We start from the raw sequence: 69,749 nt of genomic DNA on the forward strand, positions 1-69,749 counted from the left end.
CTCAGAGAGATTTTTAAACTTGTCTGCATTGTTCAGCTAAGAATAAATATAAAAAGTGTTAAACCCAGATTTAAAAGGGGGTCTTTCTGACACCATCTCTGACTGTATGAGAGCAAATTTGTAATACAAAGTAAAGAAATATCATGAGCTGATAGTTGGTTATAGCATCTTCAAATGTAAATGGTTATAGCGTCTTCAAATGCAGATGCCTCTGAGTCTATTAATTTAATAAATAAAATTATCATGTATTTTATTTTTGTTGTATTCCATTTGTCAGTTGCTGATGATGCACAAATGATTAATACACACTATTTCTTCCTAAGGGACTTTTTTGCATATTTTGATGCATATTAGAAAGTGCCATTTGACACAGAATGTTAAATGACCTCTCCAGAACTCACCCTCCCCTTCTTCATACTGACAAAAATCAATTTTATTTGAATGGAACATGTGCCCAGTTAAAATATAACATTTCTTTTTCTCTTATGCAGATAACTGTGGCCACATGATAAAGATTAGGCCATTGAAGTTTAAAATCTAGTAAAGGAGAACGGATACATTGGCTTGCCCCTTTGCCTTTTTTCCCTTTATATTCCTCTTTTTTATGCCTGAGATGCAGATATGATATCTTGAACACCAACTGCTATGTTGCAAGCATGCAAATAAAAACCGCCGTCAGGAATGAAAGAACAGAGCTGTACAAGGAATGTGTGCCCTGAAAATAATGTTGAGCTCCTTTGGCATCATGTACTCATCTATACCACTGCTGTATGACTCCGGAGCCGCTGAGGGTCCTCAGGGTGTGTGGCTTTAGCCCCCCTAGCCTCAGGTGCTGTCTGGAGTGAATGCTGTCCCAGGGTGTGCCCACCTCCTCTCTCTCTCTCTAATTAATCAACTTATTTGAGTTTATGTCCTTATTTGTAAAATTGGAATAAACATAAAACTTGCTAAGAGGGACTCAAGTAAAATAATTAGTGCAGTGGTGTGATCATACTCACTGCACCTCAAACTCCTGGGCTCAAGCTATCCTTCTGTCTCAGCCTCCCAAGTTGTTAGTTGTGCCACACAACACCCAGCTAATTTTTTTTTTTTTTTGTAGTTTTTTTGTAGAGACAGGGTCTTGATATGTTGCCCAGCCTGGTCTTGAACTCCAAGGCTCAACTGATCCTCCTGCTTTGGCCTCCCAAAGTGCTGGGATTACAGGAGCCACCATGCCCAGGCACCCAGCTTCAATATTCTTGTCTCTATTCCCCACCCCCAGAGAGATAGATTGAAGTTGCCCTGAATGTATCCTCCCAATTCTTGTATTTTTTTTTTTTTTTGGAGACAGAGTCTCAATCTGTTGCTCAGGCTAGAGTGCAGTGGTGTGATCTTGGCTCACTGCAACCTGCACCTCCTGGATTCAAGTGATTCTCTTACCTCAGCCTGCCGAGTTGCTGGAATTATAGGCACCCGCCACCACGACTGGCTAATTTTTGTATTTTTAGTAGAGACTGTTTTCTCCGTCTTGGCCAGGCGGGTCTCGAACTCCTGACCTCAGGTGATCCACCCACCTCGGCCTCCCAAAGTGCTGGGATTACAGGCGTGAGCCACCGCGCCCGGCCCCCAATTCTTGTAATTTTTTTTCTTTTTTTTTTTTTTTTGAAATGGAGTCTTGCTCTGTCATCCAGGCTGGAGTGCAGTGGTGTGATCTTGGCTCACTGCAATCTCTGCCTTCCAGGTTCAAGCGATTCTCCTGCCTCAGCCTCCTGAGTAGCTGGGATTACAGGCGCCCACCCTCATGCCTGGCTAATTTTTGTATTTTTAGTAGAGATGGGGTTTCACCATGTTGGTCAGGCCGGTCTTGAACTCCTGACCTCGTGATCCACTCACTTCAGCCTCCCAAAGTGCTGGGATTACAGGCGTGAGCCACCTCGCCTGGCCAATTCTAGTAATTTTTAACAATAATGGCTGGTTAGCCACTGAAACTTTTGGAGTGGTGAGAGGATGTTGAGGGGTGGAACTGCACAGTCTGAAGGGGGAGCTCAGCATTTGGTCTTTCCAGTTGCTGTGTTAGATGTTAGAGCTCTCTCTGGACCTCTTGATGGTGATAAAAGTACTTTTAACACTTTGTGCTTATGTAGCAGATTTTTGATAAATAATAATAATAATTAGCTTTTTATGTGCGATTCTGTCATTTCAGGAACACAAATGTCTTCTGTAGTTACTACTGTGCTTTGTGACAGGGACACTGGCAGGTCTGCTGTAGAAACAGTAGGGATTTCAGAGCCAGCGAGACCCAGGGCTGGACTGTGGAGGAGGTCCCTGAACTTATGAGTGACACACCGAGTGGAGTGCTGCAGGCCCCTGCTATTAACATCTTAGATGAGTAGGGTTCGTTGTCACAGTTAATGAACTGACATTGATCTGTTACTGTTCACTAAAGTCCATAACATATTCAGATTTTCTTTACTCTCCCGTTCTTCATTCTGAGGTCCTTTTTCTGTCCCAGGACCCATCTGTACTACCCTTCTTGATTGCCTCTCAGGCTTTCCTTGTCTGCAGTGACCTTGACAGCTTTGAGGAGTACTGCCCAGGTGGAGTGTAGGGTGCTGCTCTACTGGTATTTCTTGATGTTTCCTCATAATTAAGCTGGGAAAGATGGTTTTTCAGGAGGAAGACCACAGAGGTGAAGCATCCTTATCACATCACGTCGAGGCTCCATGCTGTCCAAATGATTTGTCACTGTTGATGTTGACCTTGATTAGTAGGCTGAAGTGGTGCTTGTCAGGTTTTTCACTGCCCAGTTACTCTTCTCCCACCTCTCCATATTGTCCTTTTTGGGAGGAAGTCGCTTTATGAGCAGAAGCAGGGTTGACTCTAAGGGCTGTGTGGGAGAGGTGACCTCTGGCCTGAGCCGCCTGGGGACAACAGTGCCATTTGTTGAAACTGGGGAGGACTTGGGGAGGAGCAGAATGAGGAGGGGCGCTAGTTGAGAGTTCTTGGAGGTGTGGACTGTGCCGTGCCCATCAGACCTGTGGGGCGTGTGTATTCAAGTCAGGGAAGAGATTGCCTGGGGAGGAGGTGGAGGTCAGGTAGGGAGGATCTCCCAGGAGTGGCAAGGGTGAAGCCAGATGAAGAAAGGTTTGTTTGTTCTTTGACCTGATCCTGGCACCAGCACTGAGGGCTGAAAACCCTGGAAGTTTCCTGAATGATGGGAGTGTCTGTTTTCATTTGTTTGTATTTTGAGACAGGGTCTTGCTCTGTCACCCAGGCTGGAGTGCAGTAGCTTGATCATGGCTCACTGCAGCCTCTAAGCGATCCTCCTGCCAGCTGATGTTTTAAATTTTTTGTAGACAGGGTCTCTGTTGCCCAGGCTTAACTCCTGAGCTCAGCAGCGATCCACCCGCCTTGGCCTCCCAAAGTGCTAGGATTACAGGCGTGAGTTTGGGAGTGTCTTCTGTTATTCGTTATCACTGCACCTGAGTTTATGCTGATGAGGTGACTCCAGGCAGGCCCTGAGATTGAGGTGCTGGCCATGCTGTGATTAGAGGGTGGGAACTTCCTGCCCCTTCCGGGGAGGGGAGAGGGTTTGGAGAATTAGTTCAGTCCCCGTGGCCAGTGGGCCAATACTGTAATCAGTCATGAAGGCTTGATGAGAACTTCTGGGTGAGGAGGCTGGCGAGGCTTCCCACTGGTGTCCACCCAGCTCCGCAGGACGAAGGATCCTGTGCTCGGGACCTCCCTGGCCTTGCTGTCTGGTTGTTCCTAGGTACCCTTTATAATAAACTGGGATAGCAAGTAGAGCCCATTGCTGACATCTGAGTCTTTCTTGTGAATGATCAAAACCAAGGCGGTCATGGGAACCCTCAAATGTGTGGTCAGCTGAAGTTGGGTAAGCCTGGGCACATGGAGTGGGGGCAGTCTTGTGGGACTGAGCCCGTACCCTGTGAGGTCTGCACTAACTCTGGGTAGTGTCAGTATGGAATTAAATTGTTGGACTCCCAGTTGGAGAATTCGTTGGTGTTGGAAAAAAGAACAGAAGGGCTCCCAGCAGGGCCTGGCCACAGATGACAACTGTGCTCGTGAGGGACACAGAGCAATGATCCCCATCACCCCGAATGGCCTTGACTGGGGGTTCCTTGGAGAGCTGGGGACAGAAGCCGTCAGAACAGGTTTTGGGGAGAGCCTAGTAAGGGAGCCAGTGGGACAGGCAGTGTTAGAGAGAAGGTAGGGTCACTGGGGGACAGACCAGGGAACTCTGGGAGACCTGCCAGCCTGCCTGCTTGCCGGGCTGAGCCCTTGAGGCACAGGAGCTGGCCGGGGCAGGGGTGGAGGGGCTGAAGGTGCCATGGTGTGGGGAGGATAGCGGAGAATGTGCTGGGCCCTCTTCATGTGGAGACAGGTGGGGGCCAAAGCTAGTCTCAGCTGGAGTGAGAAGGGCCTTGGCATGCTCACGTGTGCTGTGCTTTTAATTTTAACTTAAAATGTAACTTGCTGTGTATGAGAACATAGCCAACATTTTCCCCTTAACCCGGCTCCCAGTTCACAGACCGGACTGTTACAAGCCCTAAATGTGGCACGTAGTAGGAATTTCCTTCCCCACAGAACCAGGAGAGTTGCCTCCTGTTAAATGAGGTGAAGTGACGTATCGGTCCACTAGGAGCAGGGTCAGTGCCTCCCCTCCCCATCTTGTCCCTCCTCTCACGGTGGCTCTCGTTGCCGGCTGCAGTGGGCTCCCCCCATCTTAAAGCTGCACTTGCTGCTCCCTGGCTGTTGACTCATTGCAACCCCACTGCCTGGAGGTTCAAGGTCACTGGGCATCTCAGGGTGCTACCTGCTGGCTCCCGGCACCGCCTAGCCTCTGCACAGCCTGGCCTGGCACCTCCGTGGGCTGGTGCCTCTGGCCCTGCTGCTCCTATTCCTGTCTTGTTCCCAGCATGAAGTTTGATCACAATGGGCTCTGAATGTCAGTAGTATGAATGAACTCTGACTTTATGCTTATAGGAACTAGAGCAAGTTAGGGAAAGCATCAAAAACATGTTGAAATCCTAAAAATGTGCTGTACACTTATCACTGTTGTTTATACAAGAAATGGCTTACTCTTGGTGTTTTTGTGGTTCTTCTCTTTTTTTTTTTTTTGAGTGCAATGGCGTGATCTCAGCTCACTGCAACCTCTGCCTCCCGGGTTCAGGTGATTATCCTGCCTCAGCCTCCCGAGTAGCTGGGATTACAGGCACCTGCCATCATGTCCGGCTAATTTTTTTTTATTTTTGTGGAGATGGGGTTTCACCATGTGGGCCAGGCTGGTCTTGAACTCCTGACCTCAGGTGATCCACCCGCCTCAGCCTCCCAAAGTGCTGGGATTACAGGCGTGAGCCACTATGCCTGGCCTGTGGTTCTAGTAATTCTTTTTTTTTTTTTTTTTTTTTTTTTTTTTTTGAGACAGAGTCTTGCTCTGTCGCCCAGGCTGCAGTGCAGTAGTGCGATCTCAGCTCACTGGAAGCTCCGCCTCCCGGGTTCACGACTGTGCTGGGATTACAGGCGTGAGCCACTGCACCCGGTCCGGTTCTAGTAATTCTTACAGCTCTTGCCCCTTGGGATCATTGCTTGCTCTATAGGGCTGTCTGCATAGAGGTCGTGTTTCCACCACAGCCAGCTGAAGTGAGTGGGGATGGTGCCACCGGTAGGAGTGCTCCCTCCCTAGGGCTGGCCTGCTTGGCTTCCCTCTTGGGGTGTCTGGAGTCAGGATCTACTTGAGGCTTCCCATCTTTTTTTAGGACTACTTTGAGATACTGTTTTCATAACTGGGGCAGACCCTTCACTTAGCAGTGCTCTGAAACCTTCCAACACTCAGAACTGGCTTCCAGAAACTTACAGAGGTTTCTACAAAAGAGATCTGTACTCTTTCAGATTTTTTTTTCTTTTTGAGACGGAGTTTCACTCTTGTTGCCCAGGCTGGAGTGCAATGGTGCGATCTCAGCTCACTGCAACCTTTGCCTCCCAGGTTCAAGCGATTCTCCTGACACAGCCTCCCAAGTAGCTGGGATTACAAGCATGTGCCGCCATACCCGGCTAATTTTGTATTTTTAGTAGGGACGAGGTTTCACCGCTGGTCAAGCTGGTCTTGAACTCCTGGCCTCAGGTGATCCACTCGCCTTTGCCTCCCAAAGTGCTGGGATTACAGGTGTGAGCCACGGCGCCCCGCCTTCTTTCAGACTTAAAAGAAGGTTTCAGGCTGGGCGTGGTGGCTCACGCCTGTAATCCCAACACTTTGGGAGACCAATGCAGGAGGGTCGCTTGAGGCCAAAAGTTGGAGACCAGCCTAGGCAACAAAACGAAACCCCGTCTTTACAAAAATTAGCCTGGCATGATGGTGCACACCTGTAGTCCCAGCTACTTGGGAGGCTGAGGCAAAAGGATCCCTTGAGCCCAGGAGTTCAAGGCTGCAGGGAGCCGTGACTGTACCACTGCATTCCAGCCTGGGCAAAGTCAAATAAATCAAAATGAACAAAAGGCTGGGCACGGTGGCTCATGCCTGTAATCCCAGCACTTTGGGAGGCCAAGGCGGGCGGATCACCTGAGGTCAGCAGTTTGAGACCAGCCTGGCCAACATGGTGAAACCCTGTCTCTACTGAAAAAAAAAAAAAAATTAGCTGGGCATGGTGGTGGGCACCTGTAATTCCAGCTACTCAGGAGGCTGAGGCAGGAGAATCGATTAAACCCAGGAGGTGGAGGTTGCAGTGAGCCGAGTTCACGCCATTGCACTCTAGCCTGGGCGCAAGAGCGAAACTCCAAAAACCAACAACAAAAAAAGGTATCAGTATAAATCCCTGATTTACTACTCATTTATTTTCCCCTGTTCCTGTTACAGGTAGTCCAGGGGATCCTGCTCATCTCAGCTGTGCCAGCACCCTGGGGTTGAGGAACTGCCTGTGAGTAAATCAGTATCACTCTGCACCTGTCTGTTTGAAAACAGGGTTTGAAAATGGTGGAGAGTCACGAGTGACTCTTGATTTTTGAGGGAAACAGTGTATCCTACTTTCCTGTTCTTTGTTTCTTTTAAACTTTTATCTTTCCATTTTGAAAATGATTGTCGCATGCCTCAGTGAATCTATAGGCAGTATAGAAACATTCCTAACCTCAGTGCCCAGTTGCACTTGGAGAGCTGGGGACAGAAGGCTTCCTGTCCCCTAACAGGAATTAAATGGAATTTAATTGTTGGACTCCCAGTTGGAGTGGGCACTGGCCACTGTGCCCTCAAAGTGCCCAGTGTCAGTATTTTGATGTACAGCAAGTCTCATTTAATGTCTGTAGGTCCTTGGAAACTGCAACTTTTTTTTTTTTTTTTTTTGTTGAGACAGAGCCTTGCTCTGTCACCCAGACTGGAGTGCAGTGGTACATGCTTGGCTCACTGCAACCTCTGCCTCCCAGGTTCAAGTGATTCTCCTGCTTCAACCTCCCGAGTAGCTGGGATTACAGGCATGCCTCACTGCACCTGGCTAATTTTTTTTTTTTTTTTTTTTTGAGACGGAGTCTCGCTCTGTCACCCAGGCTGGAGTGCAGTGGCGCAATATCAGCTCACTGCAAGATCCGCCTCCCGGGTTCATGCCATCCTCCTGCCTCAGCCTCCCAAGTAGCTGGAACTACAGGCGCCCGCCACCACGCCCGGCTAATTTTTTGTATTTTTAGTAGAGATGGGGTTTCACCGTGTTAGCCAGGATGGTCTCAATCTCCTGACCTCGTGATCCGCCCGCCATGGCCTCCCAAAGTGCTGGGATTACAGGCATGAGCCACCGCGTCCGGCCGCACCTGGCTAATTTTTGTATTTTTATTAGAGATGGGGTTTCACCATGTTGGCCAGGCTGGTCTTGAACTCCTGATCTCCCGTGATCCGCCTGCCTTAGCCTCCCAAAGTGCTGGGATTATAGGTGTGAGCCACCATGCCTGGCAGAAACTGCAACTTTAAGGTCTACGAATAACGTTTTATTATAACTTTGGATGAGAAAAGAAATTGGTTTTCTTATGTCTTTTTGCTTAAGCTTGCATTTTCTTTTTTTTTTCTTTTTTATTTTTTTTGAGACAGAGTCTCGCGCTGTCGCCAAGCTGGAATGCAGTGGCGTGATCTCCGCCCACTGCAATCTCCACCTCCCGGGTTCAAGCAGTTATCTGCCTCAGCCTCCCGAGTAGCTGGGATTACAGGCGCACACACCACACCCAGCTAATTTTTTTTTTTTTTTTTTGAGACCGAGTTTTGTTCTTGTCACCTAGGCTAGAGTGCAGTGGTGCGATCTCGGCTCACTGCAACCTCTGCCTCCCAGGTTCAAGCGGTTCTCCTGCCTCAGCCTCCCTAGTAGCTGAGATTAGAGACTCCGCCACCACACCCAGCTAATTTTTGCATTTTTAGTACAAAAGTACAAAATTTTCACCACATTAGCCAGGCTCATCTCAAACTCCTGACCTCAGGTGATCCACCTACCTCGGCCTCCCAAAGTGCTGGGATTACAGGTGTGAGCCACCATGCCTAGCTGCTCCCGTTATTTTCTTTAGTGAGTTCTCCAGCAGTTGTTCCTCCCTGGGGACCAGTTCCCCCAAACCTCGTCCGTCTGGACCTTCCTTCTAGATGAGCTGAACCATTTCACTTCTAAAACAGTCTTTTTGGGATTGTATCTGAAGTGTCATTAAACCAGTTGGGAAGGAATATTACTTTTTTTTTTTTTTTTTGAGACAGGATCTCATTCTGTTCATTGCCCAGGCTAGAGTGCAGTGGTGCAATCATGGCTCACTGCAGCTTTGATCTCCCAGGCTCAAGCCATTCTCCCACCTTAGCCTCCTGAGTAGCTGGGACTACAGGCATTACCAACATGCCTTGCTAAATTTTTTTCTTTTTGGTATTTTTTGTAGAGACGGGTTCTCACTATGTTGTCCAGGCTGCTCTTCAACTCCTGGACTCAAGCAGTCCTCCTGCCTTTGGCCTCCCAAAGTGCTGGGATTACAGGTGTGAGCCACTGCATCCGGCCTGTTTTCTTTGTATAGGCCACATGCATTGCATTTTAGATAATTCCCAGATGTTTATTATTTTCATTATTTCTTTTCATTATCTTTTCTAAGTGATCATTGCTGTCCCGTAAGTTGCTAAGTTGTACAATTTTCTTGTATCTGGCCCCTTTCCTGTTATTTGTTCAGCTCTTGTAGCAGCCCAGGTTTAGTTTATGGCTGTGATCTTAGTACATAGTAATCATCTGCCTCTTCTTTCCCAGGGCTTCTGCTTCTGAGGTGGTTTCATTTCTTAGCTCAGTAGCCAGATCTGTGTCAGAACAGCTGTAGTCAGTCATGCGGTATCACAATAGCAGACAATACAGGATCTAGTGTTTGTGACATATGATGTTAGCTTTTGGGTTTAAGTAATCTTTGTTCTGTCTGTTACTCTTTTTATTAGGAATGGATGTTGAATTTGTCAAGCAACTTTTTAGCATTTAAATTTCATACTAAAACATAAATGCTGGCCAGGCACGGTGGCTAACACCTGTAATCCCAACACTTTTGGAGGCTGAGTCGGGCAGATCATGAGGTCAGGAGTTCAAGACCAGCGTAGCCAACATGGTGAAACCCCATCTCTAATAAAAATACAAAAATCAGCTGGGCATGGTGGTATGTTCTTGTAATCCCAGCTACTCAGGAGGCTGAGGCAGGAGAATCACTTGAACCAGGACCCGGGAGGTGGCAGTTGCAGTGAGCCGAGATGGCACCACTGTACTCCAGCCTGGGCTAACAACAAAACATAAGAGCTGTACTTTATTCACGTAACTTTTTTTAAAGTTCCCAATTTTGAACATCTACTTAAAAATTTAAACAATGAGGACTGTACGGCTGTTTTAATGGACTTGTCTACTTATCAAGAATTATGGATGAGGCCGGGCACAGTGGCTCACGTCTCTAATCCCAGCACTTTGGGAAGTTGAGGTGGGCAGATCACTTGAGGCCAGAAGTTCAAGACCAGCCTGGCCAACACGGTGAAACCCCGTCTCTACTAAAAATACAAAAATAACTGGGTGTGATGGTGCGCACCTGTAGTCCCAGGTACTTGGGAGGCTGAGGCAGGAGAATCGCTTGAACCCAGGAGGTGGAGGTTGCAGTGAGCCCAGATTGTACCACTGCACTCCAGCCTGGATGACAGAGCAACACTGTGTCTCGAAAAAAAAAAAAAAAGAAAAAAGAATTATGGATGGTGGTAATGTTTCAGCAGCCAAAAAATTTTACTTTTTATTTGGTCACACAATATAAACACCTTTGCATTTTTAGTACAAAAATACAAAGTTTTCACCACATTGGCCAGGCTCATCTCGAACTCCTGACCTCAGGTGATCCACCTACCTCGGCCTCCCAAAGTGCTGGGATTACAGGTGTGAGCCTTGTAGTCACCAGATAAGTAGCTATAAATGGTAACCATTTACATTAGTTTTTGTAAACAGTTATTTTACAGATGCAGGTAATCCTCAGATGAAATGGCCCAGATCTCTGAGGGTGAGTAGGTGGATCATTTTTTTGGGGGGGTGCGGGGGACAGAGTCTCACTTCATCGCCCAGGCTGGGGTGTAGTGGCACAATCTCGGCTCACTGCAACCTCCGCCTCCCAAGTTCAAGCAATTCTCCTGCCTCAGCCTCCCGAGTAGCTGAAATGATAGGCGTGTGCCACCATGCCCAGCTAATTTTTGTACTTTTAGTAAAGACGGGGTTTCACCATATTGGCCAGGCTGGTCTCAAACTCCTGACCTCGTGATCTGCCCACCTCGGCCTCCCAAAGTGCTAGGATTACAGGCGTGAGCCACTGTGCCTGGCCTTTTTTTTTTTTTTCTGTAGAGACAAGGTCTCACTATGTTGCCCAGGCTGGGTTCGAACTCCTGGACTTGAGCAGCGCTCCTGCCTTGGCCTCGTGTAGTGCTGGGATTACAGCTGTGAGCCATGGTGCCCAGCTGATAGAGCATTTTTTTTTTTAAGACAGTCTCACTCTGTCACCTAGGCTGGAGTGCAGTGGCACAATCTCGGCTCACTGTAGCCTCTGCCTCCCTGCAGCCTCCACCTCCCGGCTTCAAGCAGTTCTCACGCCTCAGCCCTCCAAGTAACTGAGATTACAGGTGTGTTCCACCACGCCCTGCTAATTTTTGTAGTTTTAGTAGAGACAGGGTTTCACTATGTTGGCCAGGCTGGTCTTGAACTCCCAGCCTCAAGTGATCCACCCACGTTGGCCTCCCAAAGCGCTGGGATTACAGATGTGAGCCACTGCGCCCTGCTGGAGTATTTTCGATCCAAGAGAACATCATGGACGTTATGTAGCAGCTTCCAGCCTTCTTTCTCATAGAAACAAAGGCAGAGAAGCAGCACCCAGACTTTGGGTAAGCAAACTGTAAGACAGCAGTTGTGAGACCCAGCAAACTTGAATCTCACTCAGTGGGGAAACCTCAGCTGATGTGAGGCTATTTTTATTTCTAAATCTGTACTTAGCGTGAATGCTGATGGGATTTGCCGGGGGATGTTACTGTGGTGAGGACCAGGCCCCTGTAGGTGTGCCCAACTCTGGATGGCTCCCTGCCTTCACTGAGTCCGCCGTGTGCTTCTCTGCCTGGTCTGTTTTTCCGAGTCTTCGTCTTTGCCTGTCGACACCCCATGACTGCTGGCATCATGCCTTGTTGTGGAAGCCACCATCTTCCTTGCTAACTGAGGGTTGTGGAGTTGTGTAATTCAGCTTGATGCAGGGGGGAGGTGTATTCCCATGTGTGGGCACTGTCATCACCCACACAGGGAGGTGAGCCCACCTCACAGAAGGAACACAGCCTGGCCAGGGGGCAGTCTGAGCCTGCGTGGGCTCTGCTGCATTGTGTGTGGCTCGGCTCTCGGCACGCCTTGACTCAAGACTGCGTGGATTCAGGGGCCCCTTCCTGGCTCAGAGGTGACCCCAGAGCTGAGGAGAACCTAGAGACATGGTGGCTGGGGCTGGACCAGCACCTGGAGAGAGTCTGAAGCTGCCCTCACAGGGATTGGGGAGGTGACCGAGGTGGGGTGCCTGTCCCCCTTCCCACCCCTCCCAGGCCTCATTGGTGTCCACCAGGCACCTTCGATGTGTCTATTTCCCGTATTCTTGAGAACCTCTCTGTGAGGTCAGTGTTGGGTTTGCATGTCTGTAATTGAGGGAAGATTTTGAGCCTGGGAGAGTCCTTGGGGGAGGTCCCCAGACCATTACTGGTGCAGAGTGGAGCCCCTGCTTCTCGGGCTTCCGATCCTGGTGTGTGCTCGCTCTAAGCTGCCCTGGGCTGACAGTGCCCTGCACCAGCCGCACTGCCCTCTCTGGGCTGCAAGCCGAGGATCCCCATCTGAGAAATTAGCAGTGGGTCCACAGAGTTCCCCGCCTGGCTTCCAGCCCTGATTGGTGGCTTCTCCGAGGCTGCAAGGCGGTGGTAATCACGAGAGCCACGTCGTTGGTGGGTGTTCCCACGTTGCAGGTACCGTCCTGGTACTTAGTATCTGTTAACACACAAATTCACGAGGAATGCTCCCAAAGCACAGAGAGGTTAAATTACTCAGTCAAGGTCACGCAGCAGTAAGTAGTGGAGCTGGAATTTGAGCTCTAACAGTCTGCTCCGGAGCTCGGGCCTTGCTGCGGGTGTCAGGCCAGGCACAGAGAGCTGATGGAAGCAGGAGGAGCTGATGTGAAGTTATGCGACACACATGGCCTTTTAGGTGAGCTAGGGCCACCCAGGGGGATTTGTGTCCAATCAGCAGGGGAGTTTCTAGTGTGCCAAGCAAGACACGCAGGAGATCGTGAGGCTGAATGGGCCTTGCGCAGGTCAGCTGTTTGAATTTTGGACTGTAAATGGTGGCGTGGCACCACGCTGCGGTCAGATGATGGTCTCTGTGTTGGCACACAAACCGTAGGTTCTGGGCCAGGCACGGTCTATGCTGCAGAAGCTTAGGCTGCAGTGGCCTCCTCAAGGCCTTTCTGTGGGTGGATATGGCACAGGCGGCCACTGGGGCCGATGCAGCATGGACCGAGATGGGTCTGGGTTAGTGCCAGCCTCCCACTGCTGCCTGTGAGGCCTGGAGCCTGCTCTCTGGCCCTCGCTGGCCTACATTCCAGTTGGGAGAAAGCAAATGTGCACACAGTGTGCGCCTGGTCTCTGAGACGGCCAGATGTCAGCAGGGCACCCGCTCGGAGGCAGCGCTGTGGATGAGAGGTGAGAGCGGTGGAGTGGTCAGGGAGGTCTGAGTGAAGCAAGGGCATGAGCTAGGGATGTCCAGGCGGGCGGGCAGGTGTGAGGCTCTGGGCTTGGAGCCTGCTGGTGCCGGACAGAGTGGGCAGGCGAGTAGAGGAGGAGGAGATGGGCCTTGGCCCTTATTCTTTGGATTTTGTTGTTTTGCTCTGGTGCCTGCGGGCAGCTAGTGTAGAGGTCTGAGGTCAGCGAGCACCCTTACTGATTTGCAGGACTTGTTCAAGAGCCACGGGTCTTTCCAGAAAGTCACTCGTTGGAGGAGAGGACCTCCAAAGTCAACAAAGTCTCTGCTCTGCACTCCATTCCCCCATGAAGTGCCAAAGCAATGCACCCTACCTCCCCAAGTCTCTGGGAGTGGGCCTGGGAGACCCACCCAGGGATCCAGCCTTTGCTGATTGTGTTTGTGTCTGACCTGCCTGCCTTTCTGTGGGGATCGCCAGCCCACGCTCCTGTCCGACGTGGTGTGGGGCTGAGGGGGCTGCACACTGTCCTGGCCTCCCTTCCGAAGGGCTCCCCAGCGGGCAGTGCAAACATCAGGAAGTAGGTGGGATTGTGTGTGGTTGTGACATGGCAAGGCACGGGGCATGTGGGTTTTGCTGCTGTTGGTGTTCGGTGCTGAGCTGTCAAAGGCTAGTGCTGGCTCTTACTACTGTTTTCCACTCTTCCCTTTTCAAGGAATGTTCCGTTTGGCTGCTGCACTCCCATCCAGCCTGTGTCCTCATCCTCCAGAGGCGATCACCTTGGCTGCTGGACTCTGAGGCCCCAGTGCCTTCGCATAGTGTCGAGAGCGCCATGGACCTCTACCTCTGTGGGTTTTGTGGCTGTGGGACCTCAGTGCCTCCCTGTGCGTGGCTGGCACTCTTCGCGCCCTGTTCGCGATGACTCAGTAGTAGAGAAGTCCCTCAAGTCCTTGAAGGACAAGAACAAGAAGCTGGAGGAAGGCGGCCCGGTGTACAGCCCCCCCGCAGAGGTGGTGGTGAAGAAGTCCCTGGGGCAGAGGGTGCTGGACGAGCTGAAGCACTACTACCATGGCTTCCGCCTGCTATGGATCGACACCAAGATCGCGGCACGCATGCTCTGGCGCATCCTCAACGGCCACAGCCTGACCCGCCGGGAGTGCAGGCAGGTAATGGGGACATTTCTAGTCCTTTCTTTTCTTTCTTGCTCTATCACCCAGGCTGGAGTGCAGTGGCGCAATTTCCTGGGCATGGGCGATCCTCCTGCCTCAGCCTCCCGAGTATCTGGGACCACAGGCATGTGCCACCACACCTGGCTAATTGTTTTTTATAGATCCAGGGTCCCACTTTGCTGCCCAGGCTGGTCTCAAGCTCCTGGGCTTAAATGATCCTCCCACCTCAGCCTCCTAAAGTGTTGGGATTGCAGGTGTGAGCCACCGTGCTGGGCCGTGCCCAAATTCTTTTCACTCTGTAGACTGCTTGAAAACTATTTTTAGTGCTTGCTTTCTGTTTGGTAGAGAATAAAAATCGGTAAAACCTATTGCCTACGAAAAACTCGGTTTACCTGTGTATTTCCTCTACCCTCCACCACAACAGTCATCAACATGGAAGACCACGCAGCAGACACCAGCTGGGTGTCCTCTGATTCAGTCCTGATACCGTCTACCCAGAGATAACATCAGATCCCACAGGGTGAGGGCTCTGTCCCCAAGATGCCCCCTACCAGTCTCAAGTCCAGGCCTCTCGGAACTTCTGACAGACTGGCTTCAAGTTAGGTTCCCACCACCCCCGCTTCGTTTTTTTTTTATTATTATCATGATTATATTTATTTATTTATTTATTTATTTATTTATTTATTTATTTATTTATTTTTTGAGACGAAGTGTCACTGCCGCCCAGGCTGGAGTGCAGTGGCGCGATCTCGGCTCACTGCAGGCTCCGCCCCCCGGGGTCCACACCATTCTCCTGCCTCAGCCTCCTGAGTAGCTGGCACTACAGGTGCCCGCCACCACACCCGGCTAATTTTTTGTATTTTTAGTAGAGACGGGGTTTCACCGTGTTAGCCAGGATGGTCTCGATCTCCTGACCTCATGATCTGCCCACCTCAGCCTCCCAAAGTGCTGGGATTACAGGCGTGAACCACCGCGCCCAACCTTATTTTTATTTTTTGAGGCAGAGTCTCACTCTGTCACCCAGGCCTGAGTGCAGTGGCACAATCTCAGCTCGCTGCAACCTCCGCCTCCTGGGTTCAAGTGATTCTCCTGCCTCAGCCACCTGAGTAGCTGGGACTACAGGCATATACCATCACACCCGGCTAATGTTTGCATTTTTAGTAGAGAGGGGTTTCACCGTGTTGGCCAGGCTGCTCTTGAACTCCTGGCCTCAAGTGATCCACCTGCCTTGGCCTCGCAAAGTGCTGGGATTATAGGCATGGGCCACTGTGCCTGGCCCCCTCTTTGTTTTTAAATTGTTTTGTTTATTTTTGTGGGTACATAGTAGGTATATGTATTTATGGGCTACATGAGGTGTGACACCCACCCCCGCCCCTTTGGGTTCGAGTAGTTTGCTGGAGCGGCTCACAGAACTTAGAGAAACACTTAAATTTATCAGTTTACTATAAAGCATAGTGCAAAGGATGCAGGTGAAGAGACCGTAAGGCAAGGTATGTACGGGGAAGAGGCATGGATCTTCCATGCTTCCCAGGGTGCAACCCCCGGTGAACCTCTACCGTGTTCAGCTTTCTGGAAGCTCCTTGGACCCAGTCCTCTTGGGCATTGCTTCCCTCAGGGAATAGGACGGAACCCTCTTTAGGGAGGGTCTTAAAACCCATAGTCAGGAAGTTGGGAAGATTAGTGACCTGCCTTAGGGCAGGTGAAAGGAGGGTAGAGAGGTCAGAGGCCTGCCCCCAAGGCCTGACACACCTAACATTATCACAAGACTGTAACAAGGGCAGTTGAGCCAGGAACCGATACCTGTCATAACGCCACACCTATGGAAAGGTGCACCTCGCCACCGAATTGAATTGCAACACCGTCTGCTCCTGCTTCAACTCTTTCCCACCAGCAGTTTCCAGCACACACCTCCAGCCACGCTCGATGCCTTCACCCTCTTGATGCCCTGCCCTGGCTCTCCACTGCTGTTTCCTGGGAGGGGCCTGCCTCTGCGCAGTTGCACCTCTGGTGCAGGCCCTTTCTGTCTTAATTGCTTCAAGGCCTGTCTGGAGGGGCTGCGTGCGTCCCTCTGGGTGAGTTGTTTTTATTTTTGGGATCCGTGCTTCTGACCCCAAGGTTCCACATCTGCCATCTGTGATAGAACCTGCTTGCTCACCAGTGCCCAGGCTCTCGGGGCTCCTGGTTTGTCCTCCGGTGCACCAGCTCCTGCTGTCCTTCACGGTTCTAAAAAGATTCTCCATTTTCTGTCTTTGTCTCGGGGCTGCAATCTAGATGTTTTCTTTCTATTTTATTCATTCTCTTTTCAGCTGAAGTACTCTTGTTTAATGCAGTCACCAAGGTTTTATTTTCAGTGCCTATGTTTTTAACTCTAGAAGCTCAATTAGTTTATTTTAAATTAATTTTTTAATTTAAAAGAGATGGAATCTCACTTCAGAGGGGTAAACCTTGTGTGATGTAGGTGGTGAGCTAGTTTCTTCAGCACAGATACTGTTTGCTTCTGTGAGAGCCATGGGACACCATGGGCCTCAGAGAGTGCAGCCCTGTGTGGGAATCGAGTCCACTCTCTCCCAGGTGCAGCCTCATCTCCTGTCCGCTCCATCCTTTCCTCCCAAGAACACCTCATGGTTTCTAGCTCTTGGGGTTTATATTACGTTTTTGTGGCTCTACTATTTATTTACTTATTTTTATTTTTGAGACAGGGTCTCGCTCCCCCACCCAGGCTGGAGTGCAGTTGCAACCTCATGGCTAATCAAAGCCTCAGCCCTCCCGGGCATAAGGGATCCTCCTACCTCAGCCTCCCATGTAGCTGGGACCACAGACGCACGCTGCCATGCCAGGCTAATTTTTAAATTTTTCGTAGAGACTGGGTCTCACTATATTGCCAAGGCTGGTCTCAAACTCCTGACCTCAAGCAGTCCTGCTGCCTCGGCCTCCCAAAGTGCTGGGAGGCTTCCCAAAGCCACTGCAGCCGGCACCAGCCTTCCTTTTTAAAGATAATCCTGGCCGGGCGCGGTGGCTCACGCCTGTAATCCCAGAACTTTGGGAGGCCGAGGCGGGCCGATCACGAGGTCAAGAGATCGAGACCATCCTGGCCAACACGGTGAAACCCTGTCTCTACTAAAAATACAAAAATTAGCCGGTCGTGGTGGCGGGCGCATGTAATCCCAACTACTCAGGAGGCTGAGGCAGGAGAATCACTTGAACTCAGGAGGCAGGGGTTGCAGTGAGCCGAGATCGCGCCCACTGCACTGTATCCTGGAGACAGAGTGAGACTCCATCTCAAAAAAATAAAAAGTAAAAAAAAAGATAATCCTGTGCACTGAAATGTGCTCTAAAAGGTTGGGATTTGTAGTTCTGCTTTTGTGTTTACAAACATTTAAGAAGTTATTTTCTTGGTTGGGTGTGGTGGTTCACGCCTGTAATCCAGCACTTTGGGAGGCCAGTGCTGCAGATCACCTGAGGTCAGGAGTTTGAGACCAGCCTGGCCAACATAGTGAAACCCTGTCTCTACCAAAAATATAAGAAAAAATTAGCTAGGCGTGGTGGCGCATGTCTGTAATCCCAGCTACTCTGGAGGCCGAGGCAGGAGAATCGCTTGAACCAGGGAGATGGAGATACAATGACCCAAGATCGGGCGATTGCACTCCAGCGTGGGTGACAGAGCTAGACGCCATCTCAAAAAAAAAAAAAAAAAAAAAAAAAAAAAACTTGTAAATTTGGATTTTAGTGATGGTTTTGCAATGTATAAATTTACCAAAAATCATCAAATTTATTTAAAATAGTTGAACGTTATGGTATGTAAATTACACCTCAGTAGAACTGCTAAAAAAATTAATGAGGCATATCAAAAAACACATGTGCCAGCTTTAAGGATATGTCCTGCCCAAATATGGCACCGTTTGGGAATAAAGACAGCCGTAAATTGTAAATCAGTCAAAAAATACAGGAGTCCATGGGTCCAGTGCGATAACAAACAGAAAAATGAATGTATAGGAAGGCAGGGTTCTCCCCTCCTGCAGATGACGAGATAGGAGAGTTAGGCAGCCCCTGTTTTGTGCCCATGAGAGTGGAGGCTGGCTCAATGAGTGCGGGGTCGGGAGAGAGGCTGATGAGGAGGAGGACATTGCTGCTCTCAGGGTGTCTCCCTGGGAACGCTCACTTGTTGCCAGTGGAAACGCAGGAGACGGAGGAACTACATGGAACACCTTGGCCAAGGGACCCCTGTGAGCAGCACCAAGGAGGGGCAGCATCACCCGCGCTGTTTTCCAGCAGTTGTTCAGGCTTCACAGGGATTTCTGATTATTTCAAATTGGATGTTTCTTTAATGGCATCAAGTACTAGTTTGTTTATGTCAATGAAATACTCGGGTTTTTTCCTAATGATAGCTTTGTAGTATAGTCTTAGGAAACACAAGAGAAGCCCTCCTTATAGAGCACCCTGCAAGAGAACGTGTGGCTCAGCCTATCCTGGTGACTCTCCACCACACTAGTAATGCCCAGTCCTCAGCCTGCAGCCCTCACTTGCTGGCCCCCGAGCCCAGAGTGCTGGCCGGTGTCCTTGGAGGACTCGATCGCTGGGAGCACCCAGTGGCCCTTGGTGTCAGCACCATACCCTGCTTTTCTGGAGGCTGCTGGCACCTGCTTTGGACCCTGAGGAAGAAGTGGGTTTTGGGAATGGTCTGCTAAGTGGTTCTGGAACTTAGAGTCCTCAGTGGGTCCTGTGAGTCGCTGCCTGAGGTTGTGCCTATAAACCATTATAGGAGAAATGCTCACACCCCTTGCCCCTGTTCCCACATGTGCTCTGCTCCCCTCTGATGGATTCCGCCCCTTCCAGTTTCTCCGGATCTGCGCCGACCTTTTCTGCCTGGTGCCATTCCTTGTGTTCGTGGTGGTGCCGTTCATGGAGTTTCTGCTGCCTGTTGCTGTGAAGCTCTTCCCCAACGTGTTGCCATCCACATTTGAGACTCAGTCACTCAAGGTAAGGGCAGCATCCCAACCGCTTGTTTTAGAATGAGTCTGAAATTCATTGTGATAGCTTCCTTGTTTGTGACTTTTCAGGTGCTAGATATTTTTGAGACTTTATGTATCTTCATATTGTCCTTGTGCTGTGCAATAATTATTTAGTGGATGCTGGGTTTTGGATTTGTTTCTCTTTATTTCGTTATTTATTTATTTATTTTTGAAACAGGGTCTTGCTCTGTCACCCAGGCTGGAGTGCAGCAGTGCGATCTTGTCTCACTGCATACAACCTCTGCCTCCCGGGTTCAAGCGAATCTCCTGCCTCAGCCTCCCAAGTAGGTGGGATTACAGGCGTGTGTGCCACCATACACAGGTCTCGCCCTGTCACCCAGGCTGGAGTGCAGTGGTGCAATCACGGCTCACTGCAGCCTCAAGTTCCTGGACTTAAGTGATCCTCTTGTCTTAGCTCCCGAATAGCTGGGACTACAGGCTAAGCCACCACGCCTGACTAATTTTTTTTGTTTGTTTTTTATAGACAAGATCTGCTATGTTGCCCAGGCTGGTCTCAAACTCCTGGGCTCAAGTAATCCTCTTGCCATGACCTCCCAAAGTGTTATTATGGGTGTGAGCCACTGCTTCCAGCTCAATGTATTTTAAAATACAGGTTTTCTAGACTAGGAACACTCCCTACCTGTGCTATAGGGGAGTCATGAGGTCCTTCTAGGGCAGGGTCAGCCAGCTGCAGCCCACAGGCCAGATCAGGACCCTGCCTGTTCTCAGTAGAGCCCTGTGGGGACCTGCGATGCCCAGTCGTGTGTCTTGTCTGTGAGGCACCAGCAGAGTTAAGCATTTGTTTTAGACCACACAGCCATGAAGGCCAGATGCTTTCCTGTCTAGCCCATTACGGAAAGTGTGCCGATCCTTGCTTTAGGGAATCACACGAGTTTGTTTGGTTTTTTTGGTTTGTTTGTTTGTTTTTGTTTTGTTTTTGTTTTTTTTGAGACGGAGTTTCGCTCTGTCACCCAGGCTGGAGAGTGCAGTGGTGCAATCTCAGCTCACTGTAGCCTCCACCTCCTGGGTTCAAGCGATTCTTGTGCCTCAGCCTCCCAAGTAGCTGGGATTACAGGTGTGCATGCCTGGCTAATTTTTGTGTTTTTAGTAGAGACGGGGTTTCACCGTGTTGGCCAGGCTGGTCTCAAACTCCTGACCTCAGGTGATCCACCCACCTTGGCCTCCCAAAGTGCTGGGATTACAGGCATGAGCCACTGTGCCCGGCCCACACGGGTACTTTTTAAAACCATGAAATAAAAGAGTTTGAGAATGTATTGCACTTAGATGAGAGTCAGTGTTTTGTGAAATGTTTCTGGGAGTGGGGGTCCGGCACAGGCGTGAGATGTTTTCCTTGCCCGAACCACAGTCTGAGCAGTTGGAATGCAGTGCCCTCTCTGCCCTTGCAGGAGGAGAGGCTGAAGAAGGAGCTTCGGGTCAAGCTGGAGCTGGCCAAGTTCCTCCAGGACACCATCGAGGAGATGGCCTTGAAGAACAAGGCAGCCAAGGGCAGCGCCACCAAAGACTTCTCTGTGTTTTTCCAGAAGGTGCTGTGATACATCTGAGTCCCTGTGACCTCACCAGGGAGACTTCCCTGATTTTCTGTTTCCCTTTCTCTGTGCTCAGCAGAGTGGAGATCCCCCAGGTGCTGGCTGGTGCTTGAAAGTTTACCCAGGAGGCTCAGTCGGGGGCCAGTGGAGTGTCAGGAGTCTGGCCCCCATGAGCTCCCAGTGAGTTGAGCTGTGGTGGCTGCGCCTCTTCAGCCTTCGGAATTATGGGTGTCTGTGTCTCATCACCCTGCAGCTGTCCAGGAGCAGTAGAATCTGACCCATGAGGAGCCTCAGACCCTGATGGTGTGAGGTGTGGGTGGCTTGGCCGGGCTCCTCTGCTGGGCATTGCCCTCTGGCTGGAGTCAGTCAAGAAGGTCCCAGGTCCCAGGGGTTGGTCAGAGGCCTGGACTGTGGGAGCAGTGGGGGCTGGAGAGGAGGAGCGGCCCTTGAGGTTTCCTGCGGTCATGTGGTGAGTGAGGTGAGGATGGGGAGAGGGCAGCTGCCACGGATGAGATCCCTGAGGACTAGATGGGGTTGACGAGGCCAGTGTTGTTGGCTTGAGGGACTTGTGCCACTTTGGAGTGAGAAGGATGTGTCTGAAGTGCAGGAAGAGCTTAAACCAGGGGCTAGAAACTCCAGCCATGCGTGTGCGTTGTCTCTGGGGTTTTCCCGCTGCAGCACAGAGGCGAGTGGTTTCCATGGCTGCAAAGCCAGAAATACTTGCTGTCTGGCCCTTGACAGAAAAGACTGCCAGGCCGAGGCCTAACCATGGAGAAGCCTCTCGGGAGGAGGCGACACAGCCATGGGGCTGCTGAGCCCCCCAGGGAGTGGGTGGTGGTTCCACCAAGATGTTTTAGGGGGAGCCATGCTTTGGGAGCCTCACCCAGGATGTCGTGCCTTGCAGAGCAGGAGGAGGGGCCCGTCCCAACCTTTCCTGGGCCGCCCAGCTGCCAAGAAGGATGTGCTTGCAGTCACCTGCATTGGGGTGTGCTGCGTAGGGCTGCCCCCAGGAGCACACCTGAAACAGTGTCTCAGAGCTGGCATCCTGCATGTTACAATTTGAGTTGGGCACCAAGTCAGGCTCGTCCTCCCTCATCTGTCACCTCTGCTAGGTACCCTCCTAGCCCAGCTCTTGGCAGAGACTGAGCTGGTGGCTTGTCCCTCAGGTGGTAGGAACTGCAGAGGATCACCCAAAGGGCCCTGAGTGATCCACGCCAAGGGACTCTAGCTCTCCCTAAAGAGCTAGATGGCCACCCCTCCCCCAAGGCTCAGGCAGTCATCTGTGGGAGATGCAGGTGCACACAGGTGCACCTCTTCCTGCCCCAGAGCAGCAGGGTCCCGGCCACTTCTGTGGCAGAGAGAGGATCACAGGACCTGCATGCAGCAGCCTGTGGGCCCGGGCGTCTCCCCCAGCAGACAGCAGCCTCAGCTTTGCTGGTTCAGGCAGGAGAGGTCCACAGGCCAGATGCCACCTTTCCCCAGGCTAGCCCAGCACCGGAGTCAGAAGTCAGTGGTTTGAGGCCAAGCTGGGCAGGTGACTTGAGGTCGGGTATTTGAGACCAGCCTGGCCAACATGGTGAAACCCCATCTCTACTAAAATACAAAAATTAGCTGGGTGTGGTGGCGCAGCCTGTAATCCCAGCTACTCGGGAGGCTAAGGCAGGAGAATCCCTTGAACCCAGGAGGTGGAGGTTGCAGTGAACCGAGATCACTGCATTCCAGCCTGGGTGACAGAGCGAGACCCTGTCTCAAACAAACAAACAAAAAAAAGAAGTCAGTGGTTTGAGTCCCTGAGGATGAGAGGCAGCACCCTTTGGGAATGTGATTGGTCATGGGAGGGAGCCGGGTGGGCACGTGTCCCGGGGATGACCCTTGTGACCACTTCCGCAGATCCGGGAGACAGGGGAGAGGCCCAGCAATGAGGAAATCATGCGTTTTTCCAAATTATTTGAGGATGAGCTGACCCTGGACAACCTGACACGGCCGCAGCTGGTGGCCCTGTGCAAGCTGCTGGAGCTGCAGTCCATCGGCACCAACAACTTCCTGCGCTTCCAGCTTACCATGCGGCTGCGCTCCATAAAGGCAGATGACAAGGTGAGCCTGGCCATACTCCGCACCACAGCTCTGGTGTTTTACCTTTTTTTTTCCTGATGATAAAAGCAGCATGTCCTCATTGTAGAAACTCTGGACGATGCTGAACGATCGAAAATAAGCTCACTAGGAGTCTTGCCACTTGCAGATTGCAGATCCTTTGAAGATGGATGTCTTTTCTCTGGCAGCTTCTCGGATAATCTCTCTGTTTGGATTTCATCAGATTTATAATAACTTGCTTAGGTGTGTCTGTCTTTGTGATCATCCTGCTTATTGATGACAGTGCCTCTGTGCCTCTCTCCTCACATCAGGGTCTTCATCGAGGGTCCGTTTGCCCCTTTGCCCTGTCCTGTCCATCACACATGCTTGCCTGTGTGCTTCACGCCCTTTTGTGCTTTCAGGGCGCTGCCCTCCTTCTAGGTCTGATTACTGCTTTTTTTTTTTTGAGACGGAGTTTCGATCTTGTTGCCCAGGTTGGAGTGCAGTGGTGAGATCTCGACTCACTGCAACCTCCGCCTCCTGGGTTCAAGCGATTCTCCTGCCTCAGCCTCCAGAGTAGCTGGGATTACAGGCTCCCGCCACCATACCCGGCTATTCTTTGTATTTTTTAGTAGAGACAGGGCTTCACCACATTGGCCAGGCTGGCCTCAAACTCTGGACCTCAAGTGATCTGCCCACCTCGGCCTCCCAAAGTGCTGGGATTACAGGCATGAGCCACTGTGTCCGGCTGGTTACTCTTTTATTCATACTAGGAGCTCTTAAGATTTCAGTTCTCAGGTAAAACTGTTCATCTTGTCATCTGTCTTTTTGAATGCACTAACCCTAGTTCACATTGATTACTCTAATAACTCGGCGGTCCGTAGGCCTTTTTCTTTTGCTCTCCCTTCTGATTTTGTTTGTAGTGTTTAGTTTTTCCTGAATGCAGGCATTGTCTGTGGAAGACAAAGAGGTTCAGGGAAGTGTTGAACTCTTCCAGGAAGAGCCTGCCTGCATCTCTGGTGAGCAGGTTGAGGGCCAGTCATTTCCATGAATCAAGGCAAGGCCATGTGGGGAGCCTGTATCCCGCCCTCGCCGGGACACAACAGGCACCCCAGCCCTGGTGGTGATGGTATCAGAGAAGGCTGAGGGGGCCAGCCCCTGTGGTGTCAGTGGAGACCAGGTAGGGGGCTTGAGCTTTCCTCTCATCTGACAGTGTATCCGCCACACTCCCCCACCGCTGGGGTGGCCTTGGGGACCCAGCGGAGAGTTGGGACTTTGACCACTGCCCAGCAGGAACAGGGTCACATCTACCATGGTGCCAGTGGGAGCCAGGTGGGAAACAGTACTGAGATGCTTCTGCCCTCCTGCTGGGGGAGACACCTGTGAGAGCCAGAACTCCCACCCACCTGTTCCCAGCGGCAGCAAGCCGCACCGCTGTCCCGCAGATGTCTGTGGAGGCAGGATGGGGAGCCTGCACTTCTTACGAGGCAGCGCTCCCACCACTTCTAAAATATGCCTGGGATTTAGCTTATGGATGTGAGTGAGTGACAACATGGAGAGGTCAATGCCATTGAGAGAAATGTGTTACCCACAGCTCCCCTGTCACTCAGCGCCACAAAACCTCCACACCCATGGGGAGCAGGAAGCTGGGGGGACGACGCCTGCCTTCCTTGTCGGCAGTAGGTGGAGACATGTCTGACTGGGCAGGAAGGGAAACACAGACGTTAGGGTTTGTGGTTGGCCCGTGAAAGCTGGACCGTAGGGAAGTGGAAACAGCTTTGGCCTTGTTAGCTTGGTCCTGGGATTGGTAGACGCCAGATCGTCAATTGCAAACTCTGCAAATTAGAACACCTACCGCCCATGCCACCATGCACCAGAGGAGGTCAGCTGCGGCACACTGGAAGTCAGATCTAGATTCAAGAAGCAGGAAGGTATCAGTGAATGAGAAAAACAGCGCCTGGTACCAACCCTGAGATGACAGTTAGAGACCCTGCACCTGGGCCTCAAACAGCCACCAGCGCAGAGCTCCAAAAGCCACAACAGAGTAGAACATGTGAAAAACAGATCTGGGCAAAGAAAGAGAAGAAATATGTTATTAATAATATTAAAAGATATTGAGAGAAGATATTAAGGCCAGGCACAGTGGCTCACATCTATAATCCCAGCACTCTGGGAGGCCAAGGTGGGAGGACTGCTTGAGCCTGGTAGTTTGAGACCTTCCTGGGCAACATAGTGAGACCCCCCCACCTCTACAAAAAAATTTAAAAATTAGCTGGGCTTGATGACTTGCGCCCATAGCTCCAGCTACTCAGGAGGCTGAGGCAGGAGGATTGCTCGAGCTTGGGAGATTGAGCTTGCAGTGAGTTGTGATTGTGTCACTGCACTCAGCCTGGGCAACAGAGGGAGACTCCGTCTCTCAAAAAAATTTGAAAAAGAAGAACCAAATGAAAAATTACAACTGAAAAATACAATATCTAAAGTCAAAACCTGGGTGGGCTCAACAGCAGAATGGATAAGATAAAAGACAGAACCAGTAAACATTAAGATAAAATGATAGAAATTACCTGTTTGAACAACAGAGAGAAAATAGTAGAAAACATTGTACAGAGCCCCACAGCCTGTGCTGTAGCAAGTGTCGACCATCTGTGTTATCTGATGTTCCGGGGGAGAAAGGATAGAGCAGGGCTGAAAAAGTACCTCAAGAAATAATGGCTGGCTGAAAACTTCCCAGGCTCAGTTAAAGATGTAAATCTGCAAATTTCAGAAGCTGAGTGAACCCTGAGTAGGATAAATCCAAATAAATTCACAGCAAGTCACGTCAGAGTCAAACTAATGAACCCTGAAGACAAAGGGTTTTTAAGGCAGTGAGAGAAAGGCATCGTGTGTGTGTGTGTTTCATTTATGAATTTATGAATGCCAGGTCTTTTTTTGGGTTTTCGGGGAGACGGTGTCTTGTTCTGTTGCCCAGGCTGGAGTGCAGTCCACTGGCACAATCTCAACTCACTGTAGCCTTGATCTCCTGGACCCAAGCCATCCTCCCACCTCAGCGCCCCGAGGAGCTAGGACCACAGGCCTGTGCCACCACACCAGCTAGTTTTGTTTATTTTTCTTGTAGAGATGAGGTCTTACTATTATGCTGCCCAAGCTGGACTGGAACTCCTGGGCTCAAGTGATTCTCCCACCTTGGCCTCCCAAAATGTTGGGACTACAGGCGTGAGCCACTGTTCCTGGCCAAGAACGGCATCTTTACCATTAGGGGAAAATTTGAATGACAATGGATTTCTCATCAGGAACTGTGGAGACCAGAGGAAGTGGAGCATTATTTTTCAAGTGTTAAAAGAACTGTCAATCCAGGATCTATAACCAGCAAAAATATAGCAATGATGCGGAGCCAAGGCAGTATCAGAGGGAAGGAAGCTAAGACTGTGTCACCAGCAGACCTCCCCTAAAGGAAGGGCTGAGGGAAGCTCCTCGACCAGAAAGGAAACAGTAAGAGAAAGTACCTCGGTGCAGCAGGAAGAGTTCCCAGCAACCAGAGCGAGGGTTGGCATGGCGAGCTGCCCTCTCCCTGCGCCTTCTGCAGCGAGCGGGGCTGAGGGACGGGCTCCACAGTGTGGGTGGAGGCGACGATGCGAGTGGAGGCGACGGCTGAGACTCAGAACAGACAGAGGGGAAGCTTCAGCACTTGCCTTCGTGGGTGGAGCGCCGACTCCACTGCACTACAGTGAGCTGCGTCCGTGGATTGTGTATCGTGATCCCCAGAGCAACACTGAAAATGCTGCACAGAGACTCCAGACCACCAGAGCGAAATCAAACGGAGGCCAGCCAGTCCCCAGGAGGACAGGGAGAAGAAAGCAGACAGAAAGCATCTTCATTCCTGATCAACTGGCGGAGCCCAGCTTAGTAGGCGAAGGGTTCGGCTAAGGAGGGCACGCATGCCGCAGAATGCCGCATGGCAGTGAGAGGCCTAACCCGGCACACCCATAGCACCCCCAGTGGGTCCTCAGGGAACCCCAGAGGTGACTCCTGCATGATCCTGTTCAGAGAGCACTCCAGGTGACAGCAGCAGACATGGAGACAAGCGCATCTGTGAACGGGCAGCACCGGAAGCTGGGGAAGGTGGCCTCTGTCTTGACTGGGTGGGTGGCATGTGCTAATTGCAGTGCTGCTGGTGAGACATTATGCTAGGGGAGGCATCTGATGCATGGGAGCTTTGTTACTTGTTAAAACTGGATGTGTGTCCACAGTTACGTCAAGTTTGGTTTTAGAAGTGGAGGTGGTGGTACTGTCTACCCCACAGGGTGGTTGTGATGTGGAGTGAACTCTGAGATGGTGGGCCCTGCTGCAGAGTCCTGGCGTGGGAGCCCTGTTGCCGGCATCTGCCTAGCAGTAGCTGTCATTACTTCTCCGTGTCTCTCTTCACCTGTTGCTCCCTGTATGCCTTGGTGTCCTCTATCTCTGGGACTCCTGTTTGCTTTTCCAGTTGGTGTCACAGTGACCTTGGGCTGAGCGGAAGAGAGGGGCCCTTTGGGTATGAGGTCAAGATGTGTCTTCAGAGTGTCTGGTTCCCTCGCCTTCCGTCCCTCCTTCTTTTCCATCCTTGGCACACTTTGGCAGATGGGGGACTGGGGGATCAGGAGAAACAGCAGGTGGCAGGAGTGGCCAGGGTGGGGCTGGTTCTGCCATCAGGACAGAGGGTTGGAGGTGGACTTCTTTGTCTCGGGGTTGATCGTGGCCGCTCTGCACTTCCCAAGATCCTGACCCTCCGTCACAGGCTTCCAGTCACTTCTAACCTAGAACTGGGCTTTGGTGGCAGTGGTTTGATTCTTGCTTGGCAAAATCTGTTAGCCACTTACTCTGGAGGGTGTTCACATAGACACTGTCACCCACCAGCAACTGTCCCAGATGATAATTCACTGCTTTGTTTTCTAGCTGATTGCTGAGGAAGGGGTGGACAGCCTGAATGTCAAGGAGCTGCAGGCAGCGTGTCGGGCACGAGGCATGCGGGCCCTGGGCGTCACGGAAGACCGCCTGAGGGGTCAGCTGAAGCAGGTGCGTGAATTCGCCTTGTGCCAGGCCGGTATGGGCTCAAGGGAAACATCAGCCTTGAAAGGCCACTTGGAGGCTCTTCCCAAACTCTGGGCCGGCCTGGCGAGGCGACACTGTGACTTCTCTGGGGACGGCTAGGATGTTTGGGCTGTTGCTCACCCTTCTGCTCTTACCACATTCACACCCCTGCATTCTCACCTTTCATTGCCTTTTGAATATTGCTTTGATTTTTCTTGTTTGCTTTTAGTTGATTTTAAAGACCTTAATAACTTACTATTTTGGTTATCTGTAGTCAGATGAGGACTGGAGTTCACCTCTGAGATGTCGGACGTGTTCACATTTTGATTCTTTCTGAACTGGGGCCATGGAAGGTTTGGGTGGCATGGCACGGTCTGACTTTGGAGCCGCCCCTTCTCTTGGCCACGCCCTGAGCTGGTGCCTGGTTCCCAATGCCATCAAACTGAGTGGCTTGTAGGTCGGAAAGTGACAGCCCCAGCCCCTCACTCTTACATGGAAAGGTTAAGGGGTGCAGGGCTCCAGCCGGTTTCCTCCCGGTGCCCTGGCACTGGCATGCCCTTGTTGGCAGTCATCCTCCTCCCGGGTTTTTCACACAACCTGCAAGTGTAGATGAAGGTGTGTGTACACACTTCTCCTCTCGACACAGACAGTATTTATGGCGTGATCCTGTGGCACCCCCTGCCTTCCACAGCTGCGTCTTCCATTGGATTCCCCAGCAGAGCCTTCTCTGTGTCTGGCATGGGTGCTGACCTCCCTAGCACTCTGCCTAGCCTTCTGGAGCTCCGTGGGGACATGGGCCACACACACAGGGGTGTCTGAGCAGGGGAGCAGGTGCTGTCCCTGCCCAGGCCCCTCGGCCCCCAGGGGAGTGTGGTGCACTCGGGGCCCGAGTGTCATGTGTTCACACTTTTCCTTCTCTACCCACCTCTCGGCGGTGCCTTTCTTCTCTTAGGGTTTGTTCTCATGTTTTGCCCTGTGTTCAGTTTGTCTCTAAACATTGTCACGGTCTTTCTTGCCCATTTGGAGATTGTCTTGGTGTCACTCAAGCAGCCAGCCCCGGAACCTGGCCTGTGCAGAGCCTGCAAGGGCCCGAGTGCTGACCGGCCTCAGTGACACTGCCTCTGTGGGCCCGTATATGTTGACCTGGGCTGGTCTTGTTTCTTTGTTTGAGACAGAGTCTTGCTCTGTCACAGGCTGGAGTGCAGTGGCGCGATTTCGGCTTGAAACAACCTCCGCCTCCCTGGTTCAAGCAATTCTTGTGCCTCAGCCACCCAAGTAGCTGGGACTACAGGTGCTCACCACTATGCCTGGCTAATTTTTGTATTTTTAGTAGAGATGGGATTCGCCATGTTGGCCAGGCTGGTCTCGAACTTCTGACCTCAGGTGATCCGCCCACCTTGGCCTCCCAAAGTGCTAGGATTACAGGCGTGAGCCACCGCGCCCAGCCCCTGGGGTGTTTTTAAGTGAAGAGTTGGTGCCCTGTTCTGAGGCCCTTGGGGTCCTCGCTGTGGGGGTTGCTGACCCCCAAGCCTCTCTGGTGTTTTGTTTACTAAGGCCGTCATCGGGTCACGCAGCACAGCAACAAACAGACCTTGCAGAACTTGAGACACCATCTTCTCTGAGAGCTATTCTGGTGATGAGATGGGCGGACCTGCTGTGGTGCCAGCAGGGTTGGGGGGCTGCCCATCTGCTGAATCTGGCCTTGGTTGCAGTGGCTGGACCTGCACCTGCATCAGGAGATCCCCACATCGCTGCTCATCCTGTCCCGGGCCATGTACCTCCCGGACACCCTCTCTCCAGCCGACCAGCTCAAGTCCACACTGCAGACCCTCCGAGAGATTGTGGTACGTGCTGTCGGAGACCCCTTTTACCTCATCTCTTCATAGGTGTCTCCGCTCTTCTGGGGTGGGGGGAGGTGTGCAAGTGCACTCATTCCTCAACCATGGGCGAGGATCCCCCCATCCACCCAGCCTGCCTCCCACCCCCTCGCTAGTACCCCCACCCAGCCACCTGTCCCCTTCCTTCCATCCCTCCTCACCAGCCCCTTGCCTGCCATCCCCCGTGTGGCACAGTTACCAGTGGTCCCGACCTGGCCACGTGTTGGCTGCTGTGGATCTGGGCCGCGGCCCTTGGAGCTGTGCCAGCAGCACCTGTGCTCCTTCCCACACGTCAGGAGTCATCGGGCGAGCACAGAGGGCGGCCCAGAGGCCTCCCAGCAATTGCAGGCAGCACCTCGGCAGTGCCTTCTGTCCTGTGTGTGTGAAGCCCAGGTGGTGACAGGGGCAGGGGACACAGGACACAGGACAGAGGTGAGGGGCAGCAGGGGCCTCTGGTGGCTTCTGGGCTCACCCACAGATGTACCCTCTTCTGAAGGCAAAGGAAGCGCAGGTGAAAGTGGCCGAGGTGGAGGGCGAGCAGGTGGACAACAAGGCCAAGCTGGAGGCCACGCTGCAGGAGGAGGCGGCCGTCCAGCAGGAACACCGTGAGAAGGAGCTGCAGAAGCGCTCGGAGGCGGCGGTAAGCGGTGGTCCTGCTCCGTGCCGCGTGGGGCTGTCCTGAGCTAGCCTCCCCAGAAACCCCCGCACGCCCACAGTCTTGGCCTCCCGCGTGCTTGCCCTGCAGCTCTGTCCTGCATGTTTATTTCCTCCTGGAGTGGTCAGGGAGGCAGGGTCCCCAGATGTGAGGGCTGCAACTCTGACATGGGGACTCCTCGATGGCCACAGTGGTGCTCATGGGAGATATACCTTAGCCGTCTCAGAGGGGCAAGCTTAGCATATGGCAGTGCCCACCCTCTCCTCAGGGACTTGCTGTGAGGGGCGCTGGCAGAGGAGCCTCAGGCTCCCCCAGCCTCTGGGCTCCTCTTCAACGCGGGCCCTGTGGTCCTCTTGGGTCACATGCATGGTGCCCACCCACAGGCTCAGCCTCCTGCTCTGCAAGTGACAGGGCAGCTTGGGGGAGTCTTGGGGAGACCAGAGATGGATAAGGTGCTCTAGCCTGTTCTGGAGTGGGCCCCAGGTGACCTGGCAGCTGCATGGAGCCTCCCTAGGGACCTTCTGTGGCAGGTGTGCTGCCCGATGTCACCTGCAGGCCTGCTCCCAGTGTGGCCTCTGCCATATGTTCTGAGCTTCGGAGAGCGAGAAGACTGCTTCTGTGTGATGGCGGGCCCTGGGCCAGTGTCGCCTTGCCTTTCAGAAGGATGTTGAGCCCGAATGTGTGGTAGCTGCTCCCCAAAGGCCGGGGACCAAGCCACAGCCAGAGATGCCTGACACAGTCCTGCAGTCAGAGACCTTGAAGGACACTGCCCCCGTGCTGGAGGGCTTGAAGGTAATGAGGCAGGTTCTGGGGCCCTGGAGGCTGAGGAGGGCATGGCCTGGCTTTGTGGACAGTTGTGGGGCAGGGATGGGGACAGGTTAGCTGGGGCACCTATAGCCCTCAGTGAGAGGAGATGGTGCAAGGGGTTGAGGATGAGGCCACTGGGCCCCTAGGAGGCTTGGTGGTTAGGAAAAGAGTGAGTCTGGCTGAGCTCTGCACTGTGCCTGGGTGCACAGCAGCTGACGCTGCCATGGACTTAGCACCCTGGCCCACAGTGTGGCAGGTAGAGATGCCAGTCGGCAGGTTTCAGGGCCCTTTGCCAGCTTGCCCAGAGAGTGAAGGGGTGTGGAAGCCAATGTGGCCCCTCAAGGTGGAGCCTCCTCCACAGGCCCAACCTGCTGTCACCTCCTGTGGGGTGATCTGGGCTTGGGGCATCTTCAGACTCCCCATGCGAGCCTGTGAGGTGCAGCCTCCAGGCGCCTGTGCTGCCCACCTGGGGCACCTCCTGGTACCTTCCATCTTGAACTCGCGGGCTGAAGTGCAGTGGCGCCATCTCGGCTCACTGCAGTCTCAGCCTCCCAGGTTCAAGCAACTCTTCTGCCTCAGCCTCCCAAGTAGCTGGGAGTACAGGCGTGTACCACCAGACCCACCAAATTTTTGTATTTTTAGTAGAGAGGGGGTTTCACCATGTTAGCCAGGCTGGTCTCAAACCCCTGACCTCAAGTGATCTTCCCGCCTCAGCCTCCCAAAGTGCTAGGATTACAGGTGTGAGCCACCACGCCCAGCCATAAAAAAAAAATTTGGACAGGCGCAGTGGCTCACGCCTGTAATCCCAGCATTTTGGGAGGCCGAGGCGGGTGGATCACGGGGTCAGGAGATCGAGACCATCCTGGCTAACATGGTGAAACCCCGTTTCTACTAAAAATACAAAAAATTAGCCAGACATGGTGGCATGCACCTGTAGTCCCAGCTACTCAGGAGGCTGAAACAGGAGAATAGTGTGAACCTGGGAGGCGGAGCTTGCAGTGGGCGACAGAGTGAGACTCTGTCTCAAAAAAAAAAAAAAAATTTCACTTTTTAGCAAATCAAATAGAACTATTCTGTGAAAAGAATCATGATCACATGGGATCTGTCCAAAAAATGCAAATTGGCTTGAATTTTTTTTCTTTTGTGAAGGGATCTCACTCGGTTGCCCAGTCTGCAGTGCAGACATGACCTTGGCTCACTGAAGACTTGACCTCCCAGGCTCAAGTGATTCTCCTGCCTGAGCCTCCCGAGTAGCTGGGATTATAGGTGCCCACCATCACACCCAGCTAACTGTTGTATTTTTAGTAGAGATGGGGTTTCACCATGTTGGCCAGGCTGGTCTGGAGCTCCTGACCTCAAGTGATCCTCCCACCTTGAACTCCCAAAGTGCTGGGTTTACAGGCTTGAGCCACTGTGCCTGGCCAAAATTTTTAAAATGTAATTTCCATATTAACGGACTAAATTAGAAAAGCTGGGAACGTTTATCTCGGTAGCTGCAGAAAGAGCCTGTGGCAGAACCCAGTATCCGTTCCTGATACGCAGATGTCCTGCACATGCAGGCAGCTTTCTCAGCCCAATCAAAAGCATCTGCAGAAACACCTCCAGCTGCCATCACCCTCAGTGGTGAGACGCTGATGAGGTTGTCTGTCCTCACTCTGAGCTCAGCATCAGCCTGGGGGTTTCAGTCAGGGCAGCTGAATACAGAAAACAAAACCATATAGATCAGAAAGGAAAAAGGAAAACTCTTTATTCACAAATGGAGTGAAAAATCAACTGTGCTTCACTATGGTAATGAGTAGTCAGAGAAGGTTTGAACAGTATGGCACCCCCCAAAATGAACTACTTAGGGATAAATTTGGAAAAAGATATGCAAGTGCTGTCCACAGAGTACTGTAAAATGTTGCTGAGGGAAAGAAAAACCAAACAGAGAGGCTGGGCGTGGGGCCCACACCTGTGATATCAGCACTGGGGGAAGCCGAGGTGGGAGGATCGTCTGAGTCCAGGAGTTTGAGACCAGCCTGGGCAACATAGTGAGACACCGTCTTTACAAAAAATAAAAAGTTGGCCAGATATGTCAGTGTGTGCCTGTAGTCCCAGCTCCTGGGGAGGCTGAGGCAGGAGATTGCTTGAGCTTGGAAGATCAAGCCTGCAGCAAGCCATGATTGCACCACTGCACTCCAGCCTGGGCAACAGAGTGAGACCCTGTCTCAAAAAACAAGACAAGAAACACACGACCACAGGGGCAAATCTCAAAATAAGTGAGTGAGAGAAGTCAGACAAAAAGAGTGCTTGCTGGATGATCCGTCTATCTAAGATGCTAGAAAGTGCACCCGAGTCTGCAGTGGCAGGAGGTGGACCTGAGGTTGCCTGGGGGTCGGTGGCGGGACCCAGTGGGGACACAAAGATGCATTTGGAGGTGACTCTTTGACTGTAGTGAAGGTTTCACAGTACATGTGTCAATTCATAGATGACATGCTTTAAACAAATGCGGTTTGGCATATGAGGGCAGACAGTGACTGCGTGCAGCAGCCAGCGTAGCAGTGAACCTGAACCCTGCTGGTCTCTCATTACCAATGACTGTCCAGTGAGACTCTTGCCCTGGGCTGCCCGTATAATATGAACAGAGCAGCTGGTCACTTGGGAACAGGCCAGTTCTTTCCCTTGGCTCAGGCTCTGTTGTTTGCCCATTTTTATCCCAGGAGGAAGAGATCACGAAGGAGGAAATCGACATCCTCAGCAATGCCTGCTCTAAGCTGCAGGAGCAGAAGAAGTCACTCACCAAGGAGAAGGAGGAGCTGGAGCCGCTGAAGGAGGATGTGCAGGACTACAGCGAGGTGGGTGGGATTTGCTCCCTGGACTCTGAGACTGCACGAAGAGTAAAATCGCTGTACTGGCCCCATAGGTATTACATAATACTTCCGTCAGATACTTGATAAGCTGGCCTAAGAGTATTTGGAGAGGAAAGCACATTATAAATAAACCTTATTCAGTAACCTTTCCACAGCCATTCCGGCTGGACCAATCCTCTGTAATGTGGCTGTGTGCCGTTCTGGCCACAGATGTGTGTGCACCTTTTTTTTTTTTTTTTGAGAGAAGGTCTTGCTCTGTTGCCCAGGCCAGAGTGCAGTGGCACAATTTCAGCTCACTGCAACCTCCATCTCCTGGGTTCAAGCAATTCTTGTGCCTCAGCCTCCCGAGTGGATGAGACTGTAAACATGTGCCACCATGCCCAGCTCAATTTTTTGTATTTTTAGTAGAGACGGGGTTTCACCATGTTGACCAGGCTCATCTCGAACTCCTGGCCCCAGGTGACCCACCTGCCTCGCCCTCTCAAAGTGCTGGGATTACAGGCGTGGCCACCGTGCCTGGCCACATCTTTTAGTTTCTAAACATGGGAAGGTGTCTCATGAAGAGTTTGGTCACTTGACGAGATCTTATTCATGATTACGTGAAAGTGGCTTTTTTCTTTTCTTCCATGGTGATTTTTTTCCCTTTTTTTGTAAATATTACTTCCTAATAACGATTTTTTTTCTTTCTTTCTTTCTTTTTTCTTTTTTTGAGACGAAGTCTAGCTCTGTCGCCCAGGCTGGAGTGCAGTGGTGTGATCTCGACTCACTGCAACTTCCGCCTCCTGGGTTCAAATGATTCTTCTGCCTCAGCCTCCTGAGTAGCTGGGACTACAGGCATGTGCCACCACGCCTGGCTGATTTTTTGTATTTTTAGTAGAGACAGGGTTTCACCATGTTGACCAGGCTGATCTCGAACTCCTGACCTCATGAGCCACCCGCCTCGGCCTCCCAAAGTGCTGGGATTACAAACATGAGCCACTGTGCCCGGCCCCCAGTACGATTTTTTAAAAACTGTTTTCATAGCTCTGTTGGGAATGATAACTGATTTTTCAATTGGCAAAAATAATTGGCCATTTCTAGATTTATGACAGCCCTCATGCCATGTGGGTTCTCCACTGGATGTGAGGTGCTTATCACCAGCTCAGCCTGTTCCTTCCCTCCCCTCCCCTCGCCTTCCCCATTCTTCCTCATGGTGTTTACTCGTGGGAAAAAAACAACTTGGAATTTAAAAGGACGCTTAAGGCTGGGCACTGGTGGCTGAGGCCTGTAATCCCAGCACTTTGGGAGGTCAAGGCAGGAGGATCACTTGAGCTCAGGAGTTTGAGACCGGCCTGGGCAACATGGTGAAACACCATTTCTGCAGAAAATACAAAAATTAGCCAGGCACGATGTTGTGTGCCTGTACTCCCAGCTACTCCAGAGACTGAGGCAGGAGGATTGCTTGCTGGGAGTTGGAGGCTGCAGTGAGCTGAGATCATGCCACTTTACTCCAGTCTGGGTGACAGAGCAAGACCCTATCTCAAAAAACAAAGACACTTAATTTCCTTGATTAATTAGTTCACTGAATTTTTCTTTCACAAGTGTGAAGGAAATTGAGATTCAGAGTAGATTATGTCTTTTGCTTGCAAAGCAGTGTACGAAAATAAGAAATTTGTATGATAGAAATACAATTTTATAACTCTCTGGTTTGAATTAATGGGTTTAATTACCTTTACAAGTTAATTTATTACCTTTTTTTGTTGTTGTTTGAGATAGGGTCTCGCTCTGTCACTCAGGCTGAAGTGCAGCGATGTGATCTTGGCTCACTGCAGCCTCCACCTCCTGGGCTCAAGCCATCCTCCTGTCTCAGACTCCTGGGTAGCTGGCACTACAGGTGTGCACCACCACGCCTGGCTAATTTTTTGTTTGAATTTTGGTAGAGATAAAGTCTTGCTATGTTGCCTGGGCTGGTTTTGAACTCCTGTCCTCAAGTGATCCTCCTGCCTTGGCCTCCCAAAGTTCTGGGATTACAGGCATGAGTCACTGTGCCCAACCAGATTCTTTTTTTTTTTTTTTTGAGACAGAGTCTCGCTCTGTTGCCCAGGCTGGAGTGCGTTGGCATGGTCTTGGCTCACTGCAGCCTCTGCCTCCTGGGTTCAAGCGATTCTCCTGCCTCAGCCTCCCAAGTTACTGGATTACAGGTGCCTGCCATCATGCCCAGCTAATTTTTGTATTTTTAGTACAGGCGGGGTTTCACCACATTGGCCAGGCTGGTCTCGAACTCCTAACCTCAGGTGATCTGCCTGCCTTGGCCTTGCAAAGTACTGGGATTACAGGCGTGAGCCACTACACCTGACCCCCTTTTTCTTTTAAGACAAACTTTTTACAACCAAAATAATTTTATTAGGACTTGCAGGAGATCAAGAAGGAACTTTCAAAGACTGGTGAAGAAAAATACGTGGAAGAATCTAAAGCCAGCAAGAGATTGACAAAAAGGGTGCAGCAGATGATCGGGCAGATCGACGGCTTGATCTCGCAGCTGGAGATGGACCAGCAGGCTGGCAAGCTGGCCCCGGCCAACGGCATGCCCACGGGGTGAGTGGGGTGGCGGGCGCGAGAGAGGGATTGGAGACTCACATAGGGAGGCTGGTCCCTTTGCTGGATCTGAGCTGGGCCCTTCTGGCTCCAAAGGGCACATTGTAGCCTCTGCCTGGCTGCCTCTCCACCTTTGACCAGCAGTCCCAGCCAGGAACCCTCTGGCATGTCAGTCTCTGCCTCTCCGAGAGCAGTTCGTCCCTTCCTGGCCCCTCTTCCTCTTCCCACAGCCCCCTCTCCTCCCGCTCCAACCTCCGCCTCTCTTGGCTTCTGTTTCCTCTAATTACCAGGCTCTCTCTTGCCTCTCCCTCTTCCTGACCCCACCCACGCTCAGTAATGACACCAGCTCGGGCAGTCGGCCTTCTCTGTGCCCGACATGTCCCAGATTCCTGCGCAGCAGTGGCTGAGGGAGCTGCCGTTTTGTGAGTCCCTTCTGGGCGAATGAAACAGCTGTTGGGTGACAGCTGGTGCCCTGCAGGTTCCAAATCTCCACCCCCACACCCACAGTGTTGTAGGTGGGCTGCACGTGGCACCCTGCTCATGCTCTCGTCCCTGCTCTTGGAGGCCCTCATCTGCCCAGGGCACCACAGCCCCCATGATCATGAAAGTATTGCCAAGTGGCCACAGGCCTGAGGAAAACAGCCCAGCAGCCATGGCCCCAGAGGGGTGGCCACTGAGGGGCAGACATGCCCGTGGAAACCCTGGACCTGGTGGTGTTTCTGTGTTTGTGTCCACGCTGGCCCTGGGAGCTCTTGGCAGTGTATGCAGGATGGGATCATACCTTGGGGGTCCGTGCTGGAGGTTGCCTGGCTCACGCAGAGCCGCCTGTGTCAGTGCTGACCACTTGCAGCCACAGGTGTGGGCAGTGAGGCCCCGTGTAGTGCTGACCACTTGCAGCCACAGGTGTGGGCAGTGAGGCCCCGTGTAGCAGGACGCCTGCCCGTGGCCACATGCAGGCTGTGCTTCCACAGGGAGAACGTCATCAGTGTCGCTGAGCTCATCAACGCCATGAAGCAAGTCAAGCACATTCCCGAAAGCAAGCTCACCAGCCTGGCCGCAGCACTGGATGAAAACAAGGATGGCAAGGTCAACATTGACGACCTCGTCAAGGTGGGCCTCGCTGGGGACCACGCAGGCCATCCGCCACCTGCTCTGGAGTGGGGTGGGGCAGGGGGACTGTTCATTGCATGTCCGGCACCCTCCTGGGCAGCTACCCTCTCCTGTCAGGGGTTTGGGTCTGTCACTGAGACTGCTCCTTTAAGCGGCTGCTCTCATTTGAAACATCAGAAGTGAGAAATTATTGAAGTTACAACTCAAGTGTTGAGACAGAAAACGCACCTAGTGGCTACGCATGTCACTGGACCCCGCCCCCAGCTGGTGGCACTGGGGCGCCGGTGGGGGGAGCGGCAGACACCTCTCAGGGGCCCCCGAGGCGGAGAGGTGACTGCACAGGGAGCCTGGGGGCACTTCACACCTGCCGGGGCCCCCCGAAGCTGAGAGGCAACTACACAGGGGAGCCAGGGGGCAGCTTGGGCACCGCCCCGAGGCTGAGAGGTGACTGCTGGGCTGAGCTCCCAAGTGCAGCCACTCAGGTTCCAGGGTAGCCCCGGAGACCCTGGCCCAGGATCCAGTCTCTGAAGGGAAGGCAGGGCTCTAGCCTGAGTGCGCACACCAATTTTCCCGATCACTGACATCTCTGAGGGGAAGCTGCCTCGTGGCTCCCGGTGCATGCGTCAGGTTAGTGATTTTCCAGACGTCTAACAGAAGTGTTGGCTGGTTTCTTGCAGTTCAGTTTGGAAGCAAGGATCATGTATCTACTGCACACTGCCCTTCCCTTCCCTGCTAGTCTGGGTGGCAGAGTGGGGACAAGGTCCCTGCATGTCACCCCACTCTGCCCTGGGAAGCCATGGCCCAGGTTCCTGGCCAGAGCAGGAACTTGACCCTGGCAGCCCCGTTGTGCCGTCTGCCACCTGTCAAGGCAGCCCCCTGGCTCCTTTGTCCTCCCACTCTGAGCCCCTTCCCCAGGGTCTGTGGCACCCCTTGGGGGAATTGGTGCTCTGAGGACCCCGGGGCCCGCAGGCAGTGATGGCGTGCATGCTGCTGCCACCCCAGCCGGGGCGGCTGACGGCGCTGGCCCCGCCTCCGCCTCACTGTGCCGTAGGGCGCAGCCACCTGAGCATCTCCCTTTCCCACGTGTGTAGGTGATGGAGCTGGTGGACAAAGAAGATGTTCACATCTCCACCAGCCAGGTGGCTGAGATTGTAGCAACACTGGAAAAAGAGGAGAAGGTGGAGGAGAAGGAAGGCAGAGAAGGAGGTCGCAGAGGTGAAGCTAGAACCACGGGCCTGGGCACCTGTCCTCCTGCTGTGCCGCCACCCTGGCAAGGGCCGTGAGGGCGATTGCTTTGTGGTGATTCTCAGTGGCTCATCTAATATTTTGGCTGGAATAAATCAGAGACTTCCATAACCAAGTAAATTTTAATTTTCATCATTCCACGGAGATTCAGTCTGTCTGGAATCCAGGAACCCCTCCACAGAATCGTGTCTGGATCCACGCTGTGGTGTGGCTGCCACGGCCTCCTGGCTCCAGAGGCAGCTGGGCCGGGCCAAGGCAGGAAGGCGCCCCCATGTGCGTGGCCTCACGTCTCAGCATCTGACTGTGCTGCCCTGTCCCCAGGGAAGAGAATGAGGACCACGTGGACTCCGCCCACACAGAGCTGGCTGCTGTGCCCACCCTCAGGGGCGTCAGGAGACACAGCCTGGCCTCCTCAGGGCTGAAGATGCCTCCATTCGCCTGTGGACCTTGATTTCTAGATTTCAGTGTCAATAGACCTGTCTTCCTGCACACTTTCAGTTGGATGTGGGTCAGTGTGGAGACGGAGGTGTCTGCCATCTCTGTGGCCTCTGGAGAGTGACGTCTCCCTGCTGGGAGTGCTGGTTCTCACGTGCGGTTTCCCTTGTGTATTGGAGCTCTTTCTCGGCTTTCTATTTCCCCCAGTTCTTTAAGCAGTCAATTGGCACAGAGTTTCCCACGCTGGTCTGCCTGCCCCAAGAGCCGCGCGACTCCGACGCAGCCCTGGCCATGGGGCTCCCTTGGGTGGTGCTTGGGCTGCGTGCCACGGGGGCTGCAGTGGATTCACTGTGTCAGGGATGAGCCTGGCTTGGGGGTTGGTGGGGCTCTGAAGCGCATTTGGGGTTTTTGTAGCTTCTAATGTGAGGTTTGGGTCCAGTGCGCCTACAGCAGCATGCCCTTCTCACCCCTTGGGGTGTTGCAGGCTCAGGCCCCTGGGCTCCTTCAGCAAGCAGGCTAGTCAGTGAGGCATGAGGATCTGGCACAGGGCATCCCCTGGGGCTTCAAGGGCAATACCCCCGTGCTTAGGGTTTGCCCTGTGCCCTCTGGGTGGGGCGGCCTCCCCGCACTCGGCACTCGGCAGCATGGCCAGGCTGGCCAGGGCGTGGGCCTGTGGTGTCCTGTGGCACCTCCACCCTCCTGCCCAGCCGGCTGTGTCACACTCATCTTTTTAAGGTCAGGTTGGTTCCTGGCAAAAATGTCCCTCCAGGGGCCTCCAAGCATAGGATTTGGAAGACAGGAACGGCACAGGCGTCCAGGAAAGCAGCTGTGCTCAGACGATGCCTTCTCCATTACTTGAAGCTTCTTTCTGTTCAGCCATTAAAGAAACTTGACAAAATAGGAACAGGAGATATTTCTCAATTGTAAACCTTTGTGCAGGGACAGTTGGCTTCCAGAGGCTTTCAGATTGCAGTTATTTGCGAAGTTGGTTTTAGATCCTTAACTAATATTTATGAATCCTCTCACCCTGTGTAAGTAGCCTGGTGTTCGTTTGTCCAAGTGTACTTACCCTCGAGAACAAGCCTTGCAGTTGCCAGGTGTGTGCAGACGCCTCTCCTGTGAGCCGCGTCGCGGGCCCAGTCAGCTGCCCCGGCTCTCGTCCTCACCGCCTTGGCTGAGCACTGTTGACGTGAACAGCCACTGCCACAGGCAGCCCATCCCACCGTCCCCTCTGCCCTGGACTCCGCGTGGCCTCCGAAAGCCAGCTTGCCCTCCGGGTGCTGCAGGGGCTTGGCAGGTGGGGAAGGCTCTGGTGGGTGCCTTTGGTGGCTTCCGTGACATCAGCCGTGCTCTGATGCAGGCTTGCTCCCTCGTCATCCTCCCTCATCGTTCTGTGTGCATTTTTCTCTATGTCCTGACCTTTCTTCTTGCACCTAAAAGTGGTGTCTGGGTGCAAATGTAAGCAGTGGTGGATCCAGAAATAAGAGCTTTGTGTAATAAGCTTCTTAAAACAGTCCTTTCTTACACCTGCCCAGGGCCAGACCCTCGCTCTTGGCCTTTTTCAGGAGCTAGGACACCTGCGCCTGGTGAAAATGAAACGAATTCCTGATTTAGGAATTCAGTATTACCTCCTCACTCCGGCTAAGCACTCACTTTTTTTTTTTTTTTTTTTTTTTGATACGGAGTCTCGCTCTGTCACCCAGGCTGGAGTGCAGTGGTGCGATCTCGGCTCACTGCAACCTCCACCTCCCGGGTTCAAGTGATTCTTCTGCCTCAGCCTCCTGAGTAATTGGGATTACAGGCATGCACCACCATACCCAGCTAATTTTTTTTTTTTTTTTTTTGAGACAGAGTCTTGCTCTGTCTCCCAGGCTGGAGTGCAATGGCGTGATCTCGGCTCACTGCCAGCTCCGCTTCCTGGGTTCACGCCATTCTCCTGCTTCAGCCTCCTGAGTAGCCAGGACTACAAGCACCTGCCACCACACCTGGCTAATTTTTTTTGTATTTTTATTAGAGACAGTGTTTTACCGTGTTAGCCAGGATGGTCTCGATCTCCTGACCTCGTGATCCGCTCACCTCGGCCTCCCAAAGTGCTGGGATTATGGGCAAGTTTTTATTAGAGACGGGGTTTCATCGTGTTGGCCAGGCTGGTCTTCTACTCCTGACCTCAGGTGATCCACCCGCCTCAGCCTCCCAAAGTGCTGGGATTACAGGCGTGAGCCACCACGCCCGGCCTGAACTCTCAGTTCTAACGCAGGGATTCAGGAATTGGGCTTTCAGACTCCTTCTGCAGTGTCACAATCCAGACTTTTTTAAAATGAAGGGCACCCCGCAGTGGCTCGCAGTGGGTCCCGGTGCTGGCAGGAGCGTGCTGGCGAGCCGGCTCTGTCTTTGTAAATCCTCCGGGGGTCCTAGGGCTGACTCCACCGGACAGCCCGTCCTGGGCCGTGTTAAGCACCTTTTGTAGAAATTGTATTTTTATTAAAACATCAAATCTGTGTTCCTGTAACAGTGCAGAGTAATAATATTTCTGAACCGTTGGGCACGCAGGAGCGAGTGGAAGCCGGCAGAGCTGTCCACGTGGCTGCAGGGGCTGGACCTTGGGGCGCGTGTGGCTGTGAGGCCAGTTCCAGAAGGAGCCTCACCATCCCTGGGGGTTTGAGTGCTGGGCCGCCCTCCATGGGTTCAGCCCTTGGCTTCACACTTCCCGCTCTGCAGGATGAGCCTGCAGGGTCAGGAGACCCACGTCCCCAGGTCCTGTGACAGCGTGAGCTGCTCATGGAACAGTGTGGGACGTTCTCCAGGCCAGTGGCCCTGCCACCTGGTCATGCTCTCCCTGCTCTGGGGACCTCAGTGACTGCTTGGGAGTCCTGGGGTTAGGGGCTGGGACCCTGGCCGAGGTGTCACCCAGGAGGGCCAGCTCTTCTGAAAGACTCCTCAGGCAGCTGAGGGGAAAGAGCACCGAGTACTGCCCTAGGGAGTCCTGGATGAGGCAGGGCCTTCAGCCTGCAGTCCAGCCCACAGGCAGGGCCCAGACGCCCTGAGGGACGTGTGATGGCCTGGGGCCATGGAGGGCAGCCCCCAGCCCGGACCTCTGGGTGCCTACCTGCCTCAGCGTGGCCCGGCTGCAGTAGTGCGTGGATGGTTCCAGCGCCAGGATAGCAGTGTGGTGTCTTGGCTCCCGACCCTTCTCAGTGGACAGAAGCCATCCCTTAGGTGCTCTGCCCACACTGGGACCAGGCCCTGTGGGCACCTCACGGGCTTCTCTGCGGCCCTGGCTGCTGGTTTGTTCACACTGAGGGTCCTCCCTCGGGGCCTCCCTTGACCCCTAGGCCCTAATTAATCAGACAAAATGATGGACCCACAGCTGGGGTGGGAGGTGCTCACTCATGGGGACAGCATCCCAAAGAGCTGTGAACAAAGCAGGTGCCCTTGGTGACCCCAGGAGCCACCAGTTGTGTCCTGGAAGCCGGGCCTCCCATGAGACACGTCCCCCTCAGAAAGCCATCAGCAGACAGCAAGGGCAGGGACCCTGCCAGCCTAGACCACACCCAACCACTAGAGGGCACCCTGGTGGTGGAGGTTCAGTTGTGCTGACAGCTGGGGTCTCTCATGGGCTCACCTTCTTATGGGACAGGGGGAGGCAGCCAGGGAGCCCCTGATGGGGCAGCTTCAAGGACTGTGCCCTGCCATCTGGGGTCGCTAAGGAAGCACTCTGAGGAGGAGGGGGCTGGCCCACCAGCGCCCTCATGGGCCACTGTTCTCCCGGTGGCCCAGCCCTTTGGTCCCCAGCACCCATTCAGGATCCCACTGTGCCCACCAGAGGTCCACCAGAGCCCTGACGGGAGAGGGGCCTTAGGTTGTAGCAGGGACACTGCCCAGCCAGCGCTGGGGGGCGCTCCCGGCCTGCGCTTCGAGCCCCATGCTCTGCCTGCCTTGGTGTGGATGCTGGAACTGCCTGCCTGTTGGCCTGGTCCCCCCACTGCCCTGCGGGCCTCAGCCTTCAGGCCCATGTGGGCCTCCCCATCCTGCCACTGTCACCAGGCATCCCATGGCCAGGCCTGCCTCTGGGGCCCAGCATGGGGTTTCTGGGCAAGTGGGGGCATTAGGGATGCAGTCCCTTGTGAGGCTACTTCCACCAGGCCCGCGCCCACACGTACTTCCCTGAATGGGGTTGAGTTAAACCCTTGCCTGCCCAGGAAACGGGCCAGGAACGCCCCCTGACCTGAAAGGTGAGTTTGTAGCCAGAGTATTTTAGAAGCTAGAGTTCATGCAGCTCATGGTTGGGAAACCCTGCTCTTGAGCCAGCAGAGGGGAGGAGAGACAAGGAGGATGGCAGAGGGGAGAAGTGCAGAGGGAGGACAGCAGAGAAGAGCAGAGGGAGGACGGCAGAGAGGACAGCAAAGGTGGGCAGAGCAGAGGGGATGGGGTGAGGAGAGCAGAGGGAGGACGACAGAGGTGGGACAGCAGAGATGGGAAAAGCAGAGGGGAGGATAGCAGAAGGGAGGACAGCAAAGAGGGTGGTGGGGAGTCAGGAGAGATGGTACACCCCCTCCAGGAAGCCTTCCCAGACTTGTTCTCACCATGTTGTCCTCCCACCCTGCTAGGGCTATGAACTTGGGCAAGGGCCTGGTTCCATCTCTGGGTTCTCAGCACCCCCATCAGCACCTCATCTGCCCAAAGGTGCTTTATCACTGTGGGGGACCCTGATGGAGCCCAAGGCAGTGGGGGCACTGGTTGCCCGGCCTGGGAGGGCAGAGAGCTGATCTGGAGGAGAGTGACCGCCTGTGTAGCCCCCAGGGCCCCATGAGGGCTTTGCTTACTTTTGGCTCCATAGGGGGATGCCCAGAAAGCTCCCCAGCTGACTGGGAAGGTGGATGCCAGGAGTGGGGTGATGAGGGAAGGTCTGCCTCAGAGCTAGTGAGACAGGACCCTCCCCACCACCACCACCACCTCAGGAACCCACAAGCTGGGAGCATCCAGGGCAGTGCACCCCCCCAGGCACCCTGCTCCCTTCCGCCAGGCCCCTCCCATAAACACTCCTTGCTCTTGGGGCTCCCAGCCCACCAGTGATTTTCGGTGATGCTGCCAGCATCCATCCCACGCAACTGGGACCACCTGGCAAAGTGACCCCTCCCTCCCCTATCCCAGAAGAACTGGAGACAGAAAGAACAGGGCCAGGTTAGCAACCAAGTGTCTTTATTTTTCGGAAAGTTCGTCGCTGGGTTAACAAAATCGCACCTGCCGGTTTGGGTGACGCCTCTGGCCACCATGCACTGGGCCCCAAGAAGAGACCACCCTGAGCCATGGCCCTGCAGGCAAGCAAGGGACAGCTGCCCGGACTCAGGGCCCAGTAACAGTACAGAACGAACCAACTGAATTCACAGCTTCCCTCCAAACTTTGAAAGGTAGCAGTCCAGGCTATAAAACTCTAGAAGCATTGCATAAGAAGTGTTAAGTCTACAGCAAATACATCTTGTAAAAACTCAATAAATTATATATATAGATATAAACTTGTAACATCTAATAACATCGGAACCTGCACGCAGGGCCGGCCCCTCCCTGGAAACCGTCTCCCTGCCTGGGACACACAGCAATTAGAAGAATTTGTATGAAAATACCAGCTTGCTTTGAAGTCCAAAAAATAAATCTCCTAAAGGAAAATCCTATAGAAATCTAATTCTCCTGAAAAAGGACAAAGGAAATAAAATATCTTCACTGGAATCACCTCCAACTATTAACAACCTTTTAGGCTTGGAGGGGATCCTCCAGCTCCGGGGCAGGCTGGACGTACATTCTTGGCCGTCCCTCTATTGGCGGGATAAACCTTCTCGGTTGTCAGTAAGTTAAAAATTAAAACCTCCGCCATGTGGCTGGCTAAATGCTGGAAGTGTTGGGGTGTGGGAACAAGAGTGCCAGGGGCCCATAAATAGCTTTACAAATATACAGGTCCAGTTTTAAAACAAAACTGCGGTGCCAGAAAAGGCCCTGGTCCTCTGCTTGCATGGGTGAGACCCCCTGGGGCCTCCCTCCCCACCCGCCCCGCCCAGGGCCGTGCCTGCCTCCTGTGCCCCCAGGGTCGCAGGCCTCCGTTGTACCAGCCTTTTCCTCTTCCATATATTTTATATATATGTATGTATATATACCATATACACAGCATCTATTTATAGAAATATACACTAGTTTCCGGAATAAACCTTTTGCATAAAAGGTAAAGGCTCCCATCTTCAGGTACCCGTAATTTCAGTCTCTGAGGGGCAGGGTGGGAACTGGGAAAGCCTGGAGGTGGGGAGGTGGTGCCACTAACACCCCAGGCACAAGGTGCTGGACATGTGGGGCTTCCCTGCAGGCTCAGCTTTGGGTGTGGGAGGGGCCGAGGCCCACCCTGTGATGTCCCGTGGTGCAAAGGCAGAGGCCGGAGCCATGTCGGGCCCAGCTCCCTGCCCCACGGGGGTCCCACCGGGTGGGCCCACTTACATTCTGCACTGGGTCCCCCCAGAACAAAGGCCCCTCGGTGCCGCAGCACCAGTCAGGAGGCCGTTGCACAGCAGCGGGGACACCCAGGGTACCTCTGCACCTGGAGACAAGATGCACACGCACACAGGCACATGCAGATGTGCACACACACACATGCACACGCACAGACCAAAGCTCTGTGTAGCCGTCTCTCCATCTGCACTGAGTCTCATGCCGGGGAGTGGCTGTGCACCAGCAGCAGGGTGGGCTGCTAGGGACCCCCTCACATTGTTGGGGACCAGTGGCCCTTCACGTCCGCGAGCCCCCACTGCTGGGTGGGGCCGGGGGCAGCAGGCCGTGGGCAAACACGGAGTCGTCCCGAGGAGCTGGAGCTGGAGCTGGGGGTGTCCTGGCCACCCGGGGAGTACTGCTCGAAAGGCGCCGACAGGTCCAGGTACTCCTGCTGGCGGGAGGCGGGGTGAGCGCTGTGCCACCGAGCCCCTCTTCGCACAGCCGCCTCTGTGCCCCAGAAGGCCCGCCCCACACGTCAGCACTCTGGGGGGCGGGATGGCCGGGGACGGCAGGGGGAGGGGCATAAGCGGGCGGCACCAGGCCAGAGCCAGCCAGCACTCACGTCGGTGGACGTCACGGTAAGGACACGGTCCAGGTCCTCCACCAGCTGCTTGAAGGTGGGCCTCTGCGAGGGCGCGGCTTGCCAGCAGTCCCGCATGATCATGTACCTGCGGGCAGGGCGCTCAGGAGTGAGCCCCGCCGCTTCCCACCTTATTCGGGAACAGCCTGAAGGGCTGCCGGTCCCTCCCCCGCCCAGCCTCGGAGGGACCCCCACCCCTGAGGACCCAGTGGAGGGCCAGGGATGCCACTCACAGGTCGTGTGTGCAGTTGGCGGGCTTGTCCATGCGGTGGCCCTCCTTCAGCAGCTTGAAGAGCTCCTCCACAGGGATGCCGGGGTACGGGGAGCCCCCCAGCGTGAAGATCTCCCAGAGCAGGACCCCAAAGGACCAGCTGCAGGGGAAGGTGAGGTCAGGCTGTCCTGAGACTCCCAGGACAGACACCTGGGCGGGCACCAGGGGAATAGGCCAGGGCTGCACTGCTGCCCCCAGGGAGGGGTAGAAACCACACCCAAGAGCTCCAGGGCACAGGCCTGGGGGCTGCAGCTGGGGTCCTGGCTCTGCCCAGTTCCCGCTTCCACCCCTGAAGCCTGAGGTCTGGAGGACACGTACACGTCACTCTGGTGAGTGTAGACTTGGTCAAACAAGGCCTCAGGCGCCATCCACTTCACGGGCAGCCGGCCCTGGGAGAGTGTGGGAAGGCGGTGTTGGCACCAGGCGTCCTCCTGGCATGACCCCCACCCCCTCACCCCAGGGCCGGGCTCACATTGGTTGTCTTCTTGTAGTAGTCGAGGTTGTGCACGTCCCGGGCCAGCCCGAAGTCTGCGATCTTCATCACGTTGTCCTCGGTCACCAGCACATTGCGGGCAGCCAGGTCCCTGTGGATGCACTGGGGAAGGGGTGGGAGGCAGGGCTGAAGTCTCTCCACCTCTCCCCGCTGCTCCCAGCATCTCAGGGCAGGGCCCAGCCTACTCCACCCACACCTGCCACCCTGCTCACCTTCTGGGAGGCCAGGTACTCCATGCCCTGGGCCACCTGGTAGGCAAAGGACACCAGGTCCTTGAAGGTGAGCCGCTCCTCGGGCGGCCTGCAGGTGTTGAAGGAGTAGTCCAGGCCCGGGGGCCGCCGCGCCCGCAGGAACTCCCGCAGGTTACCCTTGGCCGCATACTCCACCAGCACGTACAGGGGCCCTGGGGACACGGGCTCCTCAGAGGGGCTGCCAGGCCCAGGAGGGCCGCCCACCCGGCACCACCGCCGCTACCACACCTACCGCCCTGCGTGCAGGCGCCCAGCAGGTTGATGATGTTTTTGTGTTTCCCGATCATCTTCATCATCTCCATCTCAGACACCAGGTCCGACAGGTCCTCGTCAGTGGCATCGTCTGTGCAAGGAGCGGGGGCCTGTGTCAGGCGGCGGCGGCGCCCCCGGCCCCGCTCTGCACCCCTGGCCGCCCCCCCCAGCCCCGCTCTGCACCCCTGGCCGCCCCCTCAGCCCCGCTCTGCACCCCTGGCCCCCTCAGCCCCGCTCTGCACCCCCGGCCGCCCCCCCCAGCCCCGCTCTGCACCCCTGGCCACCCCCCAGCCCCGCTCTGCACCCCTGGCCGCCCTCCCAGCCCCGCTCTGCACCCCCGGCTGCCCCCCCAGCCCCGCTCTGCACCCCCGGCTGCCCCCCCCCAGCCCCGCTCTGCACCCCCGGCCGCCCCCCCAGCCCCGCTCTGCACCCCTGGCCGCCCCCCCAGCCCCGCTCTGCACCCCTGGCCGCCCCCTCCTCACCTTTCAGCATCTTCACGGCTACGGTGACAGGCTTGGCGGCCCGGTCCTTGTCAATGCCGATGGCCTCCGCCATGACCACCTGGCCGAAGCAGCCCTCCCCAAGGGGCTTGCCCAGGGTCAGCCTGGCAGTGGAGGCAGAGGGGCCATGAGTGTGCAAACTCGCCCACTCTCAGCCCACCACGGTCCCCACCCCAGCCTGGCCCAGAGCCACCACCTCCAGGAAGCCCTCCATGCTCCCCCTACAGCCTGCTCATAAGGACGAAGAGCGTCACCCACAGCCTCCCGCCCTTGCTGCCCCTCCAGACAGGGCACCTTGAGAGGGGCAGTCCCTGCCATGCACCCAGTCCCAGGAGCATCTCCATAGAACCCCAGCCACACCCAACATCCGCCACATCACTGACGGCCCCTAAACCCAGCCAGGCCTCTGACTGGTGGCTGTTTCACCCCCACCACCAAGCCCCCTACAGCCAACGCTGGCCCTCAGCACCACTGACCGGGCCCGAGACAGCTCCCATTTGGGGTCAGCAGGCAGCTCGAGCTCGGAGACACTGGCCAGCGTGGGGCCCTCCCCTGAGGACAGCCTTGCGATGCGCACCAGTGATGTGTTGGAGCTCATGGACGCGCTGGACTCCAGGGACACCTGCTTGGGTAAGCAGGGGCAGGTTGGCGCCGCGTGGGCGACAGGGCTTGGAGGTACAGCCGGGGGTCAGTGCTGGGCCAGAAGGGGGGGCGTTGACTTCCACCAGCATTGAATGAAGATTTTTAGAATGTTTCGTGCCCCAAAGTACCCTAGGCTCTACATGGTGAGCACAGACAAGGAGAGGGGAGCCCGCCTGGCTGCAGAGAGGACTCACAGCCCAGGACCAGCGTGGGCCGAGGGGGGGGCTCCAGGAGGCCTGGTGGGCAGGCAGCTCAGAACCTGGTATCTACTTTCTGTTACCTGTCGCTTGAGCGGGAAGCGGGAGATCTTGTGCACGGTGGGGGAGCCCAGGCCTTTCTTGGGGGGGCTGCGCAGGCGGCAGAGGATCACAGCCGCCACCACCAGGATGAACAGGAAGAAGCCCACCCCGTAGCTGAGGATGCATGCATACACACTGCCCGCCTCGTCAGGCTCCACCAGCTCCTCCTCGGCTGCAAAGACATGGGCGTTGAGGCCTGGCCTGGCCCCCACCCCCCGACGGGGCTCCCATGGATGCCCCTGGCCCAGAGCCACAGGCACCACTGGGAGCGGGAGGGGGCTCAGAACCTCAGCACCCGCCTTGTCTGGAGGGTCTCGCAGTCAGTAACGCCAGTGAGTCTAGAGGGCCAGACCCTGGAGAGGAGGAGCCCAGCAGAGCCAGCCAGTCCCACACCGCCACCAGGCGCCCGGGAGACACCAGAGCCACAGGAGGGGCCTTTTGGGGACCCAGATGGGAAGTGGGCTCGAGGGGGCTGAGGGGGCCCCTCTGGGACCAGGACCGGGCCAGGCCAACTTTGTCCCCACACTGGGCACAGGGCCAGGAGTGAGGGCTCAAGGAGCGGGATGGCCATAAGTCACAGGATTCCCGTCCGTCCTGGCAGCTTTGGCGTGTCCCGAGCCAGCGTCCCCCAGACAGTGCGGAGCAACAGGAGCAGCAGAAGCCGGTACCTGGCAGCACCACCAGCCACGCAGAGTGATGAGAAAACCCAATAGAATTGCCCGCCAGGCAGGTGTACTCCCCGGCGTCCTCAAAGGTGACGTTGTGCAAGGAGAGAACCTCTAGCTCCTTGTCGGTGGTGTTAGCGCCCGCCGTCTACAAAGAGAGAGCAGAGCGATAGGCGAGCGCCAGCACCGCCCTGCGGCCACCGCACAGAGTCCACATGGCAGGATCCAGCCGCTGCAAGGAAAACGCCGCCACCACCAACTCCTCAGCCACCGCCAACTTGGTCACCGCCACGCGGCCGAGGGCCCTCCGCCTGGTACACCGGTACTGAGCCCGAAGCCAGGCCCCTCCACCGGCGAGTCCTCTGTCACAGGTGAGCGGCAGGCGGGCAGGCAGCATGCGGGTTAGCGCAGAGCCGGGCAGGTGCAGGTGGAGGATGGACACAGGGACACACAGGCTGCAGAAGCGAGCAGGCAGCGGGCGAGGGTGGAGAGAGGCGCAAAGGGGTGCTCACAGATGGCACGGAGCCGGCCCGGTGGGCACCGGGCACCTCCTGTGGGGGTCGCAGGCGTGCGGGAAGGGTCGGCGCAGGCCACGGGGCTCGAAGCGGGTGGTCACCGTGGAGGCTGGAGCTGCCAGCCTTGCCGAGGCGGCCCCGAGTGGAGCGCGAGCCAGGGGCGGGAGCGAGCAGGGCTGGGCGTGCGGGGCGTGCAGGGCGTGCGGACAGGGCCTTGGAGCTGGAGCTCTTGTGCCGGCCGGCATGGGACAGAGTCGTTACCTGCTCGGGGCCCGTGAACGCTCAGCCAAAAGGCCTTCTCGGCCACGCCTATGAAATTGGTGGCTCGACAGAGGTACTCGCCCCCGTCCCGCTCCGACACATTGGCCAGGCGGAGGCGCACGTCGGCCTCCACACTCTCACTGATCCAGGACTGCGGGGACAAGAGACCCGGCTCAGGCACGCCCCTGAGGCAGCCCCGCCGGGCACGAGGCAGGATGTGGGAGACCCCCAAGGTACAGATCGAGGCTGGGCTGCGTCAGCCCCAAAGGCTGCCTGGAGGAGGCGTAGAGGCACTTCGAGGTGGCTGTGGTTTCACAGGATGCACGTCTCTGCCTCCACCCCAACAACCCAGCCCAGACCCTCAGACAACCTCTGGTCACTGGCCTGCCCTCCCCCGGGCTCTTGCAGAACCTGTACCCTGGACAGGGCCCGAGGCGGCCTCTCTGGGCGGGGTCGGGACTCCACCCTCGCCCTGCGCCTGCTCCCCGCCCCCACGAGACCGTCTTCTCTCTGAACAGATGTTTCTCTTTGGGCTTTGAGTGTCGCAACCGTCCCAATTCAGTGGCCCCCACCCGGCAGCCATGGGAACAAAGCTAAGGGCTTCAGGAGGCGGGCAGACAGTGAGCTTGGGCCCCACTGCACACAGCTGACGAGAGCCAATCGGCCAGGTCGGGGCTCAGCCACCGCCTCTGAGGTCCAGAGGGGGCCTGGAGGGCTTGGCCACACTGCCCTGTCCTGGGGCACCACTGCTGCCCAAGCCGCACCCACCCCCAAGAAGCCCGTGGGCAGCTCCATGTCAGGGACTTCAGTGGCTGAGGTTGGCCCTCTGCAGACACGGAAACGGGTCCTAACGCAGCTGCCTATGGCCCTGAGGTGTGGGGTGGCTGAGACGTGGCCCCACAAGCAACCCCACAGCTTCTGCCCCCGAAGCTCCAGCCCCTAGACCCAAATCCTCACGCAACCCCCAGCCAAGGGGCACCCTTGGGGCCAGCCCAGGAGCCCCAGCGGCGGCACCCACGTGCACACGGTGGCCCACCTTGAGCACGGTAACGTAGGGTGTGCCGTCCGGGCCCACCTTGCTGCCGTTCACCTCCACGTGCTTGAGCCACTGGATGTGGGGCTGTGCGTCACTGTACACCTTGCAGTGGAACTCCACGTCACTGCCCAGCACCGCCGTCTGGTTGGCCGGCAGCCCCGCCTGCAGGATGGGCCGGTGCCGGGAGCGCTCTGTGGGGGCAGATGACGCTCAGGGGCCACCCCCTCCCTCACCACCACCGCCACTGCCGCCCCCGCCCCCGCGCTGCCCCAGGGCCCTCACCCAGCACGTCCAGCGTGTACGTCTGCCGGATGCTGCCAAACTTGTTCTCCACGACGCAGGTGTAGTTGCCGCGGTCCGAGGGCACCACGCTTTCCATGACCAGGCTCCACTGCTGATGCCGCAGCTGCACCGGGACGCGGGCGGGCGAGTGAGCGGAGGCAGCGACCACTGCCGCCTGCCAGGCCCAGAGCCACCCCGCCGCGCCCACCTTGATGCCTCCGATGCGGTGCTCGCCGCGGAACTCCCTGCCGTTCTTCAGCCAGGAGATGGAGGGAGTGGGGTTGCCGGCGGCCGGGCAGCGGAAGCGGACCGTGTTGGCGGCCGGCACGGCCAGCAGCTTCTTGTCCATCCGCTCGGGCCGTGTCCAGTAAGGGGCCCCTGCGGGCCGAGGTGCGTGTGAAGGCCATGACCCGAGTGGGAGCAGAGGCCCCTCTGAACAACCCCCTCCCCAGAGCTGCCCCTGCCCACCCCCAGCCTCAGTTTCCCGTCCTGTGTAGGAAGAGGGCGGGATGAGGTTCCCAGGAGCCTCCACATCTTGTCCCCTCCCCAGGGCTTTCTCAGAGCTGGGCCGTGTGTCCCCTCCCCTCCCCTCCAGGGTGCTCTGTCCGGACCTGTGAAGTCACAGGGCACAGGGCATTGTCCAGGGGAGCCCACCTGCCCAGAGAGGCGTGCCAGGGCCAGGCCCACCAATGGGGAGACTGAAGACCCAGGGGGCAGGCCCATCTAGTGGACAAGCCAGGACCTGGGAGCAGTTTACCAGGAGAGGAGCCCAGTCGCCTGCAGAGCCAGGAGCCTTGGAGGCAGCTGGGCAGCATGGGCCCACGGGAATCAAGACCCTACACCACCCTCTGCAGAGCTCCAAGTCTGGCGGGCACCCAGAGACGGTGGCACCCTGGAGGCCCTGCCTCCTCCCATCTCGATGTCCAGGGCTCCCACCACCCCTCTCACAGCCCAACTGGTTTTTCTCCTTCCTCAGGGCTGGTGCTGCCTTCCTGCCGGGACTCCAGGCAAGGATGGGCTGGCATTCCCCAGGAGGGAAGCAGCCCTCCCCTCAGTGAGCTCACTGCCAGCCCCCTCCAGGGACATGCCCATCAGGGGCACTGAGGCCCAGCAATCAGCAATGTGGACAGAGGCTGGAAAGAGGCACCCCACGGTGCTGAGCTCCCTCCCAGGCCTCCTGAAGACCCCCAGGGTGAGTTCCCCCAGCTCAGTTTCTCTCATGGACTCAGCCTCCCCTCCTCACCTGCTCACCCCACTGGCCCAGGGACCCAGCCCACACACCATCAGTCCGCAAGTCGTAACTGCCCCCCGTGTCTGTGCCACGATGACCCTCATCACCTGCACGCACTCCCCTCAGAGCTCCCTCCAAAACCAGAAGCCCCACCTCCCCGCCCTACAACTTGGCAAAGTCCACCTGCCACCGTTCCAGGCCGGGACGCCAGGCATCGTCCCCGACTGCTCTCTCACAGCCGCAGCCCACCAACCAGCCACCCTCCTGCCAGCCACCCTGCCCGCCACTGGTTGTGGCAGGCGTCCCGGCGCCCTCACCCCGGGTCCATCCACCCCACGGCGGCCACCTGAGTGCCCCGCCCTGCTGCGCTCATGTCTGCGGGGTCCATCTCACCTATAGCCAACACCAGAGCCCCACAGGCCAGCCCTGGCCTCCTCCTGCTCCTGGAACCCCCAGGGCCCTGTGCCTCGGTCTCCCCATCAGCAACACGGTGTCCCCTTGCACCCAGCCCTGCCACCAGGGTCGGGCGTCTACAGCCATGTCAGTGGCCCAGCCCCTCCTGCATCCTGAGGGGACCGGACCTTCGGGGTGACCCCAGGGAGGTTGTTCCGGGGCCTCAGTCCCTCAGCTGCCTGTGGAGGGCAGGGCTTGGCGGTGGCAGCGGGCCCCATCCCGGCTGGCCTGAACCCTGGACCCTGCTGCCACCTGTGTCCACACCTGTGTCCTCAGCCTCGTCCTCCCCGTCTTCGTCATCTCCCGAGGATGGAGCGTCTGCAAGGCAGAGACGGCCGCATCCGATGTCCAACCTGCCCCAGGAAGCCCCCAGGTGCTCCTCCCAGATGGGGCAGGGTCCCCCATTTGGGCAGCACTTCCTGGGGGTGCCCTCGTCTCCACCAATGACCACAGAGACCCCCAGCCGCTCCTGACCCACGCAGGGACTCAGGGAGCCCGGCACTCGGCTCCTTTCTGTAGCTGGCGTGGCCCCAGAGCTCACCTGTCACCCGCACACTGAAGTGGCACAGTACACGCTGCGTGAGCCGCTGCCGGCAGCTGTAGGCCCCGGAGTCCTCGTGGGAGGCATTCAGCACCTGCAGCCGCTGGGGCCCCACCAGGACACGCTCCGAGGGCACCAGCCCTGCGCCATCCTTGACCCAGACAGTGGGCCCCATGGGACCACCCCCGGGCGGGGGACAGCTCAGCTCCACAGCATCCCCGCTGCCGAAGACCAACTGCTCCTGCTGGCCGGGCTCTGGGCCCGGGACTTCTGTGGGCAAGATGGGCGACCATGACGCAGGCACCCCCAAACCCGGCACCATTTACAGACACAGCAGTGGAGGCCTCGGCGGCCCTGAGTGAGGAAGGCTCTGACCCAGATCCAGGGTCCCACCAGACCAGGGGCTGGAAACTGTGTCCCAAAAGGGCCAAAGGTCTCTATCTTCAGCTTTGCCAACCAGTCTGTCCCAAGGACTCCGGTCTGCCTCGGTGTGACAGCCGCCTTCCCCACACAACCTGCAGCCAACCCCACAGCGGTGGCCCCATGATGCTTCACTTATGGACATGGAGAAATCAAATCTCAAAGTGTCACAAAGTGTGACTCTTCGTTCTTTTAATTTGTTCAATTGCTTGGAAACATAAAATCCATGCTTGTCTCACAGGCGGCACCACAACGGGCAGGTGCTGCGGGCAAAGGGGACAGGCTGCCCTTTGCTGGCCTCTGACTGAAATGGAGCTCAGAGGGGGTGCCAGGGTTGGCCAGCCAGCCCCCTCGTGGTGCAGATTCACCCCAGGAGGGGTCCGTCCTCAGTAGCCCCCGCACCCCATATGGGCCTGAAAAGCAGTTCAAATGGACAGCCAGGGAACAGAACAGGCGAGAAGGAAGGAGGTGCAGGGTCACGTGGCCGTGTGGACGGATCTGAGGGGCGATGCGCGGGTTCACCGGGCAGAGCACAGGCCGGAGCAGCACGAGGGGGCCGGGGCGGGGGTGGGGGCTCCCTGGGGTGGGCAAGGTTCTGTATCCTGCAGCTCCTGTGGAAGCTCCACACAGCAGTCATGACGGAAAACACACCGAGAAGAGCAAAGTACAAACACGGCGCTGGGTCCGGCCAAGTGGGTCTCACAGGCCGGGGAGTGGGGAGGCCCAGGCGGGCCCTCAAGGGGGCCGGGGGGTGGAGTCCTGCTGCCTGCAGGGGGACTGGGGCCCCCTCACAGAGGACGACCAGGCTGGGGGCAGGAAGCTGTGAGAGCCAGGGCAGGTCAGCAGCCCTGGCCCCTCCCTGGGGGCTGAGAAGCTGGGGTGGGGGCCCACCCAGAGGGGCAGATGTGCAGGTGGCCCCTGGGTCCCTCCCCAGTAGCTGCCCAGCTCCCCAGAGCCACCAAAGCCTGTGACCCAAGGACACACCATGGGCACGGCTGGGGGGACAATCGCCCCTAGGCCTCCCTGCCAGGGCCAGACAATGCATGCAGGCGGGCGTCCTGGGCTTGGGGCCGGGACGGGGGTGGGTGGTCCCCCAGGCAGCCTCCTTCTTCAGACCCAGCTGGGCGGGTTGCGCCATCACTTGTCATTCTGCAGACGCGTGGCCTAGATTCGGGGGCCCAGCTGCCCACTCTGGCCACACCAGTCCCTGGCTGCCTGGCCAGGCCCTCTTCTGCCCAACCCACCTGATCCAGCCGCACGCGCCCAGTGCCCAGGATGACCCTGCCAGCCAGAAGGGCCCACACTCATCCCCTGAAGCATCCGAGGGAGCCCTCGCCCCACAGGGACCCACAGCTCAAGGACTGCCCCTGTGGGGACCCCACAGTCAGGGGGGCTCCTGGCCTGACCTCCAGCCCTCCGGTCCTGGCCAGTGTCTTGTGGGGACCACCCAGAGCTGGGAGCTGCTCGAGGCCCCCCAGAAGGCCGAGAACAGGCTGGTCATGGCAGCCTCAGCTGCAGGCCCTGGCCCAAGGGCAACAGCCGGTTGGTTCCGGTTTGGTCTGAGTGGCGACAACAGGTCAAGCCATCCACACAAGTATTTGCTTCAGCCTGGTCCAGCACGGGGGGACGGGGGACACAGCAGCCCCAGGCCAGCCACACCGGTGGCCATCTGCCCGTGTGTGGTGGGGAGGGTGCAGCCCTGACCGCCCCCCCACTGCCTGCCTGCTAGGTGCCAGCAGAGGCCAGGGCACCCCAGCAGGGGCTGGGTGGCGAGCACCAGGTGAAGGACAGTGTGACACGGGGCATGAGTGGGCACTATAAGTTCAGGGTCTGACTCCCACTGGGAAGTCAGCAGTTGGGTGGAGCCCCCATACCCGACCCAGCTGCCAGGCATGGGGAGAGCTACAGCCCCCCAGCAGCCCTAGGAAGGGTTCTTTCTTTCTTGATCAACAAAAGGGAGGCCCCACTGACACCACACAGACACTGGTGCCCAAACACGTTGGAGACAAAACTCCTGCAGTACCCGAGGCGGGGTAGGAGGCAACGCGTCCCACCTCCCACCCTTCTATGGATCTCACAACACGTGCTCCCGCTGGCGCCCCAACCCCACACAGTGCCGACCTCAACTTGGGCTCCACATGCCAACGACAGCCCTCTGCTGTGTCCCAGAGGGGCTGTGCTGGACCTGGGGGGCGTTTCCTAGTCCCAGAGTCTCCACAACTCTGCCACTCACTGGTCCTGTACCTCAGTTTCCCCCACTGTGGCACAAAGTAAAAATCCCACCCCACAGGCCCAGGAGCTCAGGGGGTCTAGGAGAGGCCTCGCAGCCTGGCCGCCGCCCTTCCCCGGGGCTGGCTGGCATTCGCGGGCCGTAAGGAGTAATATCTTTATCTGAATGAGAATGCGAAAGCCAAGCTCCCCCCGCGGCCGCCCCTCCGGCACCCCTGGAAGCGGGGCCGCCCGAGCAGGCGCTAAAAGCGCGCGCTGACCTCCCGACGACCCCTGTCACGCCGCTGAATGACACGCACATTCAAGCGCCGGGCCACTTTCATTCATAAAAAAAATGACATTGTTCCGGGAGGCTGCAGCCGCCGACGAAGAAAGGGGCGCGGGGGCGCGGGCGGGGCGGCCATCTGCCTCGGCCCTCCAGGCGCCCTCCCCGGCCCGCCGCGCCCGCAGTCGCTCACACCTCCCCGCGAGCCGCCATCAATGCTCGGTCTGTGGCCGCGTCGAGGTACAAAGAAGCGGCTGCTCGGGCCTGGGCCCGGGTGGGGCGCGAGCTCACCGGGCCAAGGCCTCCCTCCGCGCGGCCGCCGGGCTGGGCTGTGCGCGCCCCCCTCGCCCGTCCGGAACCGGCAGCGGGTGTACGCGGCGGCGGCACCGGAGCTCTCGGCCCGGCCCACGAGGAACCGCGGCGCGTGTGCAGGTCCGGCCGGGCGCCCCTTCCCCTCCCCTCGCCCCGCGGGACCTCCCTTCAGACCCTCGACGTCCCGCGGGACCTGGACCGCCAGCCCAGTCTAGGGCCCGCGACGCTGGGACACGCGCCCCTCGCTTGCCTGGAGCTCGGCGCGCACCCACGGGGAAGCGCCCTCGGCCCCCAGGCAGGGGCAGGGTCGGCAGCGGGGACGCTGGAGGCTGCTGCCTCTTCGGGCGGGCAGGGGCCGGGCTTCGCTGACGCGCACTCCCACCCTCAGAAGTCCGGCTTCTCGCCTTGGCCAAAGCTGGCCACAAACTGGGGCCCGGGGGAGGGGGACGCTAACAATGGGAACTTTCCGTCTGCGCAGAACCCGAATAACAACAGCGGGAATCGTGGAAATGGGGCCCCCCGCGCCCTCCCGACAGGCCAGGGCTAGGGAGCCGCAAGGGATCGGGGCTGCGGAAGCCAACCCCCAGCCTGGCTCCCCGTGGTGGCCTCGCACTTGGAGGGTATCTGCGGCTCCGGGCGCCCCATAAGTCGCCGCGCTAGCTCTGGCCGCGCTCTCCGGCAAGGAGGCAGCGGAATCCGGGCTCTAACCCCGGGGCGTCACTCACACCCGGCGGCCCCTCCGACCCGGGGCCGGTTCCCGTCCCCAACGCCTCTGCCCGCACGGGCCGGCCTCTCCCGTGCCTAGTGGGTCCCTTCTTACCTGCCGCTCGCCCCACGACGCGCTGCTCCGTCCCCAAGGACTCCGAGGAGGCGCCGGCCACGATGGCCACGGCCACGCAGAGCGCGAGGGCGCAGGCAGGGGCGCCCATGGCGGGGGCGGGGGCCGCGGCGTCCTCAGGCAGCGCGCGCGGGCATGCTGCCCCCCACGGCCCGGCGCGGGCACCGGCGGGAGGCGGGCGCCGCTCGGCAGACTGCAGGAGAAGGAAGGCAGCTCGTTAGAGGGGCGGACAGGGACGAAAGCGGCGGTGGCCGGCTCCTGCGTCCCGACGCCTCCGACCCCCAGCCGCCCCGCCTGCCGCCGCCGCCGCCCAGGGCTCCCGGGCCGCCTGGCGCCGGCCGCCTCCTCCCCGCCGCGGTCCCTCCCTCCTCCCCCTTCCCTCCCTGGCTGCTGCAGAGCCTTCCCAGGGCGGCGGCGGCGGCAAACTTTCCCGCGCGGGAAGCCCGCGCCCCGGCCCGGCCCGCTGCAGGCACCTCTGTGGTTCCGCGACAGCCGCGCCCCGACCCCTCCGCGAGCACCGTTGGATCCCTCCGCGCGCCTGCCCGGCCCCAAGCACCGACCGGGCGAGCGTCGGAGCCCGGCTCGCTACGCGCGGCTCCCGCTCCGGCTCGCTGTCCGCGGGCCCAGCTCCCGCCCCGTCCCTCCGGCCGGCGGCCCGCCGGTGCGTCCGTGCGACCGGCAGAGCAGGACCGCGCGGCGCCAGCTGCCCGCGACGCCGCCGCCACCGCGCACTGAGCCTGCGCTGCCCCGCGCGCCGCAGCCAGTGGGAGACGGTCCGCGCCCCGCCCCAGCCCCGCCCCGGCCCCGCCCCATCCCGGCCCCGCCCCAGCCCCGCCCCGGCCCCGCCCCGCTCCCGCCCGGTCCCCGCCCGGCTCGCGGGGGCGCAGGGCACGCCCCCTCGGGGCGGAGCGGGGCATCCGAGGGGGCGTGGCCGGGCGGGGGCGCCCGGCGGTCTCGAGGGCGTGGGATCCGGGGCAGGCGGGCTAGGCCCCCAATCGCACCGCGGGGCGGCCCAGGGGGCGGCGGGCACGGGGCGCACCGAGGGCGAGGGCAGGCCTGTGTTTGCACAGCGCGCAGCTCGGGTCCCCTGGGGCTGTGCTCAGGAGCTCAGAGGGGAGGTCTCGGCGGGGGTCGGGATGTCAGGAGGCTTCGCCGAGATGCCGCGGAGCTGAACCCTGTGTGGTGTGAGCGGCAATTCCTCAGGTGGAGGAGGGCAGGACGGCATTCCAGGCTGAGCCTCCCGTGTGCGCGGCAGGTCTGGGGCAGCCCGGCGCGGCCTGCGTACCTGACTGGCGAGATGCAGAGGCTGCTTTGACTGACCTGGGGCCGCATGCAGCTAAGCCGCCTGAGAGCCCCGCCCTAGGGGCCTCTACCCCCCGCTCCCCAAGGACACAGGCCTGGGGCTGGCTGCCTGCCCGACCTAGGATGAAGAGCAGGGGCTGGATACCCCTGGCTTGGGGAGCACAGCCCGGCTCTGAGGGAGGGTGACAGAGAGCTGGTGGCAGAGCCTGAGCTGGCCCGAGGTTCTGGGCTCCACGGGGTGGGCTCAGAGTCCAGCTGAAGAGGCTTGGGACTGGTAAGGTGGGTTCCCAGGAGGGGAAGGTGCTGCCCTGCGGGGGACGCTGGGGGTGCCTGGGTCCCCTCACCCCACATGACTGTTGGCTTCTGTGTCCACCCTCACAAGGAAAAGGCCATCTGCTCCCACCTTCAGGCAAAGCCCAAGGAGGTCCGGGGCCCATGGGAGCCAGTGAGCTGGCCGGGAGGGCCAGCCGGGTCTGCTGCCTGCCTGGCTTGTGGCTTCCAGGACTGGAGGTGCTCATCAGGCAAATGGGTGCTGAAAGCCCCTCAGTGACTGGCTGCCTGCTGACCCCACCCAGCCCATGCACAGCCTCACCATGAATCTCCCAGAGGCCAGGGTGTCCCTGGGCTGACCTCAGGGACTTGGAAGGGCCCTGCTCCCAGGAAGCCCTCATGCCCACCCCTCTGTGCCCACCTGGTACCTCAGCACCTGTCCTTGGCCACCCTCATTTCCTGCTCTGGCCAAGCCCATGTCCCCAGACCGTCTCGGGGCCCAGGCTCACCAACCTCCAAGTGCACTGTCCAGCCCCCTCCAGTGCACAGCCCCAGGTCACTGCCAGCCAGGTCCCCTCCCAGGACACCGTTCCCCAAGGCACAGCAGCACATTGGCCCTGCTCTTTTTTTTTTTTTTTTTTTTTCTTGAGAGGGAGTCTTGCTCTGTCACCCAGGCTGGAGCGCAGTGGCACAGTCTCAGCTCAAGCAATCTCCGCCTCCCTGATTGAAGTGATTCTCCTGTCTCAGCCTCCCAAGTAGCTAGGATTACAGGTGTGCACCACCACACTCAGCTAATTTTTGTATTGTTAGTAGAGACGGGGCTTCACCATGTTGGCCAGGCTGGTCTTGAACTCCTGACCTCAACTGATCCACCTGCCTCAGCCTCCCAAAGTGCTGGGATTGCAGGTGTGAGCTCTCTTAACCAACTAAGTCATCAGGTTCTGAAAGCACCAGCATGCGTGTGGGTCCTGACCTGACCGTCTTGCCCCTTCCCCTGGGGGACTGGATGGGACTGTGGGAAGGAGCTCATGCGTGGACAGGTCTCCCTCAGGGAACAGCTACTGAGTGGGGCCCCTCCTGTAGGCAGAAGGGCTCAGTGGAGCTGTAGGCTCCTTTCCCAGTACCTCCAAGAAGGACTGACTCCCTCTGCACCCACGGCCGCGGGTCTCTGGGAGGGGAGCATCCGTGCATCTGTGAACACATAGCTTTCTGCTTTCTTCCTCACCAGGATCCTCTCCTTGGCAGAAATGCCCAGTAGGGGTCTGTTCCCCATGTGTCCCTTCCCCAGCCCCTCTCCCATTTGTCCTTGAAAGCCTGATCCTACAGACCGTATCTCTCAGGGTCCCTTGCTCTCCAGCTTCTGGGTGGGTTTGACCAGTGGGCAGTGCTGGCAGGAGGAGGGACTGGGGACCAGGCACTTTCACAACCCACTCCCTCCCTTTGTCCCCGCAGCTCTGGCCCAGGCCCACCACCTCTCCCTCCGGTAGCAGCCGGGGACTCCTTTGTTCAGTAGCATCCTGTATTTCTAGGTTGCCCTCACAAATTACTGCACACTAGTTGACTTAAATTTACTTTCTCATAGTCTGGAAGAGCAGATGTCTGGAATCAAGGTGTAGGCAGGGCTGCACTGCCTCTGAAGGCTCCAGGGAAGATCTTTCCTGCCTTTTCCAGCTCCTGGGGGCTCCAAGCGTCCCGGGGCTCCAAGTCCCTTGGCTCGCAGCCGCATTGCTCCAGCCTCTGCTTCCCACTCTGCTATCTTCTCTTCCATCTCTTATAGGAACACTTGTCATTGGATATAGGGCCCACTTGGATAATCCAAGAGGATCCCCCATCTCAAGATTCTCACCTTAATTACATTTGCAAAGATCCTTTTCCAAATACGGTCACGTTCACAGGCTGCAAGGGGTGAGGACATGACCATGTCTTTTGGGGGCTGCCGTTCTGCCCACTACGCACTGCGTGGCAGCTGCCTCCTCTGGTGCCCTCCACATTCTGAATGGCTTCTCCAGTGGCACTGTCTGGGAGCAGTTAGGTCAAAGGGCAGGAGCATTTCCATGGTGCCGCTAATTTTGCCAAATTGGTTTCAAAAGGGTCCTAGTGCCGCCACGGCCACCAGCAAGGAGTTGCTGCCCACTCTGCCCCAGGACTGTCAGGGCCACGGGAGGTCTTGCCTGAAAGCTCGGATTAGTATTTTCTGAATAACTGTATTGTTCAAATGGATCACTTCCAAGCCCACAGGTGCAGGTGGCATTCCCCCGACACTGAGGTGAGGCCAGGCCGGCTGCTTGACTCCTGAATTTCGGTGACTCTGCACATTAGCTGTCAGTAGCCACGATTTCATCACAGTGCCCTTGCTCAAGCGTTTCCACAGACCCTTTGCAATATTACCTGGCTTCATCCTCGTGGCACCTGATGAGGTAGGCCCTTCTGGGGCCTTTGGGGCAGGGAGGGCAGGCGAGGACTGGGGGAGCCTGTTGAGGGTCCGCATGTGCAGGAGGCTCCAAGCAGGTGCCGGCCGGACAGGAACTTCCCATCTGCTGGACTCCGGTTTACACCTCCCTACCCACTCCCCCTGCACCCCCACCCACCTCCTGAGGCCCACACCCAGGGGTCCCCCCTTAAGGTGAGTATGGGAGGCAGGGGCCAAGACAAGCGGCGCGTGCAGCTGACGGCCCGGCCCAGCCCAGCCCTGGCGGTGACTCAGAGCTGGGCGGCCTGGCTTGCTGGGGCCTGTGTGGGTGAGTGGCAGAGGGTGCCTGGGAGGGAGGCCCATCCTGGGTGCAGGGCCTCCGCAGGTTGCCCATGGCCCCGCTCACACCCGCGTCTCCTGCGTCTCCCTTGCAGGTACTCAGAAAATGGCAGAGACGCCTTCAGCAGAGAGGACGTTCCCAGCACAGTCTCAGATCCACACCGCCTGTTCCCCACAGCACTCTGGGCAGGCAGCTGCCGCCTTTCCCGACAGGGAGGTGGGCAGGGAGGCCGAGGCTTGGAGACCTGGAACCCAGGGCAGGCGAGCTGCCAGAGAGAGCCTCCTGTCCAGCTCCCCTCTGGGATCAGAACCTGGCCTAGGGCTGGGGCTGCTGCGGGGAGCTTCCCTCGGCCCTGCCATGAGGCTGAGTGGAAGGACAGGGGACACGGAGGTCCGGAGTGGGTATCAAGTCCCTTATGCCCATGGGACCCCCTGGGAGCCATGCGATCTCCCCTCGGAGCTCCCCATCTCCTACCACCTTCCCCAGGAACCACTAGTGCCCTTCCACACTGGCAGGGCACAGGGTTGGGTGCCAGGGATCAGGGCAGGCCACCATGGGATGGAGGAAGAAGGGCCCCTGGGTAGCACTGCTGAACTGGGCTGGGCTGTTAGTGGGGCTATAGCTGTTATAGTTTATGGGTAGTTTCTGCCTTCTATTTTATTTTTGAGACAGGGTCTTACTATGCTGTCCAGGCTGGTCTTGAACTCCTGGGCTCAAACAATCTTCCCGTCTCAGCCTCCCAAATACAGGCATGTGCCACCATGCCTGACTTTGCCTTTTAAATTTATCTCACAAAATTTGAAAATATTAAAATAAAAAAACAAACCTTGATTTGCTCATTATAACAGAAATGAAATTTTAAAGAACATGAAGAACATGAAGAAGAAAAAATATTCCAAATATTCCAAAATCCCTAAGCCAACACAGCTAGCAAGACCCTTAATTTTAGCTCTGAGCTTCCTGGCAGGCTGAGGAAAAAGGGTAACGAGTCATGAGCTGCTGGGAGCCTGTTGTCTTGGATATGCCGGGACAGTCCCAGTTCAAACATTCTGGCCTTTTTGCCGTTTGGTTCACTCAGACCACTAGACCTCAAGTTCTGACTTTGGTTTGGAAAATGTGGCTGCTCCCAGATGAGCAAAGAAAGGAAACCAGAGCTGTCTGCAGACACAAGAGAGAGGTGTAGAGACGGGGGCGGGGGTGAACGTTCAGGCTCCCCCTGGGCTCCTGCCCCAGCCTGGGAGTGGGGGAGGCCCAGCTCCCTGCCTGGAGTCTGGCACAGGAGGGCGGCTCGAACCGTGTGGAAGCAGCAGGAGGTGGTGGTGGGGTCCCCCACAGGGGTGGGTGGGGCGGGCAGTGGAGGGCTGGCCAGGGAGGGGTTAAGGCTGGGCAGCTCCCAGGATGGCGGGGGCCAGGCCGGTAGCCGCTGAGCAGCTCAGAATCTATTTTCCTAAGCACTTGGCATTTGCCTGAAACCTCAAGTGTATTTTCCCTAAGTTTTATTTTTTCTTTGACCCCAAACTCTGATAAATTTAAAGGAAATTTAATTATGGTGTTTTGGGTCCATTTACACTTAAACCCTCTCAGCATTTTTTCCAAGACCCTTTTGGAGTTCAGCACGCCTTGGGAGCCTTCTAAATGAGCGTTTTCATTATTATTATTTTTTGAAAAGGCTTCACTCCCCACTTCTGCCCCCCTAGCACCAGCCTTCCTGCCAAGAATAAACAAGCCCCGACTCCACAGGCTCCGTCTGAATTAGGAATCCAGGCCTCGGGGCCGCCGGTCCAACCCCACGTCACACCCTCCTCCCTCCGCGGCCTCCGCCCTCTTCAGGATGCCCCTTCCTCTCAGCCCTGCCCGCCACTCCGGGTGTCACCTGGCCAGCCTCGGCCAGAGCCCCTTCTCAGGGCCTCACCTGGCCACCCTCTGCCTGCCCGTCCCCAAACCATGGACAACCTCAGTCGTGCTTCCGGCCAGGGCCCAAGAGTCCAGAGTGGCCAACTGGGCCCAGCAGGCAGCTGCCCACGAGAGGCTGGAGATCCCGTCCAGCCCAGCCGGGGTGTGGGGATGGCCCCACCCCCACAAATGGGTTGGCTTGGGGCAACCCCACACCCTGTGTGGTTGAGAACCTGTGGATGGCAAGGTGCGGAGTGCTGGTGGCTCCTGACAGAAACTTCATGCCAGCCACATCACCATCACCCACTTGACAGGTGGGGAAACTGAGGCACAGAGCCACAGGCAGCAGGAGGCGCTCAGTGGCCTGATCTGACAGCCCTGCCCCAGGGAGGTTTCAGCTGAGCTTGGGAAGGGTGGGGTGTTCGCCACAGTATTTAGGGAGACCCGAGAGTGGGCCAGAGCCCCCTGCCCCAGGCCAGGTGCCCAGCAGCATGAGGGAGGGCAGCCCTGCCCCACCCGGCCCCACCCCCAGCCACTGCAGGGCGCTGCCCCCGTAAGGCTGCATGGGGCTGACTAGAGGAGGCAGCTGTTTGGCTCTGACCCCCTGGGCGGCCTCATCAGGAGCCCTGCCTCCAGGTGCAGCCTTCAGCCAGGCCCCCACCCGGCACGTTCAGCAGGGGCACAGGGCCCTGATGCTCAGCCCCAGAAGCCGGCAGATGATGGCGGAGGCTGCGGCCAGAGGCCCTTGGCCTGGGAGTGGGGTCGGGAGGCTCCGGGCTGCAAGTGCAAAGCCTGATGTCTGAGGCGGGTCCTGGTGGGCCCGGAGGACCTCGCCCAGTTCCAAGGTCTTGGGTAAGAGGCACCTGCTGGAGGCCTCAGTCTCCCAAGCTATGAGGGACTCTATTCACGCCTGCTGAGAGGGCAGTGGGGAGAGCAGGGGCAACCTCCGCAAGTGCCCAGGAGGAGATGGCCCGGGCGCCAGGGCATGCCAGGGAAGGGGCGTGGCTCTGGGGACTCCAGCTCTGGGGGAATCTGGGAGAGAAGGCCCTGGCCAGGCCCTGATGATCGCAGACCTGGGCCACCCTCCCAAGCCCTCTCCAGCCCTCAGGAAGTGGGGCGTGGCTGGTCCCTGGAGACCTCTCCTAGCCCAGCTGTTGACCTGTCAGAAACAGAAGCCACCTCTTGCCAAGGTGAGGGCCTGGCTGGCGTCTTGGGCCCCTTGCTGCGGTGTGCGTGGGGCCTCGTCTGCCCGGATCCGGCAGGGCAGTCAGGGTGAGGGCCAAAACCAGCGCCCCTGCAAGAAGTCTGCTCTGGCCCCAGCCTCCCGGGGGTACGGAGCTTCTGCAGGTCCCCCAGCCCTTATGCTTCCTGCCACCTGCTCCCACAGAAGCCCTCCTGCCACTCCAGCTCAGCCGCAGTCACTGGGAAGGGGTGTCTGTTGAAGCCACAGGGTTGCCCCATTTTACAGTTGGGTGTCGTGAAGCACCTCACGAGGGGTATATTCTAACAGCCGTTGGCTGAGGGTCTGCTCAGGCACTGGGTAGAGTGTCCCCCAATGCTTCCGCTCAGCAGGAGATGTGGGCCGTGGGTGCCTTAGGAGGCTGGCAGGGCTGGGATGTCAGCGCCATCGACACCTCATCCCTGTGCAGCTCCCAGCCACGCTTCCACCCTCCCTGACCACCTGTGGCCAGCCCCACCCCCTGGGCTCCTCCATCTATGGGCCTGCCTTTCCAGGGACCCAGTCCCAAGGCTGACTGGGGCCCTGATGGACAAGACGACCCTTTCTGCCCCAAGCTTGGGGCCACCTCTGCCTCCAGCTCTCGGAGGCCCCAAGGCTGGGCAGGACAGTGGAAGCAAGGTCTGCAGCCCCTAATAGAGACATCTTCGCCTCCTGAGGCCTCCCTTCCCTGCCACGCCTGCCTGCCTCCCCCGGCCCCAGTCTGCTGACAGCTTCATTGTCCACTGACCTGGGCAGGGGAGGGACTGAGGGCATGGGGGTGCTGACCGGCACCAGGCAGAGGCAGGCGCCTGGGAGAAGGTGCCTACGCAGTGTGCACCCAAGCCACACATAGCTGGTGCCCACGCCTATGCCACACCTGTGCCACACTATAGCCCTGGTCAGACAGGGCTGCCCAAAGGGCCTCAAACCTGCTGAGCCCCAGCTGTGGAGTGAGGGCCTCAGGGGTCTCCCAGGGGCACAGTGAAGGGGATGGGAACTGGGGGGCGGGGGAGGTGCCCCTTCCCAACTAAAGGGGACAGAGAGCTGGACACAGAGGCTGGGGCTGGGGAGGCTTTGAAGGCACAGTGAGGACCAGCAGGTCCTGGGGTGGGGGCACATGGAGTGCCCGCCAGGCCTGGGCTCAGACTGCACCCACCCAGCTTGCAGCTGAGCAAGGACCAGTCACTGTCAGGGCCGGGGTCCACCCAGGGCTGGAGGGGCAGGGCAGCGCACACTCGGGAGGGCGGGTTGACCAGAGCCGTGGGTCCCAGGCCCGGGGTTATCTCAGGATGGGGGTCTGTGTTGCCTCAGTGTGGATCAAAGGGGCAGCTTATCAGGCCAGCCAGGCCAGGGCTGGCTTCCCACGGCCGCCCTTCCGCCCGCCCAGCTCCCCTCCCCGCTCCCAGCAGCCTTTGCTCCCTGCGCCTCCCTGCCCATGGGGACCTTCCACCCTCCCTTCTCTGGGATGCCTTCTGAGGCCTGCCCAGGCCCTGTGGCTCTGAGGCTTATCCCCAGATTCACCCCTCAAGGATCTGGTCTACAGCCAGGCCATGACTGACCCCCAGGAGTGGGCAAGGAAGCAGCCTGCAGGTCTATAGTGGAGGGCCACAGGGATCAGTCCCTGGATGACAGGTCCGTTCATCTGGAGGCAGAAGGCAGGGCAGGCAGAGCGCATTCAGGCAGCGGCAGCTGTGTGCCTAGGGACCACAGGCAGAAGGCAGGGGCGTGGCACTGGTTCTAGGGTGTGAAACCGCTGGGGCTGGGTGGCCACATCCCAGGGGGGCACCCACCCTCTCAGAGGACGTGCCCAGGGCACATGGAGCCATCCAGGTGCCCCTGTGGAGCTGCTTTGGGCCCAGGGGATTGGTGTTGCCAAAGAGAAGCTCTGGGAGCCCCTACACCAGTGCCGCCCGCCTGCCTGGGCATGGAAAACTGGGTCAGAGCAAGGCTGGGCAGGCTCCCTGTGCCAAGGCCGCCGCCTTGCTGTGCCCAGCCAAATGGGCATCCACAGCCAGGGCAGGGGCTTCAGGTGGCAGCACAGCCTGGGGCTCGAACCCGTGCCTGTGTGCTCACATGGTCACGTGTGCATGTGCTGTCACGTGTGATTGTCCCAGGGACACAAGTAATGTCAGAGGCTTCAGCTGACAGCCTTGGCTCAGGCCCCACATGCCCCGACCTGGCTCCAGACAACCTGTTGCCAGTGTGGTGTCCAGGATAGCCGAGTTTCCAGGCTAGCCCACAAAAGCTGCGTGTCCCAAGTGTCCTGCCCAGCTCTGGCCAGCTCAGGAGAAGGCCCCTGCCTGTGATCCTTGTATCTCCGGGGCTCGGGGAGATAAGTGAGTCAGAAGACAGGTGAAGAAGCTCAGCTTCGGGAGGACAGACCCTGCCCTGGGTGCACAGCAAATCAAGCATAGTCGCTTCCTGGCTGAGCACCTCAGGACTGCCCATCAAGCACCCTCCCTTGGGTCAAGCTCGTCCTCCCTCCCAAGCAACCCCCAGCTTGCTGCACCAGGACACACCCCCATCTTCCGCATGGCTGCCTCAGAGAAGCTGCCAGGGTTCTGCAAGAGCTGTGCCTTGGCCTTGAGGCTGGCCCGGCCGTGTGGGGCTCATTAGCCCTCAAGGCTCATCCTCCTGGTGGTGCAGGAACTGCAGGACACTGTCACGGGCACCTCAGGACTGAAGCCCTGGGCCCCATACCCCTGCCCAGCCTCTAACCTGGTTCCTGGAGGGTAGGGACTGAAGAGAGGGACGGGCTGCAGGTGACCCCCATCCTAGGTGCCAAGGGTGGAGGCCGAGCCCTCCATCTGCCCACAGAGCCCTGCTGCACCACTCTCTCCTGAGCATGGGGCACCTTCTTTCTCTCTTTGCCCTGGCTGCCAGGAAGCTCAGACCAAGCCAAGGGTCCAAGGGCAGGCACCTCCCTCCACGGAGTTTCTTCCTTCCCCACTTCCTCCCTGGCCCCACAGAGGCCTGGGCTTGCCTGGGCTTCCAGCCCTGCCTTGGGGCAATCTGTGCACCTGCTGGGCAGGGTCGGTCCACCAGCTGCTGCTGGCTCTGCGGTCCTCCTGGATCCACCCCACTGAAGAGCAGGGGGACGGGCAAATCTCCAAAACCAGGGGCTGGTAAGTCTCAAAGAGACCCCCATCCCACCCCCATCCCTGCCCCTGCCCACCCACCCCTTAGCTCCCCCGAGACAAAATGGTCCTGTGCCCGGGCCTCCCCCCGCTGCAACGTTGACATTGTGGCCCCATCACAGCATGGCAGGACCCCCAGAACGGCCCCACACACCCTCTCCTAAGGATGCCCTGGACTCAAGTTGCACGGCTTGTGCGTGCAGGCCCGTGAGGGGTGCAGACATGGCACTCCGCCCAGAGAGCTTAGAGGACCCCACTGCTTGCTCCTGTGGAGCTCACGGAACTGGTAGTGCCAGAAATTGGCTTGGGCAGGTGGAGACTCGACAGCCAGCCTGTTCCCCAGGGCCTCTCTGTTCAGGTTCTACCCAGACACCCTGCACCACCCCCCCACCTGTCTCCATTGCTCTCAGACAAGGGGCTGGAGGCGCTGGACACCTGCTGGCACCATATACCCGGAAAGACCCAGCAGGTCCTCTGGCCCCCTTTCCTGCATCCCCCATGCTCTGCTCTGAATGTCGTGGGCTGCAGGCTCCATGCTGGGGCCCCGCTGTCGTCACCCCGTCTGTCGTCAATGGCCAGGCCCCATCATAACCTGGCTCTGAATGCCATGACCAGCCCCCTCCCCGAGCCCCTCACCTCGGCCATCGCCCGCCTCCTGGCCATGCATCCCATCTCAAGGCTGGTCCCAGCCCGGAGG

General features: G+C 57.2%; 1 protein-coding gene and 1 pseudogene across 1 annotated transcript; one reads left to right on the top strand and one right to left on the bottom strand.

The window, feature by feature from the left end:
* Positions 1-6,816: 6,816 nt before the first annotated feature.
* Positions 6,817-40,647, top strand: LOC129530721 (mitochondrial proton/calcium exchanger protein-like; the record flags this gene model as incomplete). The annotated part of the gene is given in 14 exon segments (XM_063699111.1): positions 6,817-6,914; positions 13,919-14,369; positions 19,206-19,349; positions 20,788-20,925; positions 22,819-23,022; positions 27,931-28,050; positions 29,778-29,909; positions 30,439-30,582; positions 31,258-31,389; positions 34,104-34,238; positions 36,640-36,827; positions 37,799-37,937; positions 39,029-39,126; positions 39,128-40,647. Coding segments are annotated over 14 exon segments (2,289 nt in total), but the record flags the coding sequence as incomplete, so codon positions are not given.
* Positions 40,648-46,242: 5,595 nt separating this feature from the next.
* Positions 46,243-58,637, bottom strand: LOC115933201 (fibroblast growth factor receptor 3-like; annotated as a pseudogene).
* Positions 58,638-69,749: the final 11,112 nt, after the last annotated feature.

The sequence above is a fragment of the Gorilla gorilla genome, chromosome 16 (assembly GCF_029281585.2).
Source record: "Gorilla gorilla gorilla isolate KB3781 chromosome 16, NHGRI_mGorGor1-v2.1_pri, whole genome shotgun sequence".
NCBI lineage: Eukaryota > Metazoa > Chordata > Mammalia > Primates > Hominidae > Gorilla > Gorilla gorilla.